Below are 71,251 nucleotides of genomic sequence, written 5' to 3'. Positions count from 1 at the left end.
ACTTGAAGAATGTTTTCCAGATAATGCTGTTTGAAAAATATCTGAAGGAGCTCATCCTAATATATTAGTTTTAGGATGACTCTAAAGATGGACTTAACCCATTGGGTTTACAGCTGGAAGCTGTACAGCTAATAAAAACAGCATTGGTCTTGAGTGGGTAGCTAACAGAGTATCACTATTGCTTAGATCTCATTATTCAGAGGCCTATGGTGTGTGATAGATGGTTTGAGTGCTCCCTCTGTGGATCCTTAGGAGCCATTCAGCAGCAGAATAAATAGAACTAAACCTAGCAAGTTAAGTTGTAATCTCTTGCTTAAGCAATTAGAACCTCATAACCATTAGGTGAAGTTCCAACTTAATATTTTTCCTGTTGTTTTTATCACAACAGAGTGTCCCTGGTTTTGTAATTTAATGAAATAATAATTTGTCTTCCTAGCCTATTAACTGACAAAAAAGAGAAGTGTGGCAGGTCTGGCAGACTTTTCATTCTTAGTAAGTAGGAATAAAGATTATAGAATAAAATACATTTATTTTGCTCACAGAAAGGGGTAAATAGTTCCAGTATGGTAAAACAGATGAAATATTAATCAGAGAAATGCTAGTAGAGGAGGTGATTCATAATGATGATGTAGTCAGCTAAGGAAGATGCAAGTCAAGAGACAAATAGGACTGCTGTCCTAACTGATGTTTACCAAAGTTCAAGAATGATTTTCAGAGAAGAAACTGCAGAAAATGCCTTATGTTACCATCACTGTGATGACAATAGCATCTCCTTTGTGGTAAAAATACCACTAATTGGAGTCTACCATTGTAAGTAAAAGCTATCAGCCTACAGTAAATACAAAACAAATACATTCTGCAGCATGCTAGCAATATGGCTGCAAACCAGGAAAATGAGCATGCAATTTTTTACGACACATCTGTTTGTATTAGCGTAAGTTTGGATTAAAGGGCAAGCTTCAGTTTCTTTGTAACTAGTTTCACTTTGGACTCAATGGCGATGTTTGAGTTCCAAAGCATTTTTGCGTGGAAGTATGTTATACTTTAATAGCCCTTTTAAAAGCTGAAACTAATAGTAGTACCTACACGTGTGCTCAATATGGTTTGGAAATTATTATTTTCACTAAGATTTGTGCCAATGCTGTCTAAATGAGGGGAGTTCTGTGCAGATGTGAGGAAAAGGATTGTTTTGAAAACAGATCTTTTGATATGAAGCTGATGATAAGACAAATGGCAAACATTTTATACCAGAATGTAAGGAACATAATTATGTTGTAACTAGGATTTTGAATAGATATTTGCAGTGCAGTTGGTGAGAATGCAAATATCGCAGGAGAATTACTTGAGTATATTGAGCTGTTTGTATGCATAACTAAGAGGAGGTAGAAACAACCCATTTGTCCCAGCTATTTGTAGGAATCGAGGCAGAACTCCAGTTTTTCTTCTGGGCTTCATGCATTTAGCCCAGGAGAAGCAGCCTTTGTAGACATGATTGAGGGAGGGAATCACCTGACAGCTGGAGAAAGAGGAAGCAGGAAAGTCAAATGAACTTCTGGTGGTTTTTGAAGTGTTGTGTGTGCTTGTGGCTTTTTTAATGTTATCTGTTTTTGACTGAAGTTGAATAGGTGCATTAGGGCCTTGCAGCGCGGCGGCTTTCAGCTGCCCCTTTCATAAAGGAGGGCGCTCACTGGGTGTGCCTGACCGCAACAACGGAGCTGCAGCTCTGCAACGCGTGCAGAGGTGGGGAAGCTCAAGCTCGCTTTGTGCACGCATTCATTTTTTTTATTTGTTTTAATGATCGCGGCCGGCGACGGTTGTTTTCTCACCTCTTTCACCTCCCACTTTTACCTCCTCCGTTATCTGAACGCTGGGGGAGCGGCAGCCTCCGCGCCACCTCCCCGGCTCCAACCGAGCCTCGAGACGGGCCTCTCATCGCTCCCAGGCCGCTTCCGCCCCGTGCGGCCGACGCAGCCCCGACCGCACGACGGGCGCGGCGCGAGGGGGACCTGGGCGGGGTCCCCCGTACCGGGCGGGCCGCAGGTGCGCGGCGAGGGGCGGGCCGGGCGCGGCGGCGCTTTTGTCCGCCGGAGCCACCTCCCCGCCCCGCGGCTCGTCAGCGGTTCCGCCGCACGCGCCCCATTGGCTGGCGCGAGCGGTAACGTGACGGCGGGGCGGGGCCGGAGCCGAGAAGCGCCGGTTGGAGCCGGTGCCTCGCGCCGCGCTGCGGGTTGCCGCGCGGACGGGGCGCCCTGCCGTGCGGACCGCGCCGGGCAGGAGGAGGGCGGGTGAGGCGCTGCAGACAGGTAAGCGGGGGCGGCCGTCTCCGGCAGCGCCGCGTCCTCACCGGGCGGGAAGAGCGAGACGGAGCGAAGCCACCGAGGGCGTCGTGCAGCCCCGTGGGAGAGCGCGCGGCTCGCGTACCGCCCGCCCGCGGGGATGGGGCCCGCGAGGCCCTCGAGGCTGCCGCCCTTCCTCGGCCGCGCGCTGCGGCGGCGCTCACCTGCCCGCTCCGCGGGCCGTCGGGTTGGGTGCGGACCGGCCCCGGGGATCAGGGCGCCCGCCCGTGCCTGCCTTGGGGGCCGCCCCGCCGCGGGTGGGGCCGGGAGGAGAGCGCTGCTCCGCTTTGCGTAACGGCGGCCGCACGTGTCCTCGGGTGACCGCCGGACGCGGGTCGACCGCCGCTTCCCCTTTTTCGCCCCGGTGCGGCGTCACCTGTGCCCGCGGGGCTGCCGCCCGCCCTCGGGCGGCTCGGAGCTGAGGCCTGGCCGTGCGGGGCCGCCCGCGCCCTGCGCCGGGCTGCCCGGTCCCTTCTTCCTCACCCGGTGCTTCCATTCCCGTCCTGGCGGCGCGCTCCTCCCGTGTCCTTGCACTGTAGCTTTTGTTTGTCCTCGGACCAGGTGGGTTTGGTGGTGCGAGGCTGACTTCGTGCTGATCTGCTCTGTGGTAGAACTGAGGCAGCTCTCTGGCTCCAATTAGGACTTTGTGGTGAGCACTGCCATCAGCCGTTTTCATAGAGCAAGGAAAGCACTGAAGCTGCTTTCCCTGAAGCTTGACTTTATACGGAGGTTGTCATTAGTGATGCTGGTCGGGTAACTGTGTTTGAACTGATGCCTAATGTGGACATTTAAAGTACTTTCTAGGTAGTGCTTGAACAAGGTGAGAGCTGTATGGTCATTTGTGATTTCGAGCATTGATGCTCCAAGTTCTGTTGGCTCTCTGCTTTCCTCATCAATTTGCTGGAGCGATAAGGTGAGGCACTGGCTGCTTCCCAGTGTCTTAAAGATCTCCCTTCTGTACCTTCTCAGCACCGAGGGCATTTGGTCACAGATATTGGTGCGAGTCCTTAAACGTTTAAGGAGGTGCTCCAAAGGCTTAAGGGTTACAGTTCTATAGGTTATTGCTCGTAAAACTTGCTGTGTTGTTTATGTGTGCGGTGTGTGCTTCTTTCACCTTGTGCCACTGAGCTTGGCAGGAGGATGGTGGAGTCCCCCTGCACTGTGCTTTCCCTCTGTAGAGTGCAGTGCTAACCGGCACAAGGGATGTGGCAGGAAGAGAGGGGTTGCAGCATAGAGCCAGCAGCCAGGACTGGGTACTGATTCTCTGAAGCGTTTTCCCTTGTATACTAAAATGCTTTGTTGTAACTAGCAAACAAAACCTGAGTTCTAGCATATATTTTACACAGTTACCTACTTTCAATTTCAGTAGGATGTGTAATTCATGAAAATTTGCATGTTTATTCCCTTGCACTCCTGAGAAACAAGTTTCTAGTCTGATTTTTCTGTTCTTACACTTTTTTAGGAAGATGGGATTCTGGTCGGGGAGAAAAAGAAAATTGCCTTTTGTTTCTTTTCAGTTACTAATACAACTGCTCTCTGAAGTTGGTGAAAGCACATTGAGTAGATTTTAGACAAGGAGTGGTAATGCTGAAGAGGCATCCATCAGTAATTCAGCATTATGATATGAGCCTCACTGAGTAAGTATATCACTGCCAAAGAAGTATTTTTAGTGGATTTCATGAATGAAGGGGAGGGAAGAAGGAAGGAAACCTTGTGTTCCCCTTAGAAGTAGTGAAGGAGGCTGTGGCTCCAGTAATGCTACTACAATGTACAATACCTACTGCTAAAGCCATAAAGCTTTACTCAGCTAGGATTAGAAATGAGTATTTAATGTGCCTAAGGGGATAGAGCATGCTTTATCCTGGTCCCCGTTGTCTGTTTCACGCTGCTATCTGTATCCTCTGCACTAACCTGTTGTGCTCTATTTGTTGTTCCTGTAGGCATCCTTGTAGCAGCTGTTCAGCTGTTGTCCTGCAAATAGTGTTACTGTGCCAGTTGCTCTTACAGCTCTTTTTTAGGAGGTTAGGGATAATTTGTCTGTCTAACCGGAGTAGCAATGTACAAGGGCAGAGAATGTGAAGTAGTATTAACGTTTGAGTGTTTAACATTGCTGTATTGTTAATGCTTAAGTAGGATAGATTATATGTTACCTTAGGAACAGAAGCGTTTTTCTTAGCTTGCTAGTTCACAAATTATTTGCTCGATTCTTCTTAACTGGTGACAAGTTATGGTATGCCCTGTCTAATAAAGGTTTACATTATGTGTGGGGTGAGTGCAGAGCCACACATCACAAGTTTGTAACTGTGCTCTGTGGTAGCTGCTAAAAGCAGCTGAGAAGCTGTGGCCTTCATTTTGTTCTCCCTGCCATCACCATGTGGGTGGTCAGTCTCATTAATGTCAGAAAGCTTGTTATGAGTCACATGATCTGAAGTTACTGATAACTAAATGGCACACTTGTATGCACTGTATTGTGTATGTGTTCCAGTAGCAGTCTTATGCAAACTTTGTTTTGTTACAGTTATACTTGGGCTTTTTTGTTCTTTTCCCCAAAAGCTGTATAAAAGTAGTATACTATCAGTTGGATTCAGATTCTAGTTGTAATCAAATTGTAATTCAGTACTGAACTAGAGTTTCAGAATACATATCAGTAGTTTTCTGCATTAGTTAAAACTTACTAGTGTGAGAAGATGGATTTCTGGTGTGGTAGTACACTGAGAAGAAAGAACAAAGCTATTGCAAATGCGACTGGGGTGTAATACAGGCATGCTCTCCTCCAGCGTACACCAGAGAGAGTTTGGGGGCTTTTCAACAGTTGGAAGAGGATTGTGGAAAGAACTCATAGTGGAGTGTTTTCCATTTAAGTCTTGCTCTTGCCATTTGGTTTCAGAATACCATGTTCACACACCCAGAATCCAGTTGTGTCCATGTTCTCATCAGTAGTGCTCACGTGCTCTGCATGTTCTGTTACTGTAAATGGGAATGGAGTTTTTACAAACATAAGTTGAGGGTTTAGCTCATTGTAAGAAGCAGAAGAAACTGAAAATGCCAATAAGGAATCTAGTGGTATCAATAAAGAATATGGTAATAAAGCAATCTGCTTTTGTTGCTTCTGTTCATAAGCTTAGGACATTGTTTTGGATTGTCGTGTTACAAATGCTGTTTACTTGTTTGGGAGTTACTTGTCTGAATTATGGTTTTAGTTTCATATGGAAGCTAAGCTTCAGTTCTGTGGCATAACAGCTGCAAAGCTATGGCCCTGTAGTTCAGTCAGGCTTAATGGGTGTCATCGATTTTAAAGCTCTTATTCAAAAACCCAGGAAATGTAACCCTTGATGGCCCAGACCTTACTGCCTTAGTTTTCTGGGGAAAATATTGTTGTTCTCTGAGCAGTTCAGGATTTCAGATACTTATCCAGATGTTGTAGATGAAGTTCTTCATGCAAATGTATACATCTACTGAGCTGGAATTTGAAGTACAAATTTGGTCTGTAATGCTAATGTATTTTTCTTTAACCTAATTGTTTCCTATGAATGCTATAGTGCAATCTGATGTATTTAAAGAAAGGGGCACTTGAAAACTTTAACTGTAACTGTCTGTTTTCACAACATAGTTAAATTATTAACAAGGGTAGTTATCTTTGACTCATAACTCAACAAATGGAAGTGTGAAAGTTATTATTACTTTGTCAGTGCCTTTGCAATGCAGAAAAACTGTTCTGAGTGAATGTCTTTTATTAAACATTAACGTTGCTTAAATACTAACTTTGCAATGACATTGACTCAGTCAGGAAAGCACCAAAGCTTTGCTAATTTGGCATATCCTGTCTCACTTCAAGTGCTTTACTGAACTGGAGTTGTTGAGCGGTGCCTGCTTTGCTGGGAACTATTATTTCGTTCTTTCGTTCTCTAGGGGGCTGGAGTTTTTTTTTACTTCAGAGCTCTTACTGACTCAAGTGATGGTAAAAACCTTGACTTGAAGTTATTGCATTTTGCTTCATACTGAAAAGTGGTTTTTGTTCTGATAGTAAAGCTGCATGGAAGAAAAAGAGCTTGCCACTTTCTAGGTCTTTTCAGACTATCTGATCATAAAGAGGTTTTGGAGCATGAAGGGCTGCACAGCATGGTTGGATTTTGATGCAAAGTATAAAGAGTAAATTTAAGTACTAAGCTAACTTTGCTCAGTTATCAAAGCAGGATTACTGCTGGTTTACTGTAGCATTCAATCCTGATCACTTGTACTTTGTTCTGAAACAGTATTGTTCTAGAAGATGCTTCTGGTAGATAAGGTTAGTATTGCTTTTAACTGTCATGCTTGCATGTGGATGTGTGTTTTCAGAAAATGTAATGTTGCACAGTACATGCAATGTGGAAATGAGTCCTTCAATCCTTTAATTTTATTAAAAGAAAAAGTGTAGTTGGGTGCTTTGTCCAATTTACAAGTACATAACAGTAAGTAAAAGAAACATGATGGGAGGTAGGGATGACTATTCACAGCATGCTTCCTGCTGGAGTGTTAATAAAACTTATTCCACTTTCATTTCAGGGAAATCAAAATTATGCTCTATTATGACTAGAATCAATATAAAATGATTTCTGGGATCAGGCAAAGATGATAACAAAGATAGCTGTTTGACCCTACTGGAAGTAGTAATACCATGTGCGCTTCCAGCTCTGTCAGAACCTAACAGAAGCTATTGTACAGTCCAGAATCCCTGGATTATCTAGTAGTATACCACATTTAAATATTTCATAAAGAATTTGAGAAATTGCACTATGATTTTACAGTTGAAAAACTTGAAACAGAAATAAGATGCCGAGCAGCTCTATGCAAGTTTAATCAGAGGTAAACAGCCCTGTTAAAAGGGCTGTGTGTAGATACTGTATGAGAAAGCACTTGTGATCTAGGAAAATAATGTAGAATGGAGATTCTGAATATATAAATACATTGAATTTCACTACTCTGCTTTTAGCAAAGCTGGTAAGATTTCCTACCATATACAGGGTGTTGTCCACCTCCATCTTGATCTCAGCTCAGTGTTGCTGAAGTCCTTATAGGCCCTTTATCTAATAGTACCAAATGAGAATATGAACATGCTCTAGTTAACACATCAGTACATGTGGTGTTAGATTACAGTACTGCTTTGTTGTAACAGTGTGATATCTTTGAGGACTGCGAAACTTACCTTGTGCTTACCTGACTTCTTGAGTAGACTTCGTAGTGCACTTTGTTCTGCTGGATCAGCAGTGCTGCTCATGCTAGTTGGACAGCTAATTCAGAGCTGGTTCAGGTGTGTACACATACTCCAAGGTTCCCCACTTTTGGAACAAGTGAAATGCTAGTTGTCCAGACAGTTGTCCTTAGAGACATTCAGGGGCAGGCTGGACTTGTGGGCTGGTCTCTGTGCAACCTGATGGAATTGTAGGTGTCCCTCTTTATTGCAAGGGAGTTGGACTATAGATCTTTAAAGGTTCCTTCTGACTCAAATGATTCTGAGATATTTCCTTATTCCAGACTGTTTCTAGTGAGGTTACAGGAATCATCTTAACTATGTCTAGGATCTTTGCTGCTTATGATTTTACTGAGAATCAGTTTATTGAAAAGTGTACTGAAAATGGAAGAGCATCTATGTGCAATTCCCTGCCTTCTCACAGAGGGAAGATGATATTTAGGTAAATGGTCAACTTTTGTGCAGCTGGCCTCTCTTGTACTTTTACTGCTCACAAAGACTGAAGATGATAATCTGTACAATAATTAAAAATCTCCTGGTAGAGAAACCTTGTAGAATTTAAGTAATGAATATTCTCTAGTGTTTTCTTAGTATGCTTTGCTTTTTGATGTCCTGAGCATAGCAGCACAGTAATGGACATCATGAGAATGTCTCTCTTCTGGAAACTAAGAGGATAAAAATTAATTTTCTATTGTAGTGCTTATCTTGGTATGCAGAATTAAGTAGATACTCTTGAGATTTCCTTTAGAATGCTGAAGGGATAGTGCTGATACCATTGTTTTATGGTTATGTATTCATATTTCTCAGCATGAGGAAGACCAAAGAATGTAGTTGTGAGAATAAAAAGGCACTAAAAGTGAGCTTGGAAATCTAATTTAATGTGGCTGGAAGAGGTCTGACTCAGTACTAATCATGTTGGTACTGGGATGAAAGACTTAGTGTGCTGTTGAGTATGGTGCTTTCTGAGAAAGTCATAAAATGTACAGCATGCCACAGACATCAATCTCAGTCTAGACATGCTGGGATTGCTTTTGGTATGATCTTGCTTAGGATGAAGAGCCAAGGAGACTTCATACTGCTTTAAACTTGCCTGAAGATTTCTTTGGAACCTGGAATTAAGGACTGTTTGTAGTTTTGACACAATTTCTCTTTTCAGCATTGCTGTACTGATTTCAAAATTTAAGTGGAACATGGGGGAACAACAAAGGAGGGGCTATTCTTACATCTTAGGCATAACTTGAGTGTAGTCTGTGCTATTTGCCTTACATCTTCCGTGGCATGTATAGGCAGATATGTTTGACAACATACAATCATCTCCTCCTGGCCTGGTTTGGATAAGCATTAGCTGAGCACTGATGAACTGTGTCTCTCCTGAGGAGGCAGATGTGTTTCCCATGCTGTTCTGTTCTCTCCTCTCCACCTCTGGTATTCTCACTCATCTTTTTCCTATTCTAGGAAGCCAGGTTTCTTTAGCTTACTTGCTTAGACTCTGTGAAGTATCATTTAAAATGCTTTCTATCAGAGCTAGCACTCAAAAGAAAGTGGTATAGATAATCTTACATCCCACTGGAAGCTGAAAACTCCAAGTTATGTAGCATCAAATGATATTACCTCATTTCAACCATTCCAGCTGTTACAGAATTTTCTTACAAGAAAATGACTATGCAGAATATCCATGGCCAAACAGGAAGGATGTTCAGAGGAGAACTTGCTTGCTGCAGCTCTTGATAAAGACAAGGACGTGCAGATGGTGTAATTGCCAGCACCAAGTGGGAGCTGCCTGTGGACTCTGTTACCATGAGCTAGCTAAGCTTACCCTGTGGCCAAGAGATCAGCATGGTGCAGGCTGAAGGGCACCTTGGATGTTTGGCATAGCAGGTCTGGGCCTGCTAATGAGCCTGACTGGATCCAGAGCTCCTTGGTGTTCAATGGTCTGGCAGTCTGCAGAGGTACATCTTGTTTATACTCCCATTAAAAAAAAAAAGCTTTTCATACTTTTCATACTTGAATGGGTTTTGCTGTGTTTCTTGAGGAGTCATCAAGCAGACTATTGATAGTAGAGCTTTAAGTAGCTGACCGTTTTAAGATTGTAGTATCTATGTGAAGTTTTGGTACACTATTTAAAATTCCCTTTTAATGGAGAGCACATGGAGTGTACAAGTGTTTGAAGAAATGGAAACTAATGCAATTTAAAAAGAAAACACTTAGTGGAGAAAGCTTTCCCTGCGAAATACATATTAAATAAGTTGGTCAAATTGTTACTTAAATGCTAGGGAGGAACAAAATGTGAATTTACCTTTTGAGTTCTTTGTACAACCAATGCAACAAAGCTCTGCTTATTTCGTATTGATGGCAATCAATATTTTAGATGCTAATAAGCTTAATAAAAGATGCAAATTAATATATTTGTAGTTTAGAAGAATTAAAAGGCTGCAAACATGAGTGGAAAATAAATCCATAGTCTAGCAAAGTGACTGCATACAATTTGGCTGAAAATTTACATTAATGTGTCCTTAAGGAAAAGTGAGGCCTCAATGCTTATAATACTTATCTGTAAAGTGGAAATCCTTCCTCTATGATATTTGTATCCCTGCCTGATATAGAATTAACATGTATTTTTTAAATATACATCTGAGTTTGCAAGTAGTGCTGGTCCACTAAAGCTGTACAAATTGTTGCTCACTACTAGAAAAGTACATCAGAACTGATTCAGTCTGGATTCTGCTTGGTTTGGTAGGGACCTTGGAAAGCACTGTGGTGGTAAAACATCACTGTGAATTAATACCTGCCCAGAATGCAGAAAACTTGCTTTCAAAAAGATCAGTTGCATTGATGCAGTGACTTGTAAAACAGATAAAGCTGGTGTACTTCATTTTACTTTAGTTTTCTTACTGTCAGGTGGCTTGCCCATTCAGCTTTAACATACCATCCAGAAATGTGTCTCTCAACTTGCAGTTTTTTTCTTAGCTTTATTTTGCAGTGATTTTTGTGTAGGTTGCTTCTCTCATCTGCTGTTTGGTTTTGAGCTTGGACTGAAGCTGGGAATTGCATTTCTGTTTTTATCATGTATGCCTAGATGTTTCTTACTAAATCAGGCTTTCCTAGGAGCATACCTTTTTTAGCTAGAGGGCAGTCTGTCTTCCAGATGCTGAGGTGACATCTTGAACTTGTCTTGATATCTGAGTATGTGCTACTATTAAAGCTGAAACGTGAACATCTGAATTTGAGTTTGTATTTAAAATTGCTCTCCAGCCAAGACCACTATGAAATTAAATGCACTGATTTTTTTTCTAAATGTACATATCCTGTAGCTTTGCAATAGTTTCATAATCACATTTAAACCTCAAAATATTTAACTTGGTTTCTTCCTACCACTCATCCTCGAGAATTAAGCTCAAGTAATTTGAAGCATTTAGGCAGAGCTCAGAGACTCAGTGGCTCATTGTTGTTGCCCACAAGTCTATAATTTGAACTACCTGAGCAACCAGAATGATTGAAGATAAACCAGTCTCCTGGCAAGTTTTTGACCAGTGACATATTTTACTACCACAGACTATTCCTTTACTGGTCTTGTTTAAGGAGAACTGATTTAATCTTTGCTTATTTGTGGCATTTAAGGAGAACACCATATGGATTGAGGAAGATAATGGTCTTTTTTGCAGTGCTGCAGTATAGCTTGGAAATGCACAGTACGACGTACCTAGTCCTACTTAAATTTCAGTAATGAGTCTTTTGTTTGTAAAGTAAATCAAATTAGAATAAAGCTTACTCCTAATTTAGATTAGACTACAAGATAAAGTATCATGCTTGTATTAAGTGTACCAGAAGAAGGAAGTAGTAAAAATCAAGACTGCTGCTGTGTTTAGGAGAAGCTGTCTTCAGGATAACTTTTTTTTTCAGCTGCTCAGAGGCTACCTATGTTGAACATAATAACGTTCAATTTTCTGTGTAGTTGGGAGAACTATTCACAGTATCCTTGCCAAGTTGTTTGCTAATCTAGTTTCCCAGCTTGCCACAAGAATGGTAGTGGTACTGCTGGATAGTAGTTGCTGAATTCTGCAAAGCTTTTGTATCAGCTCATGTGCTGTACAGTTACCTGAAGCAGTAACTGAGGAGGAGGGTAACTTATATGAAGTAAAAATGGAAGCATAACCTGATTTCCTAAATTTTATACTAAAAATGTGATTGCATTTTCTTCCAGAAATGAATGGACCTAATAGCCTTATGTAAGCAGCTTTCTCTAGAGAGAAAGGATTGTTTCTCAAGCAGCATAAGACTGTTCCACATGTTATGTTCAGCAGTACTGTCCTGTTCACAGGAGTGTTAAGGAACTAGTTAATCCATACACATGGTTGAGATTGTCTATGGTTGTGGTTAAGATCTTTGAATGAAAGATCTGTAGGTATTTAATGGTTTGAAAGGTTGACATGGAAAATATAACACTGTTGTTATTCTAGGCTTGAACATCCTGTGCTTCTGGAATGCTTTTTGAGGAGTTTGGGAATGCCTTCGAGCTCAGTTTGAATACAAAAGGATAATCGCTTGTATAAATTCAGTCATCACTCGTGACCTCTTCAGAAGGAACTGGAAAGAAGCTTTCTCTAATCTTGTTTGCATGTTTATGTTCAGTGGAATACAAAACTACAATCCCCATCTAACAGGTCCTAAAACTAAGTTTTCATGTGCACACAGGTGGTCAAAGTACATGTTCTGGAAGGCCACATATCAAACATAATGCTTGAGTTGAGATCCCTTGTCAACAGAAAGCTGAAATTGAAAGAAGCTGCAGGTGTCTGAATCGTTAAAGCGTCTCTAAAATCTCCATAGTGATCTCATTCTTCGTGAAGTCAGAGCTGCCCCAGAACTTTCCCAGTACCTGAGCTTTTTCTTGATTATGGTCACTTGAAGGAGGAGTTGGTGGCATGCCAATAGAAGGGGAAGTTTTAACCAAATGTTTTAGGTGATGGGTATGGATGGGTGTGGGTTGTTCTGATTTTCCTTCGAGAATATTCATGAGGGTTTATCTTCGGGTCTCTGTGATACCTCTTGAAGTATGCTTTCATTTTATAAATCTATTTTTATTAACTCAGTGTCAGAAACAACAGTCAAATACTTAAGGCTGCACTGTTTTTTTTTAAATTGTTTAAACATGAAACCTCCTGTCAGATATTGGCTTTTGGAGTCCATTTTTGTTTGGGGGAGAAGAAAAGTTGTCCATGACTGTGTCTAAAATTATGTAAGCAGTAACCCAATTACAGGGTAATATAACACTAAGAAACCTTTTTGGGAGAAGACATTTCTGGTGGTAATAGACATTTTTCAAAATGATAGCTTCATTCCTGTTCCAGATTTGTTTCTCTTTATTAAATTTGTAAATATGAAGTAATTAAAAATTGCGTAGATATTAGTGAATGTGATTGCTTTGTCTTTATGGCTTGGGGCATGGTTCTAGTCTGGGGTAACTCCTGAAGTCATCACGTAGCCTGGGGCTATTTTTCTATGTCTCATCTTCTGAGAAAGAGTGCCAATTGAATTTGGCTACTTTGAAAAGCTTTTATGGCTTTGATATGGGTTGAAAGCTGCTGGAGATGAGAATCATCAGACCCATTACACTCCAACATTATTCCATTTGTCACTCTTGGTGCGCAAATGGGATCTGAAAGAAAGCTGTCTTGAGCAAAATTATCATTAATAATTCACACTTATATTACACTCAAACTGCGTTCTTGGTCTACTTACACACGGTGTTCTAAAGTAGTGTGTAAGTAGACCAAGAACGCAGTTTGAGACTGACCCTTGAAGAAGATATTTGGGTTTACGCTTATACTCAAGTACATTTTTAATAAGTTCAATTTTCTATTTTTCTAAAAGTACCTTTAAAAGAATAACAAACCAAAAACATTAACCAGTGTTAATGACAGTAGTATGACTCAATTGTTTCATCATATCCTGAATTTTGTAACTAGTACTAAACAAGAGTCTATCATATTCCCTAAAATGGGTTTGTTACCAAGAGAGTTTTCTTTGTATCAAATAATATGTATGCATGAAATTGTATTTCTTGTAATTTTTTCCAGTAAGTGCTTAATTGTAAAAGCAATTTCTTAAAATGTTATCTGCCCTGCCCCCTGATAAGATCCACCTCTTCTCCAGAAAAAGTACTCCTATTCTCATGGAAATTTGACTTTTCACACTGTTTTATCTAATTCTGTGATCTTGACTTTTCCAGATGTTTTCTTTGTTACATGTATGTAAAAAAAAAAATAACTTAAAGATGCTTGCAGATGTTTTTGCAAGTTGAGCTGGAGTGAATGAAGAAATTAATGCTTCCAGCTGTTTAGGATGAATCAGCATGAGAATTGTTAACTATAAATACAAAAATATTTTAGCTGAAATAGCTTTTTAACAGTCAGCAATGACAAAGGAGTGTTACTTCATCTCTGCTTCAGGAGAAGTAACTCGGTTGGTGACTAAATATTTTACAGAGATGGTATCTTCAACTGTTATACCTAGAGCTTTTGCTTATTGAATCTTAGCTCTTTAAAAGTTGTGAACTGTTGTTGTAATACTCATTTACTGGGATCCAAAGGTATGTTAATCTGATGATACCTTATTTCTCTTCAGGGGCATATTATTACCATCCTGTCCTCCTTCAGCTGCTTTCCCTTGAGTGGGCCTGGTAAGTTTCTGCGTTTTCTTAAATAGTCTTGTCAAAACAAGGATTAATTTGGTTTTGGCCGTTCTTCTCCCTTCAAATGAGAATGTAGGATAAGAATGTGGTTTTACTTTAGACCTGCTATTTGTGTTGTTGTAGCCACTAGTCAGCTCTGTTTATTGGAATTGAAAATTGCATTTAGAATACATTAAGAAAAATACAGTATACCACCATTTGTTGTTATCTGTACTGCCTAACAGATTTATAGTAAGAAACTGGTAGTGCCTGTGGTATTGTTACTGGCACTGGATGTTTGTTTGATTAGTTTGTTTCAGTAAGTAAAGACCTTTGTTTCTGAGAAACCTACCTTTTTGCCAAACCTTGGCATATGAAAAATGACTGAACTTTATTTCTTGAAGTTTTGTGTGGCTTTTTTTATTTTCTTGCAGTTATTTGTTTAAAAATTATTTCCCAGTGAAATAGTGGTAGCTGTAGGCTTTTCTCATTCTTCTTGTGATTGTGTGAGACTTTGACTTTACATTCTAGATTATCTTGCCTGAGCATGCTCTGTTCCATTAATGTAGCTGTAGCAATGCAGAGCTTAACAGATCTTGATGCTTGCAGTAAGGCAGAAGTTGTGATGAAAGCTGAAATGTTTGCCCTGTATTTTAATGGCTTTGTCTAAATAAAGAATACTTGATGCTTTTTCATCCAGAATGAAGACAAATGTAAAGATGGCATGTCCAAGAAATTTTAAAAGGTGTAGACCTCCTGACTGAGAGGTGCTGTGTATTTTATTCTCTTAAATGAAGTAAGTATGAATCAAGGCTACCCTGCCAGGGGTTAAATGTGTCTGTTTTATGTAGATAGCATGCACATGCTTATGCATGGATGTATGACAGTAACAGACAATTTGTGTTAGAAAGCGACACTTTCATTAGTATGCATAAATGTTGTGGTGGAATAAGTCTGGGAGTTATATATAAGATACGTAATGTAAAACTGCTATTTTGAGGTGGGTTTTTTATTCCTTTACTAATTGGGAGAAATTATTCAATCCAGTATAAAATAACAAATTACAAGAATAGTGATTTTTACAATATTGCTTTGATATATTTTTTTTAATTTTTATAAGTGAAATAACTTAAACAGAAGGATTGCTAGTAATATCTCAGGTACTACTTTAACTCCTACCTGCTTATTTCCTTTACTTGACCAATACCCAAATGTTTTATCAAAACACCCTGACTTCTTTTGGTAGTTTCTTCAAGTTTTTTGCATTTTGAGTAACTTTCACTAGAAAATAAAATGAGATCATGGCTAGGGTTAAGTGCCAGAAGTTCTTAGATCCTTTTGCTATACTGTGGGTGCTAAACCAATGTTGTGTTACATGCACAAGTCATGAAAACAGTCATAAGCTTCAAGCATTTAATACAGAGAAATGGTTTTTAACAATTCTAAGGATGTCTCTTTTTTTCCTCTACCAGCTACTGTTCTCTCACAGGTGAAAGTCATGATCACGCTAACAGAACTCAAATTCTTAGCAGATGCTCAGTCATCCTACCACATACTAAAACCATGGTGGGATGTCTTCTGGTATTACCTCACCATGATAATGCTGCTAGTTGCTGTGCTTGCTGGGGCACTCCAGCTTACTCAAACCAGAGTGTTGTGTTGTCTTCCTTGCAAGCTAGAATTTGACAATCATTGTGCCGTGCCTTGGGATTTAATTAAAACCAACCTTAACATGTCTGCTAGCTCTACTGCACAAATAATCATCCCACTTAAAATCCAGAATGATCTCCATCGGCAGCAGTATTCCTATATTGATGCAGTATGCTATGAGAGACAGCTTCATTGGTTTGCCAAATTTTTTCCATACCTAGTGCTTCTGCATACCTTTATTTTTGCAGCTTGCAGTAATTTCTGGCTTTACTATCCTAGTACAAGTTCCAGGCTTGAGCACTTTGTAGCAATTCTTCAGAAGTGTTTTGATTCTCCATGGACAACACGTGCCCTCTCAGAAACAGTTGCTGAGCAGTCTGTGAGGAAGTTGCCAGTTGCCAAATCAAAAGCAGTGATTTCATCTCCTGGGAGTTCAGTAGATGTAGGTGCCAGCAGACAGTCCCTGCCATATACACAACCTGGCCTGGAAACAACCGGAAGAGAAAATTCTTCAAGTGTTCTTGACAAAAAAGAAGGAGAACAAGCTAAGGCTATATTTGAAAAAGTGAAGAAATTCAGAGTGCACGTTGAAGAGAAGGATGTCATATACAGAGTGTATATGAAACAGATCATAGTCAAAGTCATTGTGTTTGTAATAATAATTATTTATGTTCCCTATTATTTATCCTTTATTAAACTTGAAATTGATTGCACAGTTAATGTACAAGCCTTTACAGGCTACAAAAGGTACCAGTGCGTTTATTCGCTAGCAGAAATTTTTAAAGTTTTGGCTTCATTTTATGTTGTTTTAGTGATCTTCTATGGCTTAACTTGTACGTATAGCTTGTGGTGGATGTTAAGAAGCTCACTTAAGCAATATTCTTTTGAGAAGTTGAGAGAGAAAAGTAATTACAGCGATATACCTGATGTAAAGAATGACTTTGCATTTATTCTCCACTTGGCAGACCAGTATGATCCTCTTTATTCCCAGCGATTTTCAATATTCTTGTCTGATTTGAGTGAAAACAAACTGAAACAGATAAATCTGAACAATGAATGGTCAGTGGAAAAACTGAAAAATAAGCTAGTAAGAAATTCCCAGGACAAGGTTGAACTTCACCTTTTCATGTTAAGTGGTCTTCCAGACAGTGTCTTTGAACTGACAGAAATAGAAGTTCTAACCTTGGAACTTATTCCTGAAGCGAAACTTCCTTCAGCTGTGACCCAGCTAGTCAATCTCAAGGATCTCAATGTTTATCATTCATCAATAACTATGGATTATCCAGCAGTGAGCTTTTTGGAAGAAAATCTGAAAACATTGCGTCTGAAATCTAGTGAGATGGGAAGAATTCCATTTTGGGTATTTCATCTGAAAAACCTCAAAGAACTGTGCTTAACGGGATATTTCATGCTCGATCATCACAACTCCATTTACAATGAAAGCTTTCAGGGGCTGAAAAATCTGAGATCAATTCACTTAAAAAACAACCTTTCTCGCATACCTCAAGTGGTTACAGATCTTCTGCCCTCTTTGCAACACTTATCTATCAACAACGAGGGGAATAAACTCATAGTGCTAAATAACTTGAAGAAACTTGTGAATTTGAGAACCTTGGAATTAATCTGCTGTGATCTAGAGCGCATTCCTCATTCCATTTTTACCCTAAACAACTTGCATGAAATTGACTTAAGAGAAAATAATCTCAGAACAGTGGAAGAAATCATTAGCTTTCAACATCTTAAGAACTTGTCTTGCTTAAAGTTGTGGCACAACAGCATTTCATATATCCCAGTGCAAATTGGTGCGTTATCAAACCTGGAACAATTGTATCTAAATTACAATAATATTAAAGATGTTCCATTGCAGCTGTTTCTTTGCAAAAAGTTACAATATTTGGATCTTAGCTATAATAAGCTAACCTCCATCCCTGAAGAAATCGGTTATCTGAGCAACCTACAGTACTTGGCTTTGACTAAAAACCATGTAAGTAGAACTTTAAATTACTTCTTAAAAAAATATATTTTTTAATTGTATATTGACTTCACATTCCTTCTGTGGCAGTTCCTGATTGAAAGTGATTTTTTTTGTTGTACATGGTTAAAATAAACTCAGAAGGTAAAAGTAGGTGGTACTCGTCCAATTGCTAGAACTTTGTGTTGTTGTCAAAGCTTGTTTAGTACTGAATAAGTACCATTCTGGTCTTGTAGTGGCTTAAGGAGTCTGACCCATAATCCAGGGTAGTACATGCCAGGTAGATGCTAAAATGTGCCTGTTGTTCCTTACAATTGTCTATTCTATGTAGCATTTTAATGGAAATTGGCAGTGTGGCATTTTTACATTGTTTTGTCACAGTGAAAGCTTGGCAAATCAACAGCTGGTTTATGAGCAGCAGAGCTGCCTGGCTGGGATGGGGAAAATAATTATGCCTGGTAACCTCATCAGCAATGTTAAGCTGACTGGCTCATTATTGTAGGGTCCAGGTTTGATTTAAGACTTCTCTTCAAGTTTAGAATTGTTTTCACTGGTGAGATTGGTTTTAGATATTAATGTCAATAACATGGATTGGGACTAATTACCACTATGCTGTATGGTTAACTGCTTCTACAGGCTTGACAACACTGGAGCTGCTAATGTCTCTCCACAGAATCTGCTTCATTAAATGATTCTTAGGAAATAGTGGTCTATTTATTCACCCCTGCCACCTGCATGCATTTGAACACACTTGAGTGTGCACACACATGCTCTCCCCTGCTGTGCTTCTGCTTTGACTTCTGCCTGTAGCTAAGCATCTTCATAACAAAGCAGGTATATGAAAACACTGAGGTGTTCTCAGGCACTTTCTCACCTAATGATAAAACAATAGTTATCCCTTTCTGTATCCTTCCATAAACAAAGAGCTTGCTTATCCTAAAAAAAAAAAAATTGGGAAATATGAGAATATGCAGCAGTGTTAACAAATTTTAATGTATATTTTTCTCTTCTCTCTTCTTTCTAGATTGAAATGTTGCCTGATAGATTGTTTCAGTGCAAAAAGCTGCAATTTCTTCTTCTGGGAAATAACAGTCTGATGAATTTGTCCCCTCTTGTGGGCCACCTACTGAATCTTGTTCACTTAGAGCTCATTGGAAACTATCTTGAATCACTTCCTGCTGAACTGGAAGAATGTCAGTTCCTAAAACGGAATAGTCTAATTGTAGAAGAAAGGTTGTTAAAAACACTTCCACCTCGTGTAAGAGATCGCTTGCAGACCAGCTCAGATAAGTGCTAAGCTTGAACTAAAACTCTGCATCAGTGCATCCTGTAAGCCTTCTTGCTTAATACTCTCTAAAGATCTGTATAGATGGAGAGAATAGCAGTTTACAGATTAGTCTTAAATGCATTGAACAGAGTTGATTGTATTGGGAAAGAAAAACAAACTTAAATAAAGCCTTAGACAGGTAATCATGTATTTAGAAAGTCTGAAATATGAATTGCTGGTTGGATTCTACTGGTTGAAATAATTTGATAAATGCTAACATACTGGAATGGAAGAGTTCATTGCCTGGCTATCGTGAGTTTGTATATACTTTATTTCCTATGAGGAATTTTTTTTCTGTTGGTAGTGATAATTTTAAACAGTTTCATCTCCTGCTACATGAGGCCTAAGAACTGTCTGGAATTAGTTTCTAAATGCGAAGTCTTCACTAATTTAGAATGCTAAATAAAAAATTTAAACTTTTGGAGCGGTTCAATTGCATGGGATATACTGAAAATCTTTTTCACGGTACCTTAATTTTTGAAGGTTTTTGACAAGTACTGTTAATTCTATAACTATGGAAGATGCCATTTAAATCTTGCTAGTAAAGCAGTTGGACAAAAATACCTGAAACCAGTTTCAATATTTTGTCTTAAAGGTAGTAAGTACAAAATAAAACATTGCCTCGAAATTTGGACAAATCAGGACAATCTAGAGTAAGTGTTGTGCATGTGTACTAATCAAATTTTACAGTACTGATCATAAAGTTGGCAAACAACTTTATAATTTTGTGCTGTCTTCTGTATGTTGTGAGCATCCCAAGTGTTAAATGTAATGTATGTTGCTGTTTAATATTTTTCAATAGCCTCTCATTTACTGACTGCCTCAGTGCTTCTTCTCTATGCCCAGTTATGATATTTTAGTGACTGGGAAGAGAATGAAAGAGGTTTAGGACTGAAAGACACAGAACAAACCAAATAATCACATACTTAAGTATTTGAGAAGGAAAAATGAGTTACAAACCTTGTCTCTTCTAGGAGTGGAATAATTTCATAAATTACAGTGATGAAATGAGTTCATATGCCATCCTTACTAATTGCAACACTGGATGGAAATAAAATGGTTCCTGACTTAATTCATTCTTCTGCTGTGCACTATTTTGTGTTTGAAGACTAACTCTGCGGACATTTATCGTGTTCACTTTAAAAGTTCTCCCTCTGGTGGGAATGTTGGGGGGGGGGGAGGAGTATGCTTTTCAAAACCCTCAGACTTGAAAACTTCTTGCAGTATCTTGAAGTTCTTGAAAACATAATCTGTTACAGTAAAATCGATAAGGTAAACTGTGCTCTTAACTACTGCATTTTCATCAAGTGTGCTAACTATGCATTCTAGTTTGTAAATATAATCACAGATAAGCCAATTTTAGTACTAGGGTGCTTCTAGTCATCTCTTCCCATTTCAGTGTTACTTACATGGAGAATAAGGTCTGTTTTGAAAATATAAGCAAATCTGATCAGTGTGAAAGCAGGAGATATGCCTGTAGTAGCAGTGCAAGAGGTGTCTTTATTCACTGTACTGATAGTGTTCCAAAGACTTCTGTAGTTAGAACACTTTTTCTCAGGGAGCCAATGCATTGTAACTTATGTTTTATGTAGTTCTAGAGATGTTTAGTGTAAGCTGATTAGTTGTATTCATGTGCAGATCAGTACAGCTGGAATAATCTTTCATAGCATCCATATGCAGCTTTCTCAAACTCTATTTACATCTGATTTTGAGTTGCATAATAGTTCATAGGTATTGATGTGGTTCACAAACAGGTCAGTTGTGCTGGTCATGGTAAATAAGATTTAAATGGAGTACTCTGATATGCACCCCTGTGGCTGGAGTTTTGTTAATAATTGCAGTGGATCCCTGTCAGGACTTTGTAACTTAACACTGGAGAATGCTTTGTGGCAGAATTTGACAAGCAAGGCTTGCAGCCTAGTAATTAAAAAAAAAAAAAAAAAAAGATGAAGCAAGTGTTAAGTGTTTTCTTCAATGCTTTTTTGAAATGAGAAAGCTGTGTTGAAAGTTAAATAGGTGTGATATGGCTTTGTCTAATACCGTCAACTTTTTAGTAGTGGATCTCCTTTATCAATGCAACAGACAGATGAATGATGGTATCAGTGTGCATTTCTATTTCACTATGACAAAACTAGCATAAGCTTTGAACGGTACTTTATTTCTAAACTGTATGACCTCCAGTCCTTTGAAACAGTAAGAAATGCATGAGTATGCACGTGTTTTACAGTTTAAGTTGCATTTTTTTTTGTTCAGGCTTTTTTCATTCTGAACCACTAAAGTAAGATTAGATTTTTTTTTACTGTATGCTTGAGTGTTTACAAGACATCCAGAGAAAGACCAGAGTTTAATGGCTAGAATCTCCAGCCTTGTTTTCAATCCACAGTGCCTTTATGACATATTTTGTACCATTAAGCACAATTATAGTGATCAGAAATGGAGACAAAAACAACTCTAAATTTCATACATTTCAATCATGACCTTAATATTTAATATTTCTTCAAACTGAGGTTTTCGGGGAATCAGTATAAATACACTATTATAAGCCTTGTACAATAAGCAGTGCTGGCATTTAGTCTTTGTATCTAATAATTGCTTTCAATCAAAAAAAGCTTTTCAAGTTGTTTCAGTGTTGTTGACCCTTGTATTGTGACCTTCCGTATCTTGAATGCTTTTTAAAAAAAAAAAATAATAAATTTTTTTTGCATTACAATTCTATGAACTGTTTTTTATTTCCCATATGAAATGTGGTATTGAATATGAAGCTCAGAAAATCTGCTTCCAGTTATCTATATGCTAGCAGGTGTGTCTTTAGGAGAGTATGAAAGAGAAAAACAGCAGTGGCAAATGAACGCTGCTCCATTTCAAAGAAATGTTCTCATGTTTCTAGGAGCTTCTCCTCCAAGCCCAGAACAAGTTTGCATCTTAATAGTTCTGCAAACTACATGTCTTCTGCTTCAGTTCTTAGGAACTGAGTAAAAGTGGAATGCAGTCTGGAATTGTACTGGGAGATGTGGGGAAAGTGATGATTCTCTTCCCAGCTTATCCTTTACGGCTGTCACACAGTTAAACTGCTAAAAATAATGCTGTTTGTATTAAATCATGCATGTGTTTCAAGTGCTGCTTATACTGTGAGCTTGAGAATCTCATTTCTCTTGCCTAATAGTTTTCTTTGTGGGAAACTGTTTTTCCTTCTGTTTTTTGAACAGAAGGAAAAAAATCATTGTGCAAATATTACTTGTTCAAGTGCTGATTTTGGATCTTTTAAAGCAGCCTCCCTTGTCAGTTTTACAGTACTGTGCCTTGGTGATGAAATTAAATACCTGGATCTGTAGAAAACTGGAACAACAGCTTAAATGAGATTGGTTGCCTTACTTTACTAACATTACCAGTGGATTTTTTTATGAGCTGGTTTAAAAAAAAAAAAAAAAAGGTTCCTGGTAATGTTAGTAAAGTAAGGCAATCAATCAAATCAAAGATTCTCATGAAGTCAGATCATTGTATTTCTAATGACATTTTTGCCAGTATATTTACATCATGCTGCCAGACTTCATTGGTATTTCTGCACTGACTTTCCATTTTTTGAATGTGAGCTGAAGTTCTCTCTGTGATCCTCTCCAAATGAATCTTTCCCTATTCACTTTCTATCTCAATAAATGTTGGGATTATAGAAAACAATATAAGAGCAGCTGAAGTATATTCTAGTAGTAACATGGCCCCAAATCCTGAAAGCAGAAGGCAGTGTGTGCAATCCTATACTTTATATCAAGGATTTTATGGAACTCTGGATCCTTCTGTGGATCAGTAATTGACTAAGCTGTCATCTTATTTAGCCTTGTTAGGTGAGTCCTTTGAATGCCACAGTATGTTTTAATCTGGTGTTGAGCTCTATACTATGCTGATAACCTACACACGCTGTGGGGAAATATATATCTAGTTGAGAACTAAGGTACAAAAATGATCCCATTTTTCTCACAGCAATAGACTAAGGCAATTCCAGCTCTGCACATCAGTTGCTCTGTGTATGTGTATTGTAGCTGAGGAGACACGGTGAAAAGATTTGCAAGTTTTTGAGCTAGCATCAAACTAGTTGCAATCTGGCTGTTAATACAGCATGCTGTTTAATTCCTAGTGGAGATAATTGGCAGTAGCTTGTGTGTCTCAGACGGTGACTTTCAGTTGAGATGCAGAAACTGCAGCTTACTTGCTGTCATGATGGAGTTGATAGCTAATGCAGACTGGCAACGGAGGAGGAATGGTACTTAACTGATTGGGAAAACTAAGTCCTACTACAGTGCTGTCTGCTTGTAGGATATGGTAATGTCACTAGAATTCCTGTCTGAAGAAGTCACCATCCTGGCATTACATGAGGTGTTCATCTCCTTTCTCTGCTGCCAGGACTTACAGGTGATGGAGATGCAGTAGCAGTTCACTCTGGGGCTGGATTGGCCTCTGAAGGGGTTTAGGCATTAACTCAATTTAGCATGTTTAGTAAATGAAGTGTTACATTTGTCATCTTGCTTCCTTATGTTCTTCCATTTATGTGAATATATCTGTTCTGTGTCCAACCTCTAATAACTCAATCTATTTTTATCACATCTGTACATTAGTGTTCTTTGCTAAGCAGGAGCTGACTAAAATGCTTTCAAGTAGATGGCTTGTACATGCAAACAGCATCTAAATCTAATACTTTAGGAAGGAAAAACTGAATTTTAACTCTTGAAGTTATGGCAAGGAAGATTCAAAATCAGTAAGTCTACTCCTGTGAAAGGAGGAAGGACTAATTTCTCAAAGTAATGGGGAAGTGTCTTGGAAGAATTGTAGTCAGTATCTAGTGCCCAGCAAAGCTATTGGGATGTGTCTGGGAAGTATTACTTGCTGGTGGGTGGTTATGATGTGCATGGTGCTTAACACAGTGAGGTATTAGTCTAAAGCACTTGTGGGCATGCTATTAAAAAGCCCAGGTGAATGTATTACTTAATGTTGCTTTAGAAAATGCTACTGTATATCATATAACAGATATTTCTATTGTTTATAAGACTTATATATAAATATTCCTTAATGAAATAAACTTCCTTTCTCTTTCTCATTAATTCTTGCATATTTCCATGTTGCAGAACAAGTGCTATTGTCAAAATGCTTCGCAAAGCAGCAAACATAATTAGTATTTGAAAAGTGTGCAAGGATGAAAACTAACTATAGTGGAGGTCTGTGGAAATGCCAGTCACTATGTTCTCAGCAATGTAAAACAACATGATTTGCTAGTTTTGTGCCTCTTTAACAAGTTGAATTATCTTGGTACAGTCTGACAAGTACCAAAGTTTGTAGGAAAAAGGGATAACTAACAAGAGCCTCTTCTTATGGTGGATACTTAAGGTACAACTTTGCACTTGCTTGCCAAGAAATCATCCTTTGCGGCTGCTTTTTATAGCACTTTTTTCCAATCAAGTGGCAATAATTTCTATAGGTGAGCTACAATATACATATGGATACATATATACCTATAAGTATTGAATCCAGATCTAATATTAAACATGTCTGGGGCACAGTTCTGATAGTAAATATGCTCTTCTAGCTTAGTGTACCTCAAAATAGTAATTAAGTGGAAAGTGAAAGCATAAAAGATGTTTAAAACTTCTCAAGAATTTATTAGTAACATGCCTTGAAATAATCTTATTGGATGACAGACATGCTCAGTTACCTTGGCTGTAGGGTTCCCTGAAAATTTAGAAGTAGGAGGGAAACTAATGAAGCCATCAAGGTATGCAACCTGCAGTAGCTGGTTGTAAGACAAGACACTTGTATTCCTAAATCAGTTCTTTATTCTACTGGTGAGGGACACTGCTGGTTTTTATTCAAAGCAGTCAGGCTTTTTATAGGAAGCTCATGAAGGAATGTAGGGCTATTCAAAGATTGATTCTGTGTGGTGCTGAGTTTGAGTAGCTGTTTATGCAAACGTGCTTGACTCCCACCCAAAGCCTGTGGGAGTTAAAACTGAGGCTTTTAGGTTAAGCTCACAAATAAAGATTAATAGTCAATAAGTGGTACTTAAGATATTTTTATGAAAAGCTTTGCATGTTTTATGTTGCCCTGCACTTAGTTCTTAACATATCAATGATGGTTGTGTTGGAAATGCAGAACTGTCAGTGAGAAGCTGGAGCAGTGGGCAGATGGGAAAATGGAAAAAGTACAGAAGCTGAGTCTTCTGTCAGCAGTGAAACGGCAAATTGTACATGACAAGCTGTCTTTTAAGGCTTCAGACTTAATCGGTTAAGATCTGTCATTTACTTTCCTTAGAGTATTGCTCTAGTACCTTGCAGGCTCAGGAAAACAGAACTAGAGCAGGGGACTAGCTAGGGTTCAGGAATTTTCCTTCCCTGAAAGCTGTGTACTCTTTTGTAGCAAAGTAACGATGTCATGCTGCAGAAGTCTAGTATGCTTAATAAGGCTTTAAACTCCAAACTGCAATATCTCTTATCAGAATTCTCTATTTAGGGAAAGCCTGCATACAAGATGATTTTAGCCCTGCCTTTTCTCAGTGATGGCTTATTGAGTGAGTTTTAAATTTAGTGATAATTGCCATAGGGCAGAGGAATCTCCTACAACATCTAGATGATGCTGAAAGTAATCTCTGTTGTATTTACTTAAACACTGCATCGGTTTCTGTGCTGAGGGCAGGAGGTGCTGATTGCTTTGGCTCCTACGTATGCCCAGCTGGTTATTATGGCCTGGTGTGCTGGAGAACTGCTTGTGTTGTAGGAGAGAGCTGGGAAGGGCACAATAGGGCTGATTCTTTTTGTGGCAGTGCTAGTTCATGTGAGTTTTGATTGTTAGAATTATGGGCATATCCAAGTGTAGAACATTGAGTAAAAAGTGAGAAGACTAGAAGATAAACTTAGTAATTCTCTAGAAATTCTTTGCTTCACATTGAGGCTGGCAAAGGTGGTGGGGGTAATACTGCTTGGACGTGAAAGCTTTGGTTGTAGAACTGAGTCCCTCCCTATATGAGCATTTGGAGTTCTTAGCATTCGTTTAGCTGAGAGCTGTGTTTCTGCCCTCTGCATAGAGTTAAGCCAGTGGCTTCTTTAATAGATACCTAAGTTTGTAGGTCAACAGGGAGGGGAGTAACATTTATCTTAATTCTTTTTCAGATAAAATATGCTAAAGAATCAGGAAGCTTTATTGTGAGGTGCAAGGGGCATGCATCCTGTGCAGCTGGTGACCTGATGCATTTGGAAATGCCAAGTAATGCCTTTGCCTTTCCATCCCAAAATGCTACATATGCTGAGAACATAGTGAGTTGAGAGACACAATATGTTGAGTAGCCCTAATAAAAGGATTGTCAAGTGCTTGCACAAAAGAATAAGGTATGTGTATGGTAATTTATTAAAAAGTAAAGATGAAACTACTAATCTGCTATACCCAGAAAGTTGAAACAAATGTTTACAGATACCACGTGCTCTTGCTTGTTAATGTTTTTCTACTTGTTTTATTTTTAAATCTCCCACATAAGTAGCAGATGCTACTTAAATGCTGCATAAGGCATTTTACTGTAAAATTTCTTTTCTGCTTTATGCAGTTTAAGGCATACTTTACTCTGTCTCCCTCTACTGGCATTATCACATGACTGAATGGGATTTCAAGTGTGGACCATCTCTTTAAAAAGAGTGTTTAAAACATTTTAATACGTTCAGTACAAATAATAATCTACGCCCTCTGAAGTTAAAATGTAAGCACACCTTGCATTTCCAGTTGCTGCAGTATGGATCAAAGCCATGAAAGCTTGGAGTGGAACACTTATGAGGCACAGCAGCACCAGTTCATCTTCATGCAGGCAGTTTGCCAATGTGTGCAAAGCAAACATACTGTCCAAATAGCAAAGAGGGGGGGAAAAAATCTTTATGTATTTGAGTGGCGATATATGCCTTTTTTTGACTGAGTGTCTGAAAAGTTCTGATGCTTATTAGTGCAAACTTAGAAGTAAATGGTTGATACTAAGGGGATCAGAGATATTAAGCTCTATTGGAAAAGCTGTATTAAATATGTAAAGTTTTTTTTAAAGGGATGGGGAGCCCTTTTTCCCTTAGCAAACAACTATCTTCAGTTCAGGAGGAACTAAAAATAGTTAATTTTCTTCTCACTTCATATCTGTCAGAACTTTTACTTTTAAGCATGTTCTACTCACCTTTTTCTTTTTGCTAGTATCTGCATGGACCAGTAGTCAGTATGCAGCTTGGCCATTAGTTTGGAGTGTCTCCTTCCTAGTCCTTGAGTCACTTTCTTTAACTTTTTCCTGAAAATCTATTTTCTTCATATGCCTTGAGTGGCTCTCCTCATAATTACTTCATTTAATTTGGAGAAGTGGGAAATAAAACACTTGTTATTTTGAGGCTATGGCTAAGATCTGAGTAACTTCCAAATGAATCCATTGTTTACGGTAGTTTTTATTACTTATTTTGAATGTACAGAGTAACATACTCTATATGATTTTCAAGCAATTGAATAAGTGGTTCCATTATGGAGAATAGATGACATTAAATAATCAAATGTGTAAGCTATTGATGTCTGGTGTCTGTGTTCATTTCCATCTGGAAAAATATTGCATCTAATGGGTTTTGTTAGGTAAGAAACAGAAGATAGGTTGGCATGTATTCTCTTGCTGCCTTCCTTATTTACAGGGAGTCACAATTGTCTACCCGTTTCATTTGTGTTTAGGAAAATTGACTTAATCCCCTGATTTCCGGAAAGATGTCTTCCTTGACTGACTCCTCTCTTTGTCTAGTTCTTTCCAATCTGTGCACCATTGTCCTATATTTAAACACCTTGGCACGTATATATTGTAGACTGTATAGCAGCCTTGCTGGGTCACTGTTTTAGCTGGGAGTTTCTGTTCCACTACAGGTATGTACAATTACTTGTGTGCATTAGGAAGGCAACTATTCTTATGTGCCAGCTGCAGTGAGATTTTTGTCTAGCTACTCACAGAAACATTTCACTGTAATTGTGCCACCAGGTATCCCCAGACTAGTCACTAGAGGTCAACATTATCATCTTTTAATAGAGCACTGTCTCACTTAATTAAAGGGCAATCTGTTAAAATTGCTTGTAACAGATCATGCTTCTAAATGTTTGCTGTTCATGATGAGATGTTACTGATACTGCCATTGTTCAAGGTAAGAGAAGAAGAAAAGACAGGAGTCGGTAGTTTCTCTCAGTGTAAGCTTTTAAAAGAAATCAGGAAGAAGGGATAAAAACAGCTGAAGGTTTTTGCTTGTTGAGCCTGAGGTTACTTTCAGAGAGTGCTTTGGAACAGTGACAGAACTGACAGGGTAGAACAGTGAAAAAAGCCTTTATTCTGGGGCTATTAATATGTCAGAGTTGTGTGATTGTCCATCTAATATGTGTAGCTAGGGATTCCCATCAGTACAGTGCATGCTTTATTAGCATCATAAGAACTCCTGGAAATCCCAGGGATTTTTCAGATGCAGAAGGTGTTATCTTTACATTCTTTCTTTGAGATACACTTTAGAGTTTCTAACTTGAACAGGCATACAGACTCCTTAACTCTCTTGAAAAAAAACTGTTCCATAACCAGATGAAGTTAAGAAAATTGCAACAGTGAGGAGCCAAGCACTATATCACTTAATAGGAAGTTGAAGGAAAAAAGCTCAGCTACAGATCAGTGTCCCCGAAGATTTCCTCATTGCTGGAGTATTTAAAAGTGACCTCCCTCTTACGCTGCTGTGTTCTCATCTTGAGAGCTTTCTCTTGGATAGAACGCTTGCAGGATCTTTGTCCCCAGTGTAGCCAGTTACCTATTTTCTTGCAACTCAAATGAAATCAGTTTATCTGAGGTTTGTTTTTGTAAAATTTGTTTGAAATTCACCAGAGCATTAAGTGTTTAATGTTAAATGTTTACTCATCATGTTCTTTTGATACTTATTCTTTATCTGATATCCTGTGGGGAATATGATGTAAATAGTCTTCATTCAAAGAAATCTGCAGAAATTGTGTTCTGAATGCGGTATCTTCTGTGCTGAATCATCCTCCCACTTCTAAAGAATTCTGCAAGAGAGCATGAATCGGTGTTTCAAGTGTGCATCTATATAAAATCCATTTTCAGCTTTTAACTTTACCTAGTAGGTCTTAGGAGGAACACTGAAAGTGAAGAAGAGGAGCTCGACCTACCTACCTAAAAACACACAATAAGATTGCTTGGGTGGCTCTGGGTGTAATTATCAAAGCCTTGCTTAGGCATTGCTTTCACTGATGTTGCTGTTGCTTTTATTTTTTCTGAGTTACTCATAATTTCCCATGTTTCTGTTTTTTCATAAAATCATGGTGTTCCTTTCAAATGTATAGAACTTAAGCCACTAGTATACTTGTATTTCTTATACTGGAAAAAAAAAAAAAAACCCAGAAATGGTACTTTACATTTTTCCTGTAGGAGTTACTCTCACTGAGGTCAAGGGACGTGTCAGGAGAAGGAATGCAGGCTGCCCTGTTCTGACTGAGCTGCTCTCTCTTAGCTAACACAGCTGTGCTGCTTCTGGGCTACAAGCTTGTCCTCTGGACTGTGCCAGGCAACTCTCCATCCCTGTTCTGGTCTAGTTCAGGATCTCTGCACAACGCTGCCTTGCATGAGGGACTTCCTCTGCATTGAGGAGACTGAAGTTCACACCAGAGAAGTGCTGTGGATGTAATGGCAAAACATAAGTCTGAAGGACAAAAGTTTGATTCCCATTTTCTAATGCATCTCCCTTGGTAGACTGACATCTCTGCTTTTTCCAAATGTGAGTCTAGGCAAGAGATGTTTTCTGGCATACGGTGCTGTTGCAGGGCTAAGCTGAAATTCTATTAATAGTTTGAGCTGGCACAAACTGATGGTACAGTGCTCTCTGCCCCCTCCTGCAGATATTTCTGCAGCTGTGCGGACTACATGTGAGTATACATGTGTATAAGCTAAGTTAAGCCAAGTGCAGAAGCCAAAGCACTGGTATCCTCTCTACCTGTACTGCAAATTGTAGTATTGCCCATAGCACAACTCTGGCATGATCAGCACCCTTTCTGACAATGTGTGAATGTGGCTCTGGATAGCATCACCCAGATGACAGTTAGGTTTTTAGCCCTGTTGGTGGCAATTGAGGGGTGAGCGGTATAGACATAGACTGTTCTTTGCAGTACGTAGATATGGAAAGTAACTATCGTGTCATTGTTTGCTATTTAAACCTTGATAAAGCTGACTGTATCTACTTGAATATCCTTGGACTCATAAGTGGGTTTTTATATTCCTGTCTCTCTGTGCTAGACCAAAAAGTAAACAACCAAAAGAAATAAACATTTTTGTATATGATGAAAAGACAGACCATCAGAAGTTGGAAGTATGCAAGCACTGTGCAATAGCCATGGTGTCACCTGGATTTGATACCTCATACCTTATTAAAGTTGCAATCTTTACATAATAGTAATTTTCAGGACCTGAGCTGTACTAGATAAAGCTGAACAGCAAATATTTCTAGCTCTGGAAATTACTATATTTCATACCTTTCAGATTGACCTTATTTAAATATGTCAGTTTTCCTCCTCCAGTATGTTGTAGTAGAGGTTACCTGAATGAAGGGCTCTGCTGGGATGTTTGCATTCATTATATCCAGAGACCATTCTGTGTGGTACTTCATTTTGAAAACACCATGCTTGTCTTGTGCCTTAGAGCGGGTTTTAGTTGACATGAATCAAGGCAGCAAAATGGATTTCTTGATTAGTGAATGGAGATGTTTCCTATTGCTTTTGAATTCCCAGATGCATTGTTCTTTCCACTCAGAACTGCAGAGTTTACTTGTTTAGATGGAATATTTGCCTCTGCCCTTATACTTAATAGCCATGAAGACATTCCTTTATTATTATTAGACGGAAGCACGAGCAAAGAGCTCTTAACACCTTCATCAACACTGAGATCAAGCTAAAAATGAATTTGATTTCACAAGATAAAATCATGGACAAATTACATCTTATGCTGAGATAATTTGTATTGTTTTGTTTCAGAGTTTTGATATATAGGTTTCCTGTTAGCCTGGTAAGCTTTCTTCGTTCTTCTTTTCACAAACTAGAATAGCCTAGTAGTGCAGAGACCATGGCATTACCTTTGTTCCCTTGTTCTGCTTGTATTTTACACAATCTCCGGGAACAATCCTATTCCTGGAAATTCATCACATTCCACACAGTTGTGTGGCCTCACTGATGGTGTTCTTCAACTGTTTAAAATAATTCAGTAGAGCTTCCATTTGTGTTTGGGATTCCTGGAAGGTTTGTCACAGTGTGCTCTAAAAATGCCATGCAGCAGATGAAGTCATGCATAGAAAAATGCATGGTTTGAACTCTAAAATTGTCACTGCCCACTCTAAAGGGGAAGTTATCTACTGCGTAGCCTGCTGGCTATTGAAGGTCTCTAGTGAAAATGCATCTTTAGCCTTTTGCTGATCAAAACATCATCTTACCACATACCGCCCAACCAACAGCTTGGATTTCCATCTCCTTAGGTTTGTGGTATAAGGCACAATTCTCTCTCTCATCGCAGCTATAGGCAGCCTCCTTATAGAATGTGTGTGTGTGTGTATGTATATGTATGTATATATATATATATATATATATATATATATATATATATATATAGTCTTCAAATACCTCAGTGTAACAGTTGTTATATAGATTCAAGCTTACGGCAGTGCAGCCTGGACTGCTTGGATGGCTCTGCAAATCATATCCACCAGAAACACCAGCAGCAGAGAGTAGGAAAAATGAAGCCTCAGGGCTGTGATGAGCCTATGACTTGCTCATGGCCAGAGCCCAGAGGGCTGGGACTTTTGAAAGTCAAAACAAAGACCTAAATGTGGAGCTGCTGATGTAGTTGAATCAGATGTAGCTCCAGTGGAGAGCCAGTCCTTGCAACCTGGGAGATCAGAAAGTGTAAATGAACAAGACAAGTGCATGCCTTGTGTATGATACCTCATTAGTTGGACTGACAACTACTGTAGTTCACAGGTTACTGTAACTGAGGGGTAGATGTGGAGAGAGCAGTGCATGTTGTCTAACTTGATTTCAGCAAAGCCTTTGACACTGTCTCCTGTAACTTCCTTACAGGTGAGCTTTAGGAAGTGTGAGCTTTAGGAAGTGTGGGCTAGATGAGTGGACAAATGAGGTGGATGAAGAACTGGCTGATTGGCAGAGCTTAGAGGTTGTGATCAGCGGCAGAGCCTGGTTGGAGGGCTCGTTGAAACTAGCAGTGCTCCCTCAGGTGCTGTGTCCAGTAATATAATAGAATGGTTCATTAAGTCAAACTGCCTGATAACTTCAGGGCTAATCGATGTCAAAGCATATCATTGAGGGCAGCGCCCAAATGCCTCTTGAACATTGACAAGTATGGGGCATCAACCACTTTGTGAAGAAGCCTGTTAAGTATACCCCAGGGCAATGCCTTGTTCAATATTTTCCTCTTTTACCTGGATGAAGGGATGGAGTGTACTCTCAGAAAGTTTGCTGAAGATACAAAGCTGGAAGGAATGGTTCACACACCAGAAGACAGCACTACCATTCACTGATTACCTGGACAGTGTGAAGAGCTGGGCAGAGAGGAACCTAATGAAGTTCAGCGATGGCAAGTGTAGAGTACTGCACCTGGGGAGGCATAACCATATGCATCAGTACAGGTTAGGTGTTGACCTGCTGGAAAGGAGCTCTAAAGAACAACGCAGGTGTTGTGATAGACAACAGGTTGGCCATGAGCCAGCAGAATGCCCTTGTAGTCAAAAAGGGGAATGGCATCCCGGAGTGCACTAAAAAGAGTGTGGTCAGGAAGTCAAATGAAGTGATCCTCCCCTCTGCTCTGCCCTGGTGAGGCCACGTCTGGTGTACTGTGTCCATTTCTGGGCTCCCCAGTTCAAGAAAGACAGAACTGCTGGAGGTAGTCCAGTGGAGGGTCACAAAGATGATGAGGGTCCTGGAGCATCTCTGATGTGGGGAAAGGCTGAGACCTGAGGCTGTTCAGCCTGGAGAAGAGAAGACTGAGGAGATGGATCTGATCAATGCTTATAAATATCTAAAAGATGGTAGTCAAGTGGATGGGGCCAGGCTCTTCCTTTTTTTTTTTTTTTTTTTAAATATCTGGAAATATTCAAAACCCACCTGCTTATCTTCCTGTGTAACTTACTCTAAGGAACCTGCTTTAGTCAAGGGCGTTGGATGTAGATGATCTCCAGAAGTTCCTTCCAAACCCCATTCTGTGATTCCTGCATACCTCAAGAAGTTTCCTAACACAGCTCACTTTCCAGGCAGCCAGCTTCTTCAGAGAATGTCCATTTGTAGCAAAGAAGTGCTGCATCAATGAAGTATGCTGTCTTTTGGGTTGTTCCCCTGCTGAATTAGTGTGAAGTAGCCAGAGCTGAAATTGTGAACTTAAACTTATATTTTTTGCATTTTTCTTCTAAGAGTTGGAATCAAATTGATTTGTAATGAAGTGTAAGGCTAATACATGTGACTTTTAACCATGGGCAAGTCTGAACATAAATAATGGTAATGGACTTAGACGCATTCCACATAAGCAACTGTCAGATGATGAAGTTTCATATGAAGCACAGCACAGGATGTATGCTGACTTCCTCTGCTGGAAGTGGTGTTGATCTGAACCTGTGTCGTATATGTAAGCATAAAATGTCTGTTCATCAGGTGCAAGAGTTTAGTCTAATGATGCTAAGAAGAATGTTGGGACCTGTTTTCTGTCATTACAGTACTGATTTAAAGAATGATAATGGCACTGAGCTAGGATGATGTGAAGATTCTCCTTCTGCTATACTTCCTTTGGCAACAGGATGCCTTGCAAGCTGTAGTTCCACACTGGGTGTGGAAATCAAACGAGATCATAATTTTAGTGTCTAATATCTCAGTGATGCTTAGCACTACAAATTCAATACATGATTACTTTTATCTGATGAAAGGAAAGACTTCTGCATCAAGAGTCCCATGGCTCTTAGAGCTTCTGGGATCCCAGAGGAGCTACCAAACAACACTTTGCTTTTTGTTCCTTATCAGCTATGATTGTATCAGATAATTACCTTTGCAGGTAAATTGGTAGCTCATACGCTGTCCACGAGCCTCCTCTCTCCTGCCAGGCACCACGTTTCCGAGTCATTCAGTGGTGTGGTATTTCTCATTGTTAATCTGTTCCAGCAATTAACACAAAACACTTTATTTTAAGTTTAGGCAGCCAAGATCACTGCTGTGTTTTAGTACTTTCAAATTTTGAGGACCTATTTTAATCCTGACCCTTTCCTGGCTAATAACCATACCATGTGTCTAATTGCTTAGGTTCCCATGCAGAATAGGAAATTGAAAATTCCAGATAATTAACAAATATTTTTTTTTATTAGTTTGAGATTACTTTTAAAATATAACAAAAGTTATGGGCCTGTTTTACAAACATTTACTTGATGTGTAAAAGGATATTTTCACTGAGAGTGAGTTGTTTATTTTTCATTTGATTTATTGACACAGTTTTGCTAGCAGTAAATTATCTGCAAATAACTGTTGAAAAAGAATGGACAAAAGAAGAGTAATTTCCCAGTGGAATTTCATGGTGGAAGATAGGAAGACTTCAAGCTGAGATGTAGTGACAAGAAAAGACTGGATCCTCTGAAACATCCAAGCACAAAGCATGATGCAAAGCGGACCACAGCTGAGTCTGTTATCTGTTACCATGATGTAACCCTGGGAGCAAGCCACGTAAGCAGTGATTCAGTCTCATACAGCTTCATAACCATGTTACCAGTCAGGGTACTTCACTGCTCTGACAGTCAGACTCTCCCCTCTGAGTAGAGCTGCTTTGTGTTAATGTATGGGTTTTGTGCGTTAGCTTAGCTGGCTCTGTGAGCACCACAGCCCTGCCTGTGTGAGGGGTAGAGGAAAGCTGGGAAAACTAAGTGTAAGAAAAAACACATCACTTGGATTAAGCCATCTGAGTGCTGGAGTGAGGGTAAGAGGTAATGCCCATACAGGAGAAAAGGCCTGTGTGCAAGACCAAGCATGGCTGTTCAGCAAAGAACCTCAGAGGGGGCAGAGCTGGGGAGGCTAGGAGGCAGGAGTGTGAGGGCTGAAAGGGTGGGGCTGCCTCTCGTCTTTGAAATCTTCCCATAGATGTCCATACTGTTGCTTGTTTATTCAGTCCACACCAAAGAAGATGCCCTGGTACTAATAAAACAAACTTATTTAGAAAGCAGTGGTTAGTAATTATATAAAGTGCTTGTGAGCCCTGGTTGCCGGGCTCCATCACTCCCACCTTGCATGAGCCGCCTCACAGCATCGCATCTAAAATCGGATGACAAGATGCCACGTCCTGTGGAGTGCACGGCTGGGAGCTGCGGTCAAGTCTGGGTGTAGTGGTGCAGCTTGCTGGTCAGGCCTGCAGGCACACTGCTGAAGGAAGCCCAGGCATCAGAAGGGATACAGAGGGAAAGCGTCGCTCACATCCAGGAGCTCCAGTTCAGCCAGAGGTCAGGAAAAGGGAGTTAGCCCTATGTCTTTTGGCACAACTTTAGCTCTCTGTTTTCTCAACAATACAAGGTACGTGGGGAGTGTTGTCAATAGCTACTCCACAGAGAACTAGTCAGACCAAATTCTTCCCTGGTGTAATGGCGCTGCTTTCATTGTAATCAGAAGTACAGAACGTGGCTCGTCTTTACTTGGGAGCAACAAAAGAGCTCAGGAGATGAAAAATGATTTCATTGTTTGCCTTCTGATTAAAGCAGTTTTTAATACATAAAAAATGTTGCAGGATTAGGATGTGACAGTTTAATCTTCACCTTGTTCTGAAGCTTTGCTTCTCCTGTTTTGATTCAACCCGTAGCATCCATGCAATTCACTTTAAAAGAATTCTCAGCACTCTGCTATTGTTTAAACATCTGCTGTATCCAAAGTTGTTTTAAAAACACTGCTGTGACAAAGGGTTAAAATGTAAATCTGGAGAAATGCAAACTGGGAAAAAGATGAGCTGTGACAGAAAGTTCAAGCAGCTGAGAAGTGCTGGAGCTGTCGGAGCGCGCAGCTCAGATGTGAGTTGAATCAAGTCACAGAAGTAGTTTCTCAGTACTTCGTCTGAAAGCAATTTAGCTTTTCTGTGTTAGCAGATTATGCTGTTTTCAACAGTTGCTGGGAGGAGATGACTGATGGAAAGCATTTCCATTGTGCGTCTGTTTCCAAGAACAGTCCAAGCTCTTGCATTCAAGCTGTGGTTTTCTTACCCTGCTCAGCTTCAGGAATGGTTCTGCCAGGCTCCAAGCAGCAACCCCCCCTTGCTCCCAGTTTCAGGGCTGCTCTTGGGACCCAAAGCTCTTGAGCACAGGGTGAGTCTTTGAGTAGGATTTAAAGATTTGGGGTTGTACTCTGGTAGATGCTGTGTTGGTGCTAAGCAATGGCTTCAGGACTGTGCATCTCAACCCTAGGTCCCAGCAAGGAGTCGGCCTGTGGGTGGGTGAGGTGCTGGCTGCCCAGTGTCTCCTGCTGCTAACAAGGCAGTGATGCAGCTGTCTTGCTGCAGTGTAAATACCACAAGCCAGCACATGGTAGCAAGCAATAACACTTCTAGCAATTTTTCAAATGAGTTATACTTTTTTTTTTTTTTTTTTTCCTGGTAGCATGTTTCTGATTAAGTTCTTGGAGCTGCAGTTGTGTGTTTAATTTCAAGTGTGAGTGGTGGGTTTTCTCCCACCAGCAGCCTGCAGAGCAGCGCTGCCCTGAGCCTCTGTCCTCCAGATATCATTATCTGGGCACGCTGCCTTTCTTGTGGGGTGTTGGGGTTTTACTCAGCCCTCAGCACACAGCAGCTACTCCGAACAAAAATAACCCCAAAGTCCACAACAGGAAATGTTAACAATGGCAGGATTACTGCCTACCATGCCACCATCACATAAATGAGCAACTGAGAGGGAGTTGAAGGAAAGGCAGCTGTGTGATTAAGGGAACAGGAGAGACTGACTGATGAGGAAAGATTAAATAAGCTCAGCGATGACGGCAGAGTGAGCAGAGAGAAGAAACCATCTAGGCCAGGGAGGGATTCTCTAAGCTGCTGCCAGGAGTTAGGAGTAATGGAAAGAAACTAATAAAATGAACGCTGCAGTCGTGGTAATGGCTTCTTTAGCTCAGAAGCGAAACCCAGATGGAAAATCCTGTTTTAATCTTCTGCCGTATTCTCCCTTACGTGTGGGGGTAACCGTGACACTGGGTACTGGTGAAACGCTGCAGGAATCTTTCAGGCTGGCAGCTCCGCAGGGACGGAGCTGCGCCCGCGGTCGCTCAGGGCTCGGCCTGCTGCGGCCTCGAGGTCCCCGCAAATTCCCGCAACCACAATGCGACGAGGGGGGGAGCCGGCTGAGCCAGGTGACTCCGTGCAGCGCTTGGGGCGAGCGACGCGCGGAGCGCCAGCTCCTGTGCCGCCCGTCGGATCCGCGCTCCCGAAGAGCGCCGTGCGCCCGGTCCGCAGCACCGGCAGCCGGCGAAGGGAGGGAGGCACGCGAAGCAGGAGCAGCCCCCGGCCCTGCGCTCCCCATCCCGGCCCAGGGAGCGCTGTGCGGGCGGGCAGCTGCGGGGCCTCACGTCCTGTTTGTTTCCATTAACTCCCCCCTACGGGGTTTATGTATTTGTGTTTCTCCGTGTTTACATAGTTGTGCCGTCCCTCGGGGAACACGCGGGCTGTCCCCAAGGCCGGGGGCGGCCACGGAGGGCTAGTGCCTCCTCTCGGCGCGCTCCGTCCCGTCTTAGTTCCGCCGGAGATGTAAATCTTTCTTGGAAACGGTGGACAGAAGTCCCTTAGAGCACGCTGCTCCTTTCAGCAGCGCTTTTCGGTCTGCGCGTTCTGAATGCCTGGGCTGGAAGTTTGTGTTTCCAATTGTCGCTCTCCGAGGCTCTTCCCTGCGGTTAAGGCGATACCAGCCGCGGCGCAGCCCTCTCTCCGCAGTCACCGCACCGCGCTTCAGCACGAGGACTTCCTCCACCCGCGGCAGCTCCCGGCGGCGACGCCGCGGTCCCCGAGGCCTCGGCTGCCGTTATGGGCAGCGGCCCCCGGCTCGGCCCGCGGGGCGGAGCGCCCGGAGCTCCTCCGTCAGCAGAGACCTCTCGGCCCGCGCCCCCGGCCCCGCCGCCTGCGTCAGGCGAGAGACGTGGCCCGGCGGCGGCGGCGGCGGCAGCGGGGGGGGGGGGCGGAGCGCGGCTGCCGGCGGCCTCCCCGCCCCTCCCGGCCCCTCCCGGCCCGGCCCTGCCCGCCGCGCTCGGCCCCGCTCCGCTCCGCGGCATGATCGCGCTGCTGCCCGGCCGCCGCCCGTGAGCCCGCCGGACGCGCAGCAGGTAGGACGGGGCTCGGGCACGGGGCCGCGCGGGGCCCGGCGCCGCGGAGGGGCGGCCGCGGGAAGCCCGCGGTCGGGAGGCCGCGGGGTGCCCGGCAAAGAGCCAGGAGCGGTGCCGCGGAGCTCGCGTTGCTTTATTCCCGCAACCCCCGCGCCGCGGAGAGCTCGGAACGCGTAGTCCGCCCGCGCCGTGCCGCGCCTCCGGGGCTCGCTGTGTGCGCGGTGCCGGGAGCGTGGGGCTGGCCCGGCCTGGATGCAGAGCGGGGCGGGAGGTGCTGCTCGGTGCTCGCGAGGAGCGGTTGGCCCAGAGAACCGGGGGTGATGGAAAGCTGCCGAATGCATCTGCTGTAATTACGTTAGGATGGAGGTGTTTAAAGGTGAAGGATTTTACTGCGGGTGTTAAATGTGTGAGTTGTGGATTGCTTTTTTTCATTTTTACTTAAGGAGTAAGTACTGCCTTTAAAGAAAGATGTAGTGTTCGCGAGCGGCCGTGTGTGAGCACACACGTGTCTGCATTTGCTCCCATGGAGCTCAGTAGGGCTGATGATGCTGTAAAGTAACCCCGGGGAGGCAGAAAGGCGCTCTGCGAGGTGGTGGCAGGGAAAAGGCGCGGCGTGGGAGATGAGGCAGAAATGCCTGCCCGATCCCTATGAGCGGCCCGGGCTTTCTCTCACCCCGCGGTGTTTCAGAGTTGCTTTTGCTTTTCCTTCTGGCGCGGGCAGCGGCTGGAGGGCAGCGCTCCCCCTGGACTGTCCTTCCCCGGAAGCCCCGTGTGGCCGCACTGTGGGTCGGGGGCTGAGCGCGGTGTGAGCGGCTCCTCGTCCCAGCCGGCCTGGGCTCCAGGCCCTCGCTGTGCCCGGGCTGCGGTGCAAAGCACCTGTGGTTTCTGAATCATTTCCTTTCTCGTTGCACTCTGAGTTTGCTAAAATGTGTGGCAGCCATGATGCTGTTTTCTTCCAGTCTGGATGCTTACAGGCCCTACTGATGGTTTTAAAGTAACATAACATTCCATCTTTTTTTTTTTTTTAATTATAATTATTTACCTTTGGAAAAAGTTTTAAAAAGGATGGGAAGCCTATAAGCCTAGTGACTGCACGTCCAGCTCTGGACGTGGATGGTGCTGATGCCAGTGAAGAGCAGCAGTTGAGGTTCTTGAACTTCTCTCTGGAGCTCTGTGCTGCGGTGCTGAGCTCTGCCTGGAGCTGGGTTTTGTTGCCTGCCGGCTGCTCCCACAGCTCCACCACCTGCCCAGGGCTGCTGCCACAGGAGCGATGTCACACCAGCCCTGTGCCCAAGCGGCAGCACGGTGAGGCCCAGTGACGGCGTAAGCCAAGGAGCAATTCCCCCAATTGTCTGCTGACCTCCGCTTGCACTGATTCAAGTGGCCACTATTCATTTCCCAGCCCAACTCTTTCAATGCTGCAGGAAGCAGAAAATCTCTGATGGTACTCCAAACAATTCACAATGTCAGGAGCTTGGGTTTAATTGTACAGGCTTTTTTCTCCCTTTGGGAAAACCCAGAGGAAAGTCTCATCCTGGCTGCCACGGTGCTGTGTGAGGCAGGGGAGGGTGTGGAAGTGCCCGAAGAGGAAACATTCTATACTCAGAAAAAAAAGAGAAGAGTCCCCAAATACTTCCCCAAAAACCTCATGTAGTAAAGTAAAGAAGCCATTTTCCCTCCAAAATGATTTATCAGAATGTTAAGAAGTATTGAATTTCGCATGTTTAGCATACCAGAAACTTCTCCCTCACCTCCAAGTAACTGCTCAGGGGTTGTGTGTGACCTCTGTGGTGCAAACTTCAGTGATGGTGCATTTGGGTATAATGGGAGGTGTGGTTCACCTCAGGCACATGTGGCTGTGCTACCTCGCCTGTCTGTAGCTGCTGGTTGTGGCAGAGGGTCGCTTTGTCACCTCCTGGCCCTGTGGGTGAAGCAGCAGAGCTTCATGGGGCCCAGCAGCCCCTGGCTCAGCTTCCTGAGTCAGAGCCTGACTTGAGGGGCTCAGCTGGTGCAGAGCAGGACTTGTAACGGCATTGTGTGGAGTGTCCTGAGCTTCGATAGGAATGGATTTTTGCTGTGTTTTTTGACACCGTGGAGGTTGTGTTGACTATTTTCATCTCCCAAAGTGGAGTGCTGGGGCCTGGGCTGGCACAGATGATACGACACAGCTTGCTCCACAGAGCAGTGCTCAGGATGTACTTCTCTCTTTTGAGGTGAACTTTTACCTTTGTCCCAGGCAGGCAGCATCAGCCTTGTCTACCAGCTTCAAATTCTGGACTAAGTGGTGCTCTGTTGAAAGCAGTGAGATGGGACCTCGCATCTTCCTTCGATGGCAACAGCACATCATTGATTTTGTAAGGGTTGGAATCTAAAACTCAGCAAGGTAGCAATAAGGCTGCGAACTGCTGAGAACACTTCCAATTTCATTTGCTCACTCCTGGAGCTGTGATGGGAGCTTGAATCGCACACTTGCCCAGGGCTGCAGCCAGGCCTGGCTCTGCCCTGCAGTGGGGCAAGGTACTGAGACACACATGCTTTGTGTCACCGTGCAGTGGCTCAGGAGCAGGGACTGCTGTAAGGAAGCAGTTTCGGTATTCAGAGAGCACTGTCTGAAGCTTGTAGAGCAGGCTGGGTGGTTACACACAATATTGTCAGAAAAAATCTTTGTTAAATGTAATGTGACTAAAAAGAGTGTTTGCTTCTTGCCATCATTTAGCTGTGACAGTGTGATCTGACAGATTATACACCTGCTGTGACATGGTCAGAACGCCATGCAGTGGCTTTGGTTTTGGTGGACTCAGCCTTCCTTCTCTGTGGAGCAGCCATGGCCTTTCTGATGGAGCAAGCTTTGAGCTCTTCCATCTTCAGCAGGTCACGGCTGGATGTGGAGCTGAAAACATCTGACCAATTTAGCAGATAGCTCTGGTTTTCCAAATCTCTGAGGTTTATAATCTTTAAAAGCCTTCCTGCATGAGTAGAAATTCAGGTTCTGTAGCTGTTCGTGCTTATCTCTGAGCGCGTGTAGATTGTATCCACTTCATGTGCTGGAATTTCTATGCGTTAGGCTTTTCATTTTTTCAGGATTGCAGATAAGACTATGAGCTATATTTTCATTGTTGGGGATTTTTGTCACAAAAGATGGTTTGGGGGCAGGAAAATGCATCAGCAGTGTGTCAGGCTGAGAATACTCATGTGTTTATTAGGGCGTTCGGGGATTCGTGTTTTATGAGACCGTTGCAGAGTTTAGAAAGCTCTCTTGTGCGGCATGCGAGCAGGAGCAGAAAAGGTCCTTTATGTGAAGGAGCCTCACAAATCACCAAAGCTGCATTTCTTTAATGTTTTTGGCTCAATCACTGCATAAAAAGTTTTTAACTAACTTTTCAGCTGGTTGGGCTGCTTAGACTCAGAATGGAGTCTTTGTGCTTCCTGTCCTAATTAGGAATTAATTTTTAATTATATCAGCTGAACATTTTTTGCGATGAGCACTTGTGTTAACCTGGAGTCCCTCACTATTCCTTTGGCAATGGCTGGTACTAGTTCATTTAACGTTATCTGTCCTATGGTGTTGTTTCTGTCTTTGCTATCTATCTGAGTATCAAAGTGTTTTGGATAGCCTGGTTTGATTCAAGCTTGATCTGCTTTGCTTTACTCAATCATTTGGATCTATTTCTGCAGTAATAGAATAGCACTTTCTGGATAGTTTCTTGCTTGTGCTAGAGTTTGCTGTTAAAGGTTAGTAGTCACATTAAGAGTATTTTGTAGCTCTCGAAAGAGGGCCCTCAGCTTGAGTGATAGCTCTGATAAACTTGGGTCATGATTCCTAAAGTTGAAAGGTGGGGAGTGGTGCTTCTGCAGTAGTCTTTGACATGGAATGTATAGAGTTCACTTGGCTTTGAATTTGGACAAATAGGTCAGCAAAACCAAATCTCCATGCAGTGCTATCATAGAATGCTATGGTACAATAGAGCTCCTGTTGATTTCATGCAGATCTTATCTGGAAGAATCTGGCCCTGGACACTTTTTTGTCTTCAGCCCAGCTGAATGGAAGTCAAAGAGCTGCTGACAATAGGAAGTATTTTTGGTGTGGAACACATGAAAAAGGACTGTGGCTCAATTAAAACAAACAACAAGGTTATTGTTTGGGATGCCGCCACCAAGGCGGCACTTAACTGGATGCGTAGGTGGAAATTGCAGCATATAGTTTGACATGCAATTCATTACAGTCACTTCCTCGTTATGTTCATCTCTCACATCTCTGAGCTCTGAGCTCAGGGCTGGGAGCGGCTCTGGGCACTGCGGCAGAGCTGGGAGGTCGCTGCTGGCTGCAGGGGCACCAGGTTGCAGTTGTTGGCATGGGGACCCGTGGGCTGGCTGGGCTTTGGCCACTGCCTGCACTGTAGCCGAATGCAGCTCTGGTTGCATCCGGCATCAAGTTGGCTCCAATGGCTCTGAAGGGGAGTTTTGGCTTGCTGTCAATTCAAACTCAATCATTTGCAGAGAATCGGAAAAAAGTGGTGTATTATGACCTCACAGCACTATTTGTTCCTATTCCCCACCAGAAGTGGTAAGGGAAGCAGGCACCCTCCTATTGCAGATGGGCTGCTGAGGCAGGGCCGTGCAGGGAGCCCGTGGCCGAGTCCTGGGAGCCCTGACTCATGCCTGTCCATGCTTCTGGACACATTTCCTTGCTGCCCTGAGAAGATGAATTTCAAGTAGCTTGTTTTACAATACCATAAACACATGTCTTTTAAGAATGGCTTGTTTGTATGCAAATGGATTGGTTTTAATGACTGTCCAGTTCCTCAACGTGGGCTTTATGCTTGAGCAACAGCATCGTTTGTTTGTATTTCTGCCAAACGATGGTATTTCTTACTATGGAAACTTCTGCTGTGATCATCAGAATACAAGATAGCCCATGTTTGAAGAAGTGGCAACGTGCAAGGCCTTTCTGTTGTGTTTCCAAAAAGCCAGCTTTTAAAGTCATTTTCCCAACAAGAAAAAATGACAGGTTTTGTTTAATTTTTCAGGAAGCACCAATAGCTATAGAGTCTAATGAGGGAAACTGGCCTCCTGCAATGCCTCCAGTGTAGGGAGTGGCTGCTAGTAGAGGTACTGCTGCGTGCTACATGGGAACAGACCAAATGATGGACACTTCGGTCAGTGCAAACATACAGCAAAGTAATTGCCAACACCAAATGTCGGGGTAGTTCAGACACCATTCCACTGCACGTACCGTGTGTGTGAGAACTCAGATAAGGGGGTAGTGCCAAACTCTTGGGATTTAGGAGTTGCAAATTCCAGCCCTGAACCTTTCATTTCCCTCTTAGTCTTGTCTGTTTTCCAGCCTGGAAACCCCTCCCAATTAGATGATGAAACAGGGCAAGTTTATCTGCAGTGCAGGAAGCTCTGGGCATATGCTGGAATTGAGACTTAGCCCTTGCAGTGGACATGTGCAAAACCATGGTTTCCAAGTCTTATGAATTAAAATTAGCCAGCTGTGGGCAGCTATTTACAGTGCAGTAAGAAATGCTTCACCCGTACACTGGCCAAATTTGGGGGCTCAGCAAGGCACTGTCACCAAGTCTAAGACGTGAACTCCTTGCTTCGTGTAGTTGCTGCAGCCTCTGTTAAGTGTACACTGTGCTCTGTTCCTTTAATGAAGATGAATATGCTATAAATCATGTATGGGAACCAGCCCAGAGACCTACTTGCAGCAGTATTCCCAAAAGGCATTTCATAATTTATTCTAACACATGCAGTATGTTTAAATCAGCACGGAGAGCTGGGTTAGCCCAGCCCTGTGCTTTCTCTTGTTGATAAATCTCTTATGTGCAGGACTATACAGTTCCAGTTCTTCATTCTCACCCTGCCCTTTCCCCCAGCACGGTGCTGCCAGGGCTTGAGGCTGTGGCTCCAGGGCTGGGCTCAGGCTCTGTGGTGTCTGGTTCACCCTCTGAGGCACGAAAACGTGTCCCAGTGGTGAATAACTTAAATGTCTTTTCTGGTTGGCTTTAGAGATCTCACCAACTTCTTGCACTTCCCAGTTTTAAGTCTCACTTTTTCTGCAACCTTATCTCTCTCCTCCCACAGTGCTTCTCCTCCCTTCTCCCTCTGGTCTATTATTTATGCCCTCCCTCTACTGAACGAATAAATTCTTGCTATTAATTGCCAGTCCAGCACCCAGGGACCCTGTTTCTGGTGCAAGGCTGTGGACATTACCCTGAAAAAACTGATGGATGATGGCAAGTTCCTTCAGTGCATGGCAACGCAGCTAAGTAACTGCTGGAAGAGTAAGGTAGCAGAGGGCCTGATTTCTGGAGAGAAACGCCTGTAGCTTGCACACACGGCACTTCCAAACCTTAGTCACCCATGTACAGAGCAGTGACTGGCCATGCTGCCACTTTTCTGTTGCACAGATTTGGGCCCGTCTTTGAGCCTCTCTCTGCAAGGACATGGTCTGCTGGGCTGGCGATGTCAAGTGCTGCCTGCTTGGAGGTGTCTTTCCCTTCAGGGTTGGGTCAGTCCCCAGCCTGGGGACAGCAGGTAACGGTCCTTGGCCAACACGCTGTGTCATACTGGGCTCTTGGTACCAAGCTGGTGCTGGCAGACCTACACAAAGAGATGGAATGAAAGCAGAGACTTCAGTTCTCTCTGTTTCACTACATGTGCCTTTTTCAGTCACCATGCCTGACAGAAGCTGTGCCTCGGGAGCTTTGAGTGCAGGCTGCAGCCAGCACTAGCGTTTGCTGTGGTGCTCAGCAGCGCAGTCCCTTCAGCTGGTGGTGGGAGTGCATCCATTCAGAGGTATGCTGTCTAAAATGAGTTAAGCTGCTCCAAAAGAATCTGCTTAAAAATAGCAACAATCACTTAGCAGTGCTAGAGCGTCGGGCCAGGAAGCTGTGAGGGGCCAGGAGCACGTTTATTCAGGGTCATATCAGAGATGCACACCCCTGAGTGCTATGGGGTCTGTGAGTGTAATGATGCGGAGTCTCCCGAGGTGCTCTGAGGCAGCCCAGGGAGGGAAAGCTTCGGCTCATTGTGGGTTGCCCCATCAGCTCCTGCACCCCCAACCCCTGCACAGTGGCTGCAGTCCATGTGCACAAAGCCCTTCCTGCTGCTGTGCCCACATCGCTCCCAGTGCTGCCACACTAGGCAGCTGATGAGTTAATTTCCCTTGCGTTCTGTGCTGTGTCCCTGCCTCCTCCCTGCATTTCCCCTGATGAAACGCAATTGCTCGGGAGCTGCTCTGCTGCATGGCCATTTCAGAGTCACCCTCTGATTTAATCTCTTGTTTATTAAGGCTAATTTGTGTCCAGTACTTTCCTTTCCCACTCGGATGTATTTATTCTCCTCAGCCATTTCAGGTCACATCAAGTCATCCTGCTGTGCTGCTCATTGCCCATGTATCAGCTGATGTCTCCAGTTAGATTTCTGCAACACTAACTATCTGACATTTGGCTGGAAACTCTTCCTGTTTACATCAGTGAAGAGTTTGGATCTGACTGGGTTTTTTGTGGATTTTGTGTGTGTGTGTGTGTGTGTGTGTGTGTGTGTGTGTGCTTTTCCACATCCCTTCTAGCAGTAACTATATTTGTTTATTATCTTCAAGCGTTTGCATGTCCCTTCAGGGTACTGTATTTGACCCTAATTTTCCTTTGTAGTGGAGATCAGGTATTCCTTGCACATCTTCCTGGATTACAGCATTCTATCTTATTATTACTTATTCATTTTTCTTCATTGACTCTTCTTTATTTTCTAGAAATAAAAATCATCACCAAAAAATGACTAATCGCCATGTTGCTGTCCACCTGTCTCTTCCCTGCAGCACTGCAGAACAAGGCAGTACAGCTCTTTGATGCAATTCCTTTTTGACTTCCTTCTGGTAGCAGAACACCAGGTGGTTTATCTCATGGGCAGTTTTCTTTTCTGTAGAGATGGAGGACTGTTGGAAATACAAGAGATAAAAAACAGTAAATTCTGATTTTAATCAGCGATCGGTCCAGTGTTTAGAACTCAACATTTCCTACAGTGGCTTAGAAGGGTATTCGATGCAAGTCATATTCCATGTCTCAGGTGCCATGTATTTTGCCATTAAATAGCATTTTGGATGTGGGTGAACTGAAGTAAGTTGTGCACTGTGGCAGTCCTGGCAAGCCCAGGTTCCTGTGTACCTTTCCAGCATTTTCTCTTTATTGCTGCTGCAGGAAAAGAAGCATTTCTCTGGAGAATCTTTAAGAAGTTATCCTACTTCTTCATGTTGATCTCCACTTAACATTTCTTGTGAATGTCCCTTTTTTCAAGTTAAAAAAGTAGCCTTTCACCAGACACTGCCAGTTTACTTACCACGACTACGTGCAGCAGTAATGCCGTTGTTGAGTAGCAGCCTTGTCCTTTTTTTATAAGGACAATATAAGTGACAGACAGATTCTGGTGGGGGACTGCAGAGCTCCTGGTGGACTTGGGTAGGTGGGCTGTGCACGCGGCTCCACACTTGGACCGTTGTGGTGGATGGCAGCGTGTGTGCTGTGCTAATGAGGACCTGCACTATGCAAGCAGCAACCGCTGAAGGGAACAAAGGATCACAGCAGCATGTGTTTGTGCTGCCAGAATCTCCTTCATCTAAATTCCACACACATCATTTACAAGAAATAAAGCAACCCTATAGCACAACAGCACAAAGACCCCTAAAACTACAAATGAAATCTATCCAGTGTAGTGGCCACACTGCACGGTGCATCCTGAGGACCTGGGGAGAGCTGTGCTCCTGAACCATGTTAGTGGGTTCCAGTGTACTGCTGAATCAGGAATGTGAGCTCTTAAAATGTGACAGTGATAGGTGGTGATTGTGGTGAGCATTTACAGTATTAGTCAAAGGGCTAATTCTCATTAATTGTCCTTGGGAGTATTTTTGTTACGTTCCCATGTGGATTTATCTTTCCATCATAACTTACTGGGGAGTTTCAGTGCTGGTTTGATCTCAAGGATGCATTACACAACACGTTGTAGGCTTTCGTATCAGCGGCTCTGCCTGTGCATGCTCATCTGGTGGCTGATTTTTCAGAGGAGCTGGTGACGTCAGCCCAGACATCTGAGGTGAAGATAAAGTCCTTGATCTGCCCATAGCACCCGCACTTCTGGTTAGCTGAAGTGCTCAGCAACTTGCACTCAAAACATAGTAGATTTAAAACCCTGGTGAGTATGCGCGCAAATATTCCGGCACATCTCAGAAACCACTATGAATGGCAACAGAGGTGGATGAAACACAATAGCTAAAAGGGCCTGTGAAACCTGAGCACAGGGTAAGGCTGTAGCCAAGTATCTGAGATCACAGCCGGTGTAGAGCTGGAGGGATGCAGAGGCCATGTCGACCCTCTGGTGGGGTGGGGGGCTGTGTGGGGCCGGTTTGTCTTCCTGCACACATGGGGCCTCAGTGCTGCCATGGGACCATTGAGATGGGTGTCAGAGGGACCCAGTCAGAGGCAGCCAGGGACCTGCTGCTACGTCTTGTCCTGGGTGGGTTTCAAACCTTGCAGAAAGACTTTCTTGTTATCTCATGTGGGTGGGGAGTGCTGGCTGCAGGAGGCTGAGCGCTGGCCTTGCTCTTTTTCCAGGAGGATGATTCCCGTGACCGAGTTCCGCCAGTTCTCAGAGCAGCAGCCGGCGTTCAGGGTGCTGAAGCCCTGGTGGGATGTGTTCACGGACTATCTCTCTGTGGCCATGCTGATGATCGGCGTGTTTGGGTGCACACTGCAGGTAAGTCAGCTGGGGCAGGGCTGGGAGGTTCTTGCAGAAGTGCTGGGAGAGCAGTGGTTCCATGGGTTGTTAATCACTTGAATTTGCAGCGAACAAAGCAAAATTTGCAGCTTCCAGGATTAAAGCTGTGTAGGCAGAAACATCAAATAGCACAGACGGACTTTTCACAGCTGCAAATCAGTAGAGCTGTGCTAGAGTCAGTGAAGTGGTGCCAGCTTAGATAAGACCTGCTGGTTTGGCTTGTGCCTGGATGCCTGTTTTCACCACAATTTGGCATAACAAAACAGGTGATCAAATTAAGTTCTTACACATTACCACATTTTTGCTTAGGAGCTTGAAAAAATGCAATTCTGTAATTTCTGTTTTTTCTTTATTTGGCAAACATTAATATTCTTTGCTTTTATGTTTCAAAGTGATTTGAAATGGATGTGCTTATTTTATTAATGCCACCCACAACTAATATAATGCTTCCTCCATTCCAAAGGATCTCTAACATGCTTACATGTAAACAATTGACATTACTGTCACTCACTGTAGCTAAATTTTGCTTAAGAGCCAAAAGCTGAAGAGAGATGGAAAATACTGTCTGGGATGGACTCCACACAAGCAGTTACAGTACTAGCTCAGACATAGGTCTCTCAGTTTTTGGCATTACTCAGAAATGGAGCTCTCATACTGATAAAGCTCTAATTTCAGGAAGGTTTTGCTCACTTATGTGGCATAAAATTTTCACATATTATGTCCCAAATTTAATGTGGAATCTACTGTGGTTTTACCTGGATTCACCATTTCAGATATTTTCACTGAAGAAGATACAGTGTCCATGTTTAAAAACCTCTCCTATACAGTGCTGTGTTTTTCCATCAATAGCAAAGTATTTGCTTAAGCACATGATGTAAAGCTTTTTGCTTTTAAATATATCTACTTGATTGGATTAAGCCCACTGGAAAACTGTGAGGAAATGCTTCAAACTTATTCCAGCTTATTACCAGAGGCATGAATCCAGGGTGTAAGTAATGGTGTATATCAGAATAACATTTACAGGCAAAGATTAACAGTAAGAGTTTCTGAAGTGTCGACAGTTACTGTTAGAAACATGTAGTCTCGTCTCCCTGCACCAGGGCAGATTGTCAAGGAGGATCTGTTTTGGAAGCTCTTGTTGCATACTCTATTCTTAGTGCTTTCAGCAACCACCATGTCAAAGGGTATATCCACAATACAGAAGAAGGCACGTTCTTAGTTTGGGATGATCCCAGTTAGTCATTCAGGGCAAATAACAGAGCTCCTTGGTTTGTCACATGGATTCGTATTTTAAATTCAGACCTCTGGGGATTGTGGTAAGTAACTCAGGCTTATCCCAAATTAAACCAAAGGTGATTGGTCCCAAAAGGCAATCTCACCTGACTCTGCCAATGTGGATGGACAGCCTAAATTAAGGAAGTTGCTCTTTTTTGTGTTACATTCAGACTCAGGAGCAGAAGTACTTTATTTCCACAGGAGTGTCATAGAGGAACTCTATATGAGACATTGAATAAAACAATGTCCTTGTGCGCATGTATAAAACACAACTCTCTAAGTATCCCTATCTGGCCTTACTAAGACTGAAGATAAAGAATGTCCCAGCACAGATGTGCTCATGTTGACTCTTTGTCAGCCATTTTGGATGTGATAGACATCACTGTTTGAGTGTAAAGTCACACAGATGCAGTTACACTGCTTTCAAGCCTAAGCTGTCTTAATACCATGTAGCACTTTGCTAGGGTGAATACACCCAGCGAGATCAGTCTGTCACTGGAGAGAGCAGTGCAGGAGATCCCTGCTCTTTTGTGAAAACATTACCCATGCTTTTCCTTTTTCTGGTTTATCTCAATGCCCCCTTATCCAAATAATGGAAAGCTAACAATCAATGAAAAGGCTGACCTAGTTCTTGGCATATAGAACAAGTATCTTGCTGGGACTGATAACAGTAATAGTCATCTCACAGACTGTGGGACCAAGTGCTAGGCTATGGGGTGGAATGCCTGACAGCTGGAGAAACTCTAGGGGCAGTTACCCAGTCATACTGCCATAATTGTTTGTACATCAGTTTAAAAGATATCTTTTTGTGTGTTTCAGGTCATGCAAGACAAGATAATATGCCTTCCAAAGCGAGTACAGCCTTGCCAGAACCAATCTAATACTTCAGTTGTAATTAGCACAATCCCAGATACAACCCCTCTTCCTCCATCCAAGCCATCAACTCCTCCAGCTACAGTTGAAATGAAAGGACTGAAGACTGATTTGGACCTTCAGCAGTACAGCTTTATTAATCAAGTGTGCTACGAACGTGCCCTGCACTGGTATGCCAAGTACTTCCCTTACCTTGTCCTTATACACACGCTGGTCTTCATGCTGTGTAGTAACTTTTGGTTCAAATTCCCTGGATCGAGCTCCAAAATTGAACACTTCATTTCAATACTTGGGAAATGTTTTGATTCTCCATGGACAACAAGAGCCTTATCTGAAGTGTCAGGAGAAGACTCTGAAGAGAAAGATAACAGGAAGAACAATATAAACAAATCTAATACTACCCAACCAAGCACTGAAGGCACTTTGGTCAAGACACAGTCTTTAAAATCAATCCCTGAGAAGCTGGTTGTGGATAAGGGAACACATGGGGCACTAGACAAGAAAGAAGGTGAACAGGCCAAAGCACTGTTTGAAAAGGTGAAGAAATTTAGACTGCATGTTGAAGAGGGGGACATACTCTATGTCATGTATGTTCGCCAGACTGTACTTAAGGTAATTAAATTCCTTATTATTATTGCTTACAACACAGCACTTGTCTCAGAAGTTAATTTTACAGTCGTCTGTAATGTTGATATAGAAGACATGACAGGATACAAGAATTTTTGCTGTAATCACACAATGGCACATCTATTCTCTAAACTGTCATACTGCTACCTGTGCTTTGTAAGCATCTATGGCCTCACATGCCTTTATACTCTATACTGGCTGTTCTATCGCTCACTGAAAGAATATTCCTTTGAATATGTCCGGCAGGAGACAGGAATTGATGATATCCCAGATGTCAAGAATGACTTTGCTTTTATGCTTCATATGATAGATCAGTATGATCCTCTCTATTCGAAGAGGTTTGCTGTCTTTCTGTCTGAAGTCAGTGAAAATAAGCTGAAACAGCTGAACTTAAACAATGAATGGACTGCGGATAAACTAAGACAGAGGCTACAAATGAACTCCCATAGCCATTTGGAGCTACAGCTTTTCATGCTTTCTGGATTACCTGACACAGTGTTTGAAATTACTGAGTTGCAGTCTTTAAAACTTGAAATCATTAATAACGTAATGATACCAGCAACCATTGCACAGTTGGACAACCTCCAGGAGCTGTCACTGCACCAGTGTTCTGTTAAGATCCACAGCGCTGCCTTGGCCTTTCTGAAGGAGAATCTCAAGATCCTGAGTGTGAAATTTGATGACATCAGAGAACTTCCGCACTGGATGTATGGCCTCAGAAATCTAGAAGAACTCTACCTAATTGGCTCCTTAAGTCATGATATTTCCAAAAACATTACATTGGAATCTTTTCGGGAACTTAAAAGCCTTAAAGTTCTTTACATAAAAAGTAATTTGTCAAAAATCCCACAGTCTGCAGTCGATGTTTCAAGTCACCTGCAAAAATTGTGCATCCATAACGACGGCACTAAGCTAGTGATGCTCAACAACCTGAAGAAGATGGTCAACTTGACACAGCTGGAACTGGTTCACTGTGATTTAGAGCGCATACCTCATGCAGTCTTTAGCCTTCTCAGTCTTCAGGAGTTGGATTTAAAGGAAAATAACCTCAAATCCATTGAAGAAATAGTAAGTTTTCAACATCTGAGAAAACTGACAATCCTAAAGCTGTGGTACAACAGTATAACATACATCCCAGAGCATATAAAGAAACTCACTAGCCTCGAACGGCTTTCCTTCAGCCATAACAAAATAGAGGTTCTTCCATCCCACCTGTTCCTATGCAACAAAATCAGATATTTGGATTTGTCTTACAATGACATTCGCTTTATTCCCCCTGAAATAGGAGTTCTGCAGAGTTTACAGTACTTTTCCATTACTTGCAACAAAGTGGAGAGTGTGCCAGATGAACTATACTTTTGCAAAAAACTTAAGACTCTGAAAATTGGGAAAAATAATTTGTCTGTCCTTTCACCTAAAATTGGTAATTTGGTATTCCTCTCCCACTTGGATATTAAAGGCAATCACTTTGAAATTCTCCCACCAGAACTTGGTGAATGTAGGTCTCTGAAGCGGACTGGTTTCACTGTCGAGGACACTTTGTTTGAAACATTGCCTTCTGATGTCAGGGAACAAATGAAAGCTGAATAAATAGCTTCCTCTTGCTCAGTTTTACAGAAATAACGCTTCTACCAAATACCCTGTAGGAAGTGCATACTCTGAATATGCATTTAGTTTGTTATCTTTTTTTTTGCTTTTTCAAAAAGTCTTTTCTGTACAAACAAATTTGGAGTAAGGAGTACATATATTTTTAAAATAAAATTTTCTTGTATTTTTTCACTGTTTTAAGATATTTTTAAGTTTATTTTGCCCTGACAACAAGGGTGTTTGTAACTTAATTTTTACTAGCAAAAGTAAATGGTTTTATCTGCTGTTTTGTTTTTTTTTTTTTTTCCCTTTGGTAAATCCCAATAGGGAAATTGTATTTAAACTGTATGTTTTGAATTGCATAATTTGTAACAGGTAATTATATTGTCTTCCTGGTTACTGTTAATCTCTTAGGATGTGGTCTTCAACAGGTAATACTGCAGGTGCTGAATGCCTCATTCCCTCTTTTTTTTTGTGGGAGCTGAAGGTGTTCAACATCTAACAAGGTCCGGGTTGACCTTCCTTTAATTTATGGCACTGTTTTCTCAGATGGTCAAAGCAGGCAGACATAGTTCTTTCCATACAAGGGCTGGACGTATTTTCATAGGTCGGAAGGAATATGCAGAACTCCTCCAGGGCTTTTTGGAAAGTGTAGTCTAGGTCTCTGTTTGCATGCTGTCCGAGCAGGAGGCACTGACTGCGATTTCCGCTCCAGAGCCGGAGGAGTAAGGGCACAGGTCAGAGAGGAGTCCCTACCGAAATGACTCATGCTGAAGATTTTCTGAACAATGCAAAGGGATTCAGCTGCCCATTTCCTGCTGACGTGAATGGAAGGGGTGCAATGAACTCGCAATGTTGAAAAAGTCAACCCAGGGAGATAAAACACTATTTTCAAAAATGCTCTACCCATCCTCCACTTAATGTGCGGTCCTGCAAGGGAGAAAGCGTTCTCTGTATCTCTCAGTCACTTCCCACAGGGATGCTTGGCACCATGCAGGACCGGGATTCAGAAAAAGTGCAATCGTCTTTAGTTTGTGAACCTTCTGGCAAGGAAATAACATTATTTTGAGCAGTGAACATGCTTCTTATTTGAGCTTTGGTATTGCATCGCCAAATGCCCAATGCAGGAACATTTGCAGATTTGCAAAAACAGGGTTCATTGAATACATTAACTTTTTCAAAGTCTCAGCCTCCAGAGGACAGTGATGAAGGCTCTGTTTTCCTCTCCCAGATAGTAATTAAATCAGAGATCATACCCTTGGAGGTCTGTCTGCTTTTTAAAATAATTTAATGGACAATAATATCTTCAATGATTATGTTTCAAGTTGGGAACTTTGTCCTCTGAAACTGTTCTGTTGTTAATTTATCCAGCCGCTTGCTTTCTTCTAGGCAAGTTTGGCAGACATAGTCCATGATAACTCACATGCTGCTCGCAAGCTAATTTAAGCTAATGAAAAAATAACCATATGATACTTGGCTGGGAGGAGATCTTTTCATCCTATCCAGCAATGCACATTTGAGTCAGATGCAGGCACTGGATAAATGCTTTGCAAGAATATCTAGGAGTAAGTACTTCTTTCTCTAGGAGACAATGCTGTTTATAAGTTGCAGATTGTTCAGAGTTCTATAAAATAACTGTTTGACTATTGCTGGGTTGGTTGCTCTTAAATGTTTTCTAGCTGCAATCAAGTGTTTTGAACTACCATTGTTCTGAGTTCTTGAGCTTATTGTTGTTTTGAATCAGACTTACACAGGTGGGGAGACAAAATGAGTATTTCCCCATTCATTCAGGGTGTGATGCACAATCTGATAAGTAGGTTTGCCCCCAGACCCACTGAGTAATTTGTTGTACTTGAGTGTGTTCTGGAGAAGATCTGTGTGATTAATCAAAGCTGGGTCAGGCATGAAAGAATCAAAATGATTTTTTTCCAAGTGGTTTGATTTAGTTCTATGAAAGAGCTATAACTGATGTAGCTATTGCAAGAGCTACTCTTAGTCATATATGGAACGCACTTATTGGAACAGCTTGGCAGTATATATATATTCTAAATGTATTTCACTTTGATGTAATGTGAGGGAGAGAAATGTTTTGTTGCTCATATTAACCTAATTATGTAAACCAAAGTGCTGTTGTCTCTGATGAATGTAAACTGTTTAAAATGTCCAAGTAATCGGTGGAGCTGCATAGTTATCTGACTTAGATTTGGAATACGGGATTGCATTTGAAGTTTTGTTCATTTTTTTTTATCTTTATATTCCTAAATGTTGCATTTTAAGCCTATAATTTATTTTGTGTCTGATGTGTTGTTCCATGTGCAGCGGTCTGTCTTCTGAACGGAAATTATGCACACCTCATAACTGAAGGCTGGAGATTTGTTCTGTTCTCAGTTTTTAAATACATCATAGAGGATGTGGGGGTTTTCTTTGCCACTGATTATATTTATGCCAGTGCAGTCCCTCATGTGGACACAGTTACATGAGTATAAAGTGCCTTGTGCTGGTATTTCCTTATTTACCTTCTGCATAGGAATAAAGCTTACCAGCCTTAGCACTTTCAAGCTAATAACTGTATCTTCCCCAAAGGTTTGGTCTGCTCGAACAGCTTATTCAATGGAACAGCTCGCTGCCTCTGAGGAGGGATTTCCTTGGTGTCCTTTCTCCTCCCCTGCTCCCATTCCACAGCATCTGACTGCTTTGCTCGTACCTTTACGGCTCTGGTGCTTGTCTGTTTCCTCCACAGGACAAATCAACCTACTGAGCCAGCAAAAAACAAAGCCAGTAAGAAAAGAAAAAAAAAAAAAAAAAGACACATTCGCTGCAGACTCAGCTCTCTGAAGGATCAATGGCAAGGGGCCTGGGCTGCAGCCAGGGTCTGTGCCAGGAGCAGTCAGATGGGTCGCTTTGGAGATGCTAGGTCAGCTCAGCACTTTGAGAGCCATGTGCTGTGTCTGTAACAGAGTCAGGTGGCGTGGCTTTCATGGGTAGACAGCCCTCAGACTTGTGGTGAATGAAAAAATATCAGATCACTGTTAAACTGATTGAAACAAACTCAGGTAGCTGCACTGCTGACTTTTCTATACTTCCTATCTAGTCTGTGGGGTGTATTTTCCAAAACTATATTACAGTATTTTAGAAGTGTGTCAGCAGAGGGAAGATTGTTTCCTAATTCTGTACGACCTCCTGGAAAGCATATAAAAGTGCCATATTTACTCAGTGATTCATGTACTGCTCTTATGTATATTCACGTGCAATTGCGTACTAGAAGACTTTTCTGTGAACTATAGTATTTGGCTTGGAATGGATGGACTTTTTGTGGATAATGCTTCAGGCATGGTTTGTATGAGTTCATATAATTAATTACACTAATCAGGTGCCTAATAATAACTAATACAATGGCCAGAATATAAGAAAGTCATTTAACATTATTGCTTAAAAATAATACAAGTCTTCCTTGGTGGCGGAAGCAGAGGTGACAGCATGCCTCAAAAATAAGAAGGCAATCTTAATTGTGCATTAAGCCTGAAAAACAAAACGACTTTGAGATGAAAACTGGGCAGTGTGCACTTCCTCCTTTGTCACAGTTAGGATGGATATCATGCTGACCTTGTGCATCTAGCCAATTCAGCAGCTTCTGCAAATTGTGATTGTGAAGTGCCCGCTTCGAGTCTCATATTGCCATTCTGGCACTTCCACTAATTCTTGTGTTGAGTGGTGACAGGTCCTGTAAGAATGCCAAGGAAAAACTTTGAGATTTGACCAAATGGACAAACACCTTAATTCTGTAGCAAGAATCTTAATTTGTCAATAGATCTGCTTACTGTTACATTGCAATATAGTGCACCCAGGAAAAAGTGAAATAAAACATTCTTTTATAATAATGAGCATGGTCAGACTGCAATGTGGTTATTTCTTGGGAAACATTTTGTTTCTGGGCTACCCATAGATCAAGCACAGCCATCTTTCAGGTTTGATCTCTCAGGAGGGAAGTCAGGAAAACATGCTTGAGAAAACATGGTTAGACGTGACAGGATTTACAGTGACATGGTCTGGCTTCCTGCACTCCTTCCCTTCCATGGCTCCCAGCTTGAGGGCACACAATGAAGGCGTCTCTGGGGAGCAGCTCCCTGTGCTCCCAGCGCCTGCCTGTGCCATGTGGGAAATGATGCTGTAAGCCCTGGTGCTGACACAAGCCCCTGTAAATCTCTCTGCTCAACGCGATGCGCTTGCACTGCTCATGCTCGGTATGGTATGTGTTCCTCATTTCTTTAGGTTGGGAGCAATGACACGATGTAGCAAGGATGTGGAGGGCGGGGAGAGCTGGTACGCTCCCTGCAGCCTCACAGGAGATAGCATCTTGGGTCTCTCCCATTGGGATGGGCACGGAAATGCTGGCCAAATGGCAAAGGAGTCCCTGGGGCAGTGAGGCCACACTGTCAGCGCTGATGTCACCTGTTCTTTAAGTACTGTTGTTGCAGGGCAAGCTCAGGGCTAGAGTGAGCTGAGCTCTGACAAACCTCATCTTTCAGTTTCCTTAGGATGTGTCCAGGGAAGAAGGACCTAAGGACCCAGAGTCCAATCAGCTCATGAGGCTGCGCATGACCAGCAGTAGCTTCACATGCTTGGCAGCAGACTGCAACAAGACAAGAGCCAAGTTGTAGCTGCAGGGAGCTGTCAATAACCACTCTGGAAGGTTTGTTGTAATATGCTGCATGTGAAAGTGCGGACAACCAGATTGCCTGTCCTCTTCTCATTTGGAGTGTGCGTGAAACCCTGAAGTGAAAAAGAGCAGTCTTGTTTCTTTCTCCCTTGTGATTGCCTCAGAAATGCCCCTCCTGCCAAGGGCACAGATCTTCCCCTTGCCATCTCCTTCCCAGTCAGCAGTGGGAGAGATGGTCCTCATATGAAGGCCGGGGTCACTGCAGGAGCACAGAAGCAGAACCAGGAGTGCTGGGAGGGTGAGGACAAGCCCTCAGCTTCCTCCTGCAGCTGGGGCAGCACCAGGGCAGGGCCAGGCAGGCTGTCCGGCTGGGGGGTGGGTGGCTTGGCAAGACAGGCCCTGCAGTCCCACCTTCACCCACCAGCACCTGCACAACCCTAGGCTCTGATCCCGGTTTCCCATCCTGTGTCCTGCTCTTTCTGCAGCTGAGGACCTGGCAATCAAACCCAGACTGGACCTGCTCTGTCCCCAATGGGATAAGAGAAGGCCTGTGTGCTGCAGGCAGACGTGAGGTTTGGCAGAGGTGCAATGAGCGGCAACTGGCCCAGAGCTTCCGCAAATCCCAGCCCATCATGAGGACCTTTCTCCAGCCCTCTGGCTCCAGGTTTATCTGGCACAGAAGTTTTTATCACTGCCTCAAAACTAAATAGGCTGTCCTGTGACTGGTCTGTGGCCAACTGCATTTGCTCTGTCAAGTAAACTTTGGTGCTAGTCATGGTTGTTTGTAGGGCCATGGTGAGTCCTCACACTTGGGCTGTCTGCAGGTGGATAGTCTTGAAACGGTCTTTTTCCACTGGGCCAGTGAGGGTCTGGATGTACCCAGAGGTTGTTCCTCCAGTGAGAAAACAAAGGCCATAACTTCAAGGAGCACTACAGTCATGACCAGAGAGGTCTGGTGGCTTTTGGCCAGGGCAGAATTCCCAGGCACTACCACGGGCAGTGCAGGCAAGATGTGCAATCCCAGGGTGTGGAGGTGAAACACCTACACTGCAGACAAGCTAGAACCTTTCTGCTGTCAGGCATGATTTTATCAGTCCATCCTCCCCTCCGCTGCCAGGACTCAAAGCTGCACCTAAACTGGGGGAGAGTCTGAGCAGCTCATCCAGCAGCACTGTCCATGTGGCATAGTAGCAGTGGCATGGGCACTGGAAAAGGCAATGGCCAGACGGTGTTTCCTTCAAAACCATTTGAATATCTACAGGACGGTTGGGATATGTGTGTCTGTGTTCCTTTACAACGTTGCCATGGCTGGCACATGACATAAATGGGCCCTTAGTTACTTCCAATGACTGGCAGGTTCCCCAGCACAGCACTACCAGAGGTAGTGAGGGAATTCCCTAGGAGAGCCAGATGCAATGAGAGCCACAGAGCACGTGGAGACTGCAGCCAGGAATCTCGCTAACACACATCTTGCTGCCAGCCTTGCGTGATCCTGCAGAACGTGCACTGACTTGATTTGTTATGCCTTTGCATTTCTGAAGTAAGAGGGCTACTCATCTGCCAGAGGTATTTTTTCACATGAATTTTATGGAGTGTGGTAAATAAGTGTTGAAGTTGTGTTGAATTAAATTTGAACTAAGATGTAACCCTTGCCTCTTGCCAGTTGGGGTCATGTGGCACTACTAGGCTGGCTTGTGGTGATTGAATGCAATTGTATTTATTCAGTAAAATATTTTGGCAAAGCTATAGCATCCTGCTTCCTTACTGTGGGCAGAGAGTAGTTCAGTGAACAGAGAACTCCAGTGCCGTCACAGGGTTACCCTTCAGAATAGTTGCTGGCTGCAGCTAAAGGCTAAATGAGATTTTTACAATTCCAGAACAAGTTACAAACCAAAACAAAGTGCAAAGTAATCCTCCTGGCAGACAGTTACTTTGGGAAGCTGAAGTGTCAGGAGCTGGTGAGCTCTGCAGCCCCTGTGCCAGCCTCTGCTTGAAGATGATGCTGCAGAGAAGCAACTTGCATGGCTGCAGCAGCTCTGCACTGTGGGTGCTGAGCAGGAGGAGACTGCCGTGCCCTGTGGGGTAAGATTTATTGTTTTCTTTAAATATCCTTTAAAGCAAAGTAAGCCTTTGGGGAATTCTACCCTCGTTGTTCTAGCAAACTGAAGAGTTTCTACCAAGCCAAAGACCTGAACATCTGTTTCATACCTTTAAATTAAAGTGTGATCACCTGAGCCATGCTCTGCAAAGTGCGCACTCACCCAGTGGAAGAGCAACCCAGCAGTTTGGATATGGGGCTGGGTTGGGCAGCGCCTGCTCCTCCTGTGCTCACGGGGTCTCCATGCCAAGGGACTCCATGTGAGTGGCCTGATGTGCTGCCATGGGAGCCACGTCCTCGCCTTGCCCAGGCCAGTGACAGTTTCTGAGGCATGGGAGACCAGTGTGCAGGGGCTCTGTTGGGACTCAGGCTGCTCCTGGGCTTGTGTTGATGTGCTGATGCCACAGGGAGTGGGGAAGTGGCAGAAGTAGCGGCGTTGCCATGGCAGTGTGGCAGCAGGGATGTAAGGACTTTTTCTTCCACTTTTTAGCTCACTGGGAGCCAACACAAAGGGCTGTGAGGCCCTGGGGAGGCAGCAGGACAGGGCTTGGACAGCCCCAGCGCCAAGATGCAGCATTGCCTTGCCTCCCCAGCACTCAGTCTGCCTTTAGGACAACTGGGGTTTTCGTGTAGGGAAAAAGTAGTCTGTGTTTACCAAAGCTTTTGCTCTTTTCTTTTCTTTTCTTTTCTTTTCTTTTCTTTTCTTTTCTTTTCTTTTCTTTTCTTTTCTTTTCTTTCTTTTTTTTTTTTCTTTCCAATTTTGCAGCTGTAATTCCCATTAGGAAGGCTGATTCCTGCTGATAACGGTAGGAGGCGAGTTCATTGCTCCTGAGGGAAGTTGCACCTAAATATGAAAGATGTTGCTGCTCAAAACTTAGATTCCAGACCTGATTGTTTCTCTGTCCCACATTTTGCAAAACATTTATTGACTTTTTTTAGTTTTTCCCAGGAAATTAACCTGTCTTCTCTGACAAGCTAGAAGATGACTGAAGTAGTGCATCTCCTGTGGCCAGTCAGGCTGCCCGTGCGTCTTCATTCCAGCAAGGGCAACATGCCTAAACACATTGGTAACAACGTGCAGAGGTCAAATACAGGTGGGGCCCATGTCAGGTGTTCCCACTGGCAGTGTCACCATAGCTCTCCTTCCCACTGCCGCAGGTGTGCTCCTTCTGTCAGGAGTGAGCTCTGACCTTGTCTTTGGATGAGGATATTACAAGCAGGAATTGGGAGGATGAGGAATAGTTGCTGGCTGAGCCATTCAGTAGCTTCCAGGGGTAGGAGGCTCAGTGGTACTGGCAGGGATTGGATCCCCCGATCAGACCCTTTGGTGGGAGCGCTGCCCTTCCTCCACCTCCTCCTCTCTGGTTCTTGGCTGCCACTGGCTGCAATGGGATTCTCAGTCCTAAGTGCTTACAGCCCAAAGTACCCACAGTCAGAGATTGCCCTCCCAGGGTGCCGAAGGGTGTTTGATTCCAGCAGTTGGGTGTAACCATCTGTAACATACAAACCAGCTGAAAAGTTGCAGCCAGGATTTTGTACAGGCTCAGACACTGCCCAAACAAAAATGAGCAATGGCCCCCAGATCAATCATTAATAACAACTGTGTGGAAGTTTTCCCCTGACAGGAGCAGAGACAAGCCTCAACTTCATCTAAATCCCATTTAATCAGCTTTCCAAGGCAGCCTTAAAGAGAGACTGGAAACCCAATCAGAATCCATCCATTTTGTGCAGTGCTTGTTTAGAAGTTATGCCTGCAAGATCTGCCCAGTGTGTGAGTGTGCCTTCCTCACAGAGCGACTGCCTTAACATCATCATTCTATTAGAGATCGCTCGGCTGTTGGGGATCTGTGATAACGATGACTTAGAACCAGGCCAGCAAGGAATTCAGACAAACTGCCCCAAGCTGCCTCCATCCCACGTACATTTCCATTTTTCATACTCTTTGTGTCTGCAGCATAGAAGGTTCTTTTCACTCCTACAGTTATGTGTTTACAGTTGCTTCAGGCCTCCAAATACACCCGACATCAAACTCTCTCTAATTGTATAAGAAATGCTTTCAGTTTTAGGAGCTGAAAACAAGTGCTATTCCTGCTGTGCTCTGCCTGCCCTGCAGCTCATGCTGGGTTTTGGTTCCATTTCGATATGTGTTCTAGTGTTTTGGTTGCCTTCCAAAACAGCCAGGTTGACTTGCAGCTCCTTAATAACATGGTGTCCCTGAGCACTTTGTTTTCAGATCTTTAATGTATTATTTGCCATGGGTGCAGAGAGAAATGCAATAGATGCCAGGTTTACTATGCCTTACGGAGCATTCTGTGATTTTTTTCCTCATTGCAGTTCACATGAAGAAGTTTGTTTATATTGCAGAACTTCAAAGCATTTGAATTCAATTTTGCTTTTCCTTTTAAGGCTGTGAAAGGGAGAGGTGAGACTCCAGGATGTGGGCTTCAATCGTGTCACCAAGGGGCAGACTGGGGGCTATGGGCACCATGGAGGCTGGGGGGGGAATGGGTGGGACACTTTCATTGTGTAACGAACTCCCGATTGATCCAAATGGTAACTGCATATACACCAGACACTAGTTAATCTGATGTGTCATGGTAGGAAAGGTTCAGGTTGGATATTAAGAAAAGTTTCTTCTCAGAAAGAGCGGTGAGGCACAGGCACAGGCTGTCCGGGGAGGTGGTGGAGTGAATGTCCCTGAGGTGTTCAAGAACTGTGGAAATATGGCACCGAGGGACGTGGTCAGTGGGCATGATGGGAAGGGGTTGGATCTGATGATCTCAGAGGTCTTTTCCAACCTTAATGATTCTATGGTTCTGTGAAATGCAGCTCCAACTCTGACCCAAAGATGATCTCTGCTCCTTCTGTACTGCTTCCAACACCACGCTGGCACGTGTCCCTTGTTGGGGGCACACACACACTGGGCTCCGTTTGGCTGACCACAGCGGCTCTGCATGGCCACACAGATGCTGCAGCCCACCCTTGGCACTGTGGAGCTATGCAGGCATCCGCAAAGGGCAGAGCTGAAGTCTGCAGGGAAGAGGAAGGAGGTTTTTTACTGTTGCTTTTGGTTTCTGTTCTTTCTTTTTAACTAAAATCTGAAAGCTGTCTAGGGGAAGCTCCTATTCTTGCTACTATTCCTCTTTAAACCATTCTTTTTGTCCTTCACTTGCTTTGAAAGATTTTTATTCCCTCATCTTGTTTCTCAGAGCCTCTCCTTTTCCTGGTTGCTCCGTCACTGAGGGTAAAAGTCCCAAAAACAAAAACAACAAACAAAATAAATAACTCAGACTTACAGGAAAAGGTCGGCTATTTCTGAACTTCCTCTGCAGACTTTATTTCTGGATCCTTCTGTACCCAGTGCCTTCTGCCTCCTACCTGTAGGGCCTCAACACTCTGACATCCCAAGTGCTGTGCCTGGGGGGGATGGGGGAGGGGGGGGGACGGGGAGGGGGGGGAAGAGGCACTTATGCTGCTCTTAAAAGCAAAGGAAAAGCCTCAGCTAGCTGAGGAAATGTAACCTCTCCTGGAGAGGTGCCAACCTGGGGGACGGGTTCTCCTCTGAAAGATGCTGGAGACATCTTGTATGAGCTGCCCCCGCAAGCACAGAGTGGAAAATGTCTCCATCAACTGCCAGAAGGGACTCACGCAGAAGGAAGAAGGTGGGTCTAAAAGCAAGCTATAGGGGAGGGATGGAGGGCTGCACCTTCCTCCTCCTTCACACTGCAGGAAGAACATGAGGATTGAAAAACAGCTTATTTTTCTTGAAACAAATTGCAAATAACTGGAGGGCTTGAAGTGCCTGATCTATTTATAATAAAGTCAGTGGGAGGTTTAATTTGCTTATTTTCCTAACACTTAATAAAATATCTGGCAAACAGAAGTGAGAAAACCACTTATATTAAAAACTTTGCACTCCCAATTCTTCAGCAAGCCTTCAGCTGCAGTTCTGCTCATCAGTGGGGATCTGGAATTTAGAGCGTCGAAAAATAAACGCTCCAAAAAAATGCTGTGAACAAAGCTGCTAGGCCTATTTCCTGTCAACAGAAAGCAATCCCCAGCTCTTCCAAGGTAACTTCATGTAACTTCAACAATTTATGTATTTATTTATTTATTTAAAGGAAGAGTTGTTATAAAGCTCCAATCCCTTTCTGGATCAGCCCAGAAGCTGACACAGTGCCAGTGGAGCTGATGCCATCGTCAGCCCCAAAATGTGCTGAAATTCCACGTAGGGAAGGAGACATTATCAGCAACTATTTACACTCACAGAAGCCTATGAAACATTTCAGAGCGTTTAAACCAGGTTGGGCAGAGGAACAATGTTTCTATCATGTGTATGATTTGTGATTTTCCTTTCCTGGGTACCAGCCATGGTAAAGAAAGAGTGACTTTGCATCAGAGCTGTGAAGGCAGTGCTGCTGCTTGCTCGGTGCTGGAGCAGGCTGTGGGGCCGGCCGTGCTGGCGCAGGTAGGCTGGGTTTTTCGGTCATTTGTCGCTGTCTCTGTGCCCCGCTCCCCTGGGCTCCAGTTTTCTGTGGTCTTCCTTCAGCCAGTGGTTCTCACACTCTCAGCACTTTTGTAATGCAGACGAACCTTACTCTCCCTCTTCCTTGAACTGCACTGTACTTGGAAAGCTCTGAGAAACGTTCATCTCTTGAGGGCAGAAAATTCCCAAAGCCCCCTGTTAGCAGCCTATGATCAAATCCTGGCAGGCTCTTTGGCTCCCTGTCCTGCTTTCTCTCACTCACCTGACATTTACCCATACTTCCTATTGGTGCTGCAGCAGCTGAAAGGCATCTGGTCAGTGTCAGCAGTTATCTGCCTTTTTTCTTCCTACCGTCCCTCGTTACGTATGCTCACTAATTCAATTCTGTTTTGAAAGGAAATATATGAGAAATTAACTGGCAAGGCATCAGCAGCTGCCAGAACTCCAGGGGAAAAGAAATCCGTGAGCTAATGGAGTTAGTGGCAATGGAAACCTGGACATGACTACAAATTGCTTCAGCACATGTGATCCTGAAAAAAGAGAGAGGGGGTCAAAGGAACTGGGAAAGCTGGGAAGAAAGCTGGGGTATTGCCCATGGTGTAGCACAGCTGAGTATTTCCAATCCCTTTTATTTTTTCTTTTCTTCCCTTCTTTTTTCTTTGAGGAGGAAGGGAGCAGTGTGGTGGGAGGAGGACATGTGACACAGATGTTCCTTAGCTCTGGGGAGACATTTGCTGTTTTAAGGCTATCCATCTCTGACCTCAGTGCTGGGGCAGGTTCCTCAGTGTGCTGCAGTTACACGGCCCTGGGCCTGGTGCTGGCACACAGCTTTCAGGCTGAGGACATCCCACAGGGCTGTGGGAGAAGGCTGGGTGCAGCCTGAGTGACCACAGTCAACACTCAGAGCTCTGTCAGCTGCTGCTCACACTTACAGTTCCTGTGCCCTCCCCCCCCAGCAGCTTGAGAGTGTTTCAGCACAGAGAGGTGCTGCTCTTTCCCACCTAGCTTTGTTTCTGGCCAGAATGGAGAATTCGGGTACCGGCAGGCTGATGGCATATGGATGTGCTTCCTGGGACAGCCATACAAATGGTGCAGCATGAGGGATGGCGACTCTTTAAACCATTTGGCTGCAAAGCAGCCCTGGATCAGCAGCTCTTGCAGCAGCTCTGTGTCGTGATGCTATTGTGGATTGTTCTTTTTATCTTGCTGATTGTAAAAGCAACAGCAAAGCTTTTCTTATGGCTTTTTTCTTTTTCTTCCTTTATTTCTTTTCTTAGAAGAAAACAGATGGTCCAGTGCTCTGCAGGCACTGTGGAGATAAGAGGGTGTCCTTGGCCACAAAATAAAATCTCTTGTGTTTTTTTTTTTAATTTGTTTTTGTTTTGTTTTTTTTTTCTTTTTTTTCCAGGTCCCATTTCCTGCAGAACTTGCCTGGCTCAGTGCTGAGTCTGTATGCTGAGATCTGGTGCTGCACACTGGGCACAGAGAGAAATTTTTCCTGGTTGACTCTTCTGGACTGACTTCCCGAGGCAGGAGCTGGAAACCACCAAGTCATCAGGGTTTCAGCACACAGAGATGCTGTAAATCCTCCTGTGAATGAGGCCCACTGTGGAATGGTTATTTTCAGACGCGCTGCAACCAATCTATCCAGAGAGAGCTGGTCTCTGGGCATCACTAACAGGACTTGGATAACACAGCAGGAGCAGGAGAGAGATGTACAGGAGTCATTTAAAAATAGAAAAATAGAATTTAAAAACCAACTCTTCTGGATGTAACTTGAAAAATAAGCAAGTAGAAAATACGAAACAAATGCAAATGTCTCCAGGTTTCTAGTTCTTCAAAAGTGATGATGATTCAGGTAGGTGATGAGAAGCTACAGAATTAAACTATTAAATCAAAGAAAAAAGAGAGTGTATGTACATATGTATGCATTTTGAAAGATTAATGCTGAATTATAAATACTTTTGAATCATAAAATATAGAGCTTGTCAGTGGTTTCTGTCGAAGGTAGAACATCTGATTTCATTTGTTCACAGCACAGCCTGTATGAACTATCACATTAAAAACAGAAAAAAAGGGAGAAAGACACCATGATATCATGTAGGCTTAAAATAATAATAATAATAAAAATAAATAATAATAATAATAATAATAATAATGGCAGCTGAGTAATTATTAATGGGAATCTCAGCATGGATAGATGTGTGGAGCAGGTTCCTCTAGGAATCAGCTCTTTCCACGCAGTCATCAGTAGATGAGCTGCAAAAGGCGTGGTTCTTTCTTCTCTTACAAAAGCAGGAATATTTATCATTGTGAAGGCTTATCAGTAATGCAGGATAGTGGGGAGGTGTCACATTTGTAGACACAGCCTGAGGAGCACAAGGATCTGTCCAGGAAGGAAGAAGAGCCACAAGCAACTCAGGGAAGGTGGAGGAGGAAGAAGCTCTGACAGAATCAGTGACCTGCATTCTCAGACCACTGAATTGCAGGAAGACTTGGAGTCAGAGCGAGCAGACAGCAAATAAAGCAGAAAATCAGATTAGAGTATAATGAGCAACTGGAAGTCCTTCAGCCAGCAGCAAAGCCTTCTGCTGGAAGGAGAGGGATGGCACTGCCTGAGAAAGCAGTCAGCTCTGGGATCAAGCTGGACAACAACAGAGGTGTGTGTGATAGTATCATATGGGCTTCTCTCACTGACTTCCACTTACTACTGCTGAAAAGAAAATAGTGTGAAATGAAATAATTAATGCAGGAAGATACGTGAATTTCTAGCAGCAAGTGGAAAACTGAATGGAGCGCTACCAAGCCAAAACCTTCCTGCTCTTGAGGGTATGTGTATATGTTTGTGATGCCCAGAAAGTCTTTGAGACGATCCAAATAATGATGATGCCCAAATAACAAAAAGGCCCACAGGAGAGGCTCATGGTGCAGAATCCTTCAGATCTCTGCATTGTAACTGCTGCAAACTCTCATGTGAATGTGTGTATTGACTAGAGAGATTTCTACGTATTTAGCTTCTTTTTGTGGATGCAAAGAGCAAGTCAAACCAAGGTAATGTCATCTGAATTCAACACGCACCAGATACAGAGGCCATGCTTATTTAAAGCAGTACCTCGAGGGCAGGTTTCTTTCATCTTCAGTGAGCAGGGTGTATGGCTCGGAGCTAAGGACTTCCATGTACTATGCTGCCCACGGCCCTTCTGCATGTTAGCCTGCAGCTGCCCTTTGTCCTGCCCAAGGGCCACTCAGCTCTGGGAGCTGCAGTTAATTTCCCCAGGGCAAGAGAATGCAGCGCTGGGTAGGAGTAGAGGGTTGGTTATGCGTGTCCTGGATAAATGTGTCCACTGGAGGCTGCTCGTGCTGCTCCCTTAACAGAAAGTGCCTGAAAGTACTGAAGCTGGAGCCGTGCTTGACCCCAGAGAGGATATCCAGAAGGACTGAAGGATCCATCACTACCATCGTGAGATGGACAGACATAACTGAGGTGGGGGACAGATACAGAGTGATGTGCACTGGGAGACCTGGCAGCCGAACAGAGCAGAGTGCTGTTAGTAAAACCTGCTGCAAAAGGCTGCAGGTACCTATCACCTCATCATGTAATGCTCGTACTAAACAGGGCAGCGCTGTCTCTCAGATCACTCACGTAGCACCAGAGGTGGTAATGCTGCTCTGTTCAGCCACAGAATCCTGCCTTTGATAGCACTGAGTCGCACCCCCTTTTCATCTGCCATTCTGCAGAGCATCGGTACGTAGAGAGAAAAGAGGGGAAACAGGATATACAGAAGTTCACTATAAGAGAATCAGACTGCTTGCTCAGATGTTTTTCTTCTTTTCCCTTTGCTTCTCTGAATTAACCCTCTCCAGTTCTCTCTATCTCTAGAGGAAGATGCTGGTGTCCAGCGCTGTTTTAGACCCCCTTAGGTGCCGCTTCTGCCCTCGAGCAGCTGCTTTGCATTGACCAGTCTCTGGAGATGCTTTGCTGGATCCGGCAGCTCCACATTGCCTAAGAAATCTCAGGGTGCCTCAGGTAGAGCCAAGCACCACTGGCTGCTTAGGCAAATTCTGATGGCAGCTCCTTCTCTTTTTTTTCTATTATTTCTTTCCCATTGTTTCCTTTTTTCATTCAATTTGGGCCTTGGTAGCACCCCAGGAAGTGATGACTGGTGTTTCTGTAGAACTGCAGCTGCCAGCAGTGTTTGTGTTGTAGCCACAGCCACTGCAGCAGTGCAGCAAGTGGAGATGAGCGGTGCCAACTGGTTGTGGCACAGAAAGTTCTCCTTCCTCTCCTTGAAAAGGAAGGGCAGGAAGGAAAATGATAAAGTAGAGAAGCATTCATTCCAGCTGCGGATTCAAGTGCCCTGCATAAGCAGTAATCATCAGCAATAGAGGGCAAAGACCTTGCACAACATCTTTCCTTTGCTTCAGCAGATGTCCAGAGCCCACTGGTGAGTGAGGACAGGGGTCTGAATGGGACAGATCCAGTGAGGATCTCCTCTGAGGGAAGGACTTGCATAACAAGTCCTTGTCACCTCCTTTCTGCTCAGTATTAGGAAAATTTTTGTGATAAATCTATTAATGGTATGCAGTTCTTTCCCTGCTCCTCCCCTCTCCTCTTCTGTCCCTGTTAGTCTTTTTAAATATTCAGGTGCGCAATGCTTTCCCAACCTGAAAAGTAAAATCAGAAAGAAAACAGAGGTTAAAAACCCAGTGTCACTCTGCAGCTCAGCCCTGATGTGGCACTGACTTAACAGCGCAGAACATTTTCTTCTCTGGCTGCCTGTTATCAGTAATGGAAATGGGAAAATGTTGCTTTTTCCAGATCATCATCATGAATCCTCTGAGCAGCAGTGACGGGTGCAGGAGCGCGCTGGCATGGTGGCAATGTCCCCGTAAGGCCTTGCCTGCCTGTGCTGCGTGGGGATTGTGCAAAGTTGTGCAAAGACTTATCAGATAATTTGTGAGCAGCTGTAACCCAGACAGAGAGCAGTTGTTTTTCCACTCTTTCCTTGCATCCTGTGAGGGAGGTGGGATCCTAGGCGGGGATGTAAGGGGCAAAGAGGATGTCAGCATGCATCTTCCTAAGGAATTCTTCATCTGTTTTGAAGAATTGTTCTCCCTTTTCTGTTAAAGCATATGGTTAACAGAGAAATCAGCTGCATTGTGCTCTAAATCCATGTGGATGCTATTTTTTTTCTGATGCAATGAAGCATTCAGTGTATAGCTCCCTATAATGTGGTCTGATAGAGCATCTTCTGCTCACCACTGTGTATGTGTTTCCTTGATCGCTTTGTGACTAATGCAATTGGAAACATATTCCAAACACAATGATGGGAAGAAAGAGAGGCCAAATTTCCCTTCAATGCTTGCCATGTGATTATCTTTACTCATGTGGTTTTCTGCGATTCTTTTGCATATACTACTACACACCGAGTTGAGAGTCTCCCTGCCTTTGTGACATTAAAGGAACCATTCTTTCACAGCGTGGGGTTTTCCAGGCTAGCAACAGAAGTAACATTGTATTTCTTAAAGCAGACCTTCTGCAAGTGAGGTTTGTGATCAGTGGTGCCATCCGTCAAGGTCTGCTCCACCTCCACAGAGGAAGCAAACCATGGCCATTGACCCCACAGTAACCTGCCTCACCTCCAGTTGCTCTTCCAGCAACAGAGGTGTCTCCCAGGCCCTGTATCACATCTGCATCATTCTGGCTGCTGACCTGTGCCCTTCGTGACACTGTGTGAGGCAGTGGTTTATCAGAGGCACAGCGAAATGGTGTAACTTACCCTAAAAATTCTAAAGACAGAAGGTGTGTTCCTAAGCTTTGATCTGCAAGTATCAAGACACCAATCTGCCTGTCCAGGTGGAGAGTTCTGTGCTCTCCATCAGTGGTATTTGAGGCTTTTAAGAACCCACACCACCTTTTTATTTTTATTTATTTATTTATTTTTAAGTCTGTGCAAGCATGAATTGAAACAGGAAGAAAATGTCTGTAAGACTTCAGTGAGTGGACTTGGGAAAGAATCCTGAAATACTAAAGAGCAAATCCAGCGCATGTGTATCTGATGTACTCTGGCTTTTTCAGGCACTGCTGACACCATCATTTTCCAAATGATGAAGCCCTGGAAGGGAAAACATAAGGGTTTCACACTAATGTGATTTGTGATATTGTCATACTTCTGGTCTCTGCTAGCTGAGCTGAATGGAAACACCCACTGTTGCTGCTTCTGTTCTCTCCAAGCCCAGTAGGAGGAGGTGAGAGCAAAGCCCACCTGTGAAGGAAAGTAACCCTGGAGACAATCCCTGCCCACAGCAGGGGTTAGGAGCTAGATGAATTTTAACTCCCAACCTAAGCCATTCTGTGATTTAATGATTCTATGATCTCTTGTCTGCTATTGGTCCTGGTGCCATCAGTTGTGCCTCCTCATCTTTCTGAGATGCTGCTCTGCTCACTCATATCCAGGAACTCCATACAGGAAGAACAGATTCAAAAAGTGAGGCATGGATGAATGAAAGGGATCTTCAGCTTTAGTCCAAACCAGTTTATCAAGCTGAGACTTCATCCCAGACCATTACACGCTCAACCAGGCACAGCAGAAATCAGCTCTTCCTTCTTGTTCATGCAGGCCTGGGCAAAGATGCTGCACGTTGTTCAGAAGAATAAACATCAACCAGCATCACAGACAGCTCATTTCTACCGTCATCACTGATCTCAATCTGTCAACTGCTTTTGCTACTTCTTATTTCTTGGCAAAGGCACCCAAGCCAAAGTTCCTTTGGGAGATGCAAAGACAATAGAAGGAAGCATTTGCCTGATGGCTGATGTTGCCGCAGAGCTGGCCAGCGCACATGGAAGTATTGAATTTGTGATGGAAAATTTCATGAGAAAATTGCAAGGATAAGACCTGCATTTCTAAGGACCTCTCTGCTTCCCGGTGCACACTCCAATTCTGGCTGGAATCAGCTTTTCTTGGCAAAGCTCCCACCTGTAGCAATGAATGGTTTTGGGGCTCAGATAGAATTGCAGCAGTTGGTTGCAGCAGTTCTCCCACTTGCTCTGTTTTCTATTCCTGAGCCTAACGTGTCACAGATTTCTGAGAGGGGATGTTCTGATGTGGAGCTTAATTTAAACCCAAAATACTGCCTGACATCTTCCCTGGGGCTCTTCCTTCCATGCATTTTGGCTTTTCCCTCTTTCACAGGAAACATCCTCATTCAGACACAAGTGGTGACTGCTCAGTGCTTCTCCTGCTTGTTAGGGTGTCAGATCCCTTTGTACCAAAGAGATCTTATCTATTCATGAAATGAAACCCATTTA

At 43.1% G+C, this 71,251-nt stretch overlaps 2 protein-coding genes and 1 long non-coding RNA gene across 8 annotated transcripts in view; 2 read left to right on the top strand and 1 right to left on the bottom strand.

The window, feature by feature from the left end:
* LRRC8B (leucine rich repeat containing 8 VRAC subunit B) overlaps positions 1-21,892 on the top strand; it is a 29,867-nt gene extending 7,975 nt beyond the window's left edge. For 3 of the 6 annotated variants that reach the window (XM_085231053.1, XM_085231052.1, XM_085231051.1), the window contains 4 exons: positions 14,188-14,242; positions 14,934-15,029; positions 15,706-17,867; positions 18,880-21,892. In XM_085231053.1, the coding sequence (XP_085087179.1) occupies positions 15,732-17,867; positions 18,880-19,152 (2,409 nt within the window). In that variant the 5' untranslated portion in view covers positions 14,188-14,242; positions 14,934-15,029; positions 15,706-15,731 and the 3' untranslated portion in view covers positions 19,153-21,892. The other 3 variants (XM_085231054.1, XM_085231050.1, XM_019618650.3) reach the window with 3 other exon arrangements.
* A 12,682-nt stretch (positions 21,893-34,574) lies between these two features.
* Positions 34,575-37,656, bottom strand: LOC146543713 (uncharacterized). The gene is made up of 2 exons (XR_014885153.1): positions 35,504-37,656; positions 34,575-35,415 (listed from the first exon to the last, which is right to left on the bottom strand). It is a non-coding gene; the product is annotated as an uncharacterized LOC146543713 (long non-coding RNA).
* Positions 37,657-38,415: 759 nt separating this feature from the next.
* LRRC8C (leucine rich repeat containing 8 VRAC subunit C) lies at positions 38,416-56,580 on the top strand. Its single transcript, XM_085231347.1, has 3 exons — positions 38,416-38,562; positions 48,174-48,315; positions 50,431-56,580. The coding sequence occupies exons 2-3, from the start codon at positions 48,178-48,180 to the stop codon at positions 52,699-52,701; spliced, it is 2,409 nt and encodes an 802-aa protein (XP_085087473.1). The 5' UTR covers positions 38,416-38,562; positions 48,174-48,177; the 3' UTR covers positions 52,702-56,580.
* Positions 56,581-71,251: the final 14,671 nt, after the last annotated feature.

Source organism: Meleagris gallopavo, chromosome 10 (assembly GCF_905368555.1).
Source record: "Meleagris gallopavo chromosome 10, MGAL_WU_HG_1.1, whole genome shotgun sequence".
NCBI lineage: Eukaryota > Metazoa > Chordata > Aves > Galliformes > Phasianidae > Meleagris > Meleagris gallopavo.
Note: the sequence above shows the minus strand (reverse complement) of the source record. Positions and strands in the feature narration are given on the sequence as shown.

Coding starts and splice junctions, on each gene's coding strand:
- LRRC8C (XM_085231347.1), top strand. CDS start 48,178: ATGATTCCCGTGACCGAGTTCCGCCAGTTCTCAGAGCAGCAGCCGGCG. Junction 48,316..50,430: donor TGTTTGGGTGCACACTGCAG/GTAAGTCAGCTG, acceptor TGTGTGTTTCAG/GTCATGCAAGACAAGATAAT.